Below are 72,089 nucleotides of genomic sequence, written 5' to 3' on the forward strand. Positions count from 1 at the left end.
TTGGTGTTCTGTCTGAGGAACTTACCCTGTAAATTCCTACATGGTATCAGAGCCAAGTTGAGGGCTGCATCCGTTGGTGATCCAAATCTGAAGCCGGTAGAACTGCATCCGACTGTCGTTTCCTAGATCTATTGTTTCTAACTGCTTTCGGGCCGAGAGGACTGCTCTATTGTGTTAGGAGTATCTGTTCTAGTGAGGAACCCCTTTCGTTTCACGCGAAAAGGTTTCCGGTAGCCCTAGCTACGTCATTTTTAAGATCTGGAGGTAAACAGTGTTTATTTGCATTTTTAGTTATTTTCTCTCTGTTTATTTCGGTTCATTTAGCTCTTTGTTTTTTTTATTACTGGATCTATACCTTTCATTTCTACGTATGCTCTTTGCCCCGCGACTCTGTGCGATTTGGGCAAATCAAAAACAGAAAAGAAGGATTTTTCTCATGCGTGCGCTCTTTTCCGTCGCGCCTTAGTGTGATCTCGGAAAATCAGAAACATTGAGGAAAATATTTAGTTTCCAATTAAAGCTAACTTCAAGCCGTAAGGTTTGTTTTTTTTTGTATGTCTGTGTTGGGGTTTGTGTTTTTTGTTTTGCAGGCAAAAAAGAGCTTTCTCAAGTAAGCACGCACCCCAAAGCTTTAGTGACTTACCAAAAAAAAAACCCTTCCTTTTTTCCAGAAATTACTAACCTTTTAATCTAGCTCACTTGGTCCAAAGCTACTTTATGAGAATAGAGGTCTTGAGTTCAAGTCTTTTTTTTGTTGAGCTAATTATATTAAGTTTGGAAAGGAGGCGGATTTTTTTTAAATATAACATTATCATTCATTTCCGCACATTCCCGCACTTCGTCGGCATCTTCAACAACTTTTCTTCAAAAAACCATAACTTCTTCATCCGGAAGCCGTTTTCAGAGCCATTTTTTTCCTCAACCTATTTCTTCGAGATCTTTCCATTGGAACACTTATTTTCAGCATCTACAGCTTCAGTTTCTGTTAAAATGGAAAGTCCATGCCAAGTTATTCTTGACAACACCAACTACTTCCAATGGTGGTCCTACATTGTGGATTTACTTAGAAGCAAAGGTCTTTACAGAGTAGCCTCAGGCCAATAAACCAAATCGAAAAATGAAGATAAGGCAGCCAAATGGGAAAATAGACAAGATCAAGCACGTGGGTTGATAGGGATGTCTATTTCTCCAGACCTTAGATTCCATATCGCAGAACTTGATACTCCTAATGAAGCAATGAAACAGATCACTAAAGTTTTTGGAATTAAAAATTAACTTAAAGCCCATCAACTCAAAAATGAGTTGCTTACATTGGACCCCAATAATTTTTCTTCCATTGAAGATTTTTTGTCCAAGTTCAAGACCCTTAGACTTCTCTTGGAAGGTGTTAAGGTTAAGAAAGAAGATAGTAACCTTATCTATTCCATTCTTACTTAAGTTAGGACCAACCTACTCTGTGTTTGTTTCCACCTTCAATTCTACAAGAGAAGCCTTCATTTCTCAAGGACAAGACTACAAGTCCCCTTCCTTTGATTCCTTTTGTGATTATTTAATAAGAGAACAAGAAAAACTCTTACACCTTGGTCTTCTTAATCTTGGAAACTCTTCTAAGAAAGCCTTAACCGCCCAGCAGCAACCAAATTCAAAGAATCCTAAGAAGTTGTATCCTAAAAAGAATGGTCCTAAACCAAACAAGGGTCCTAAGCAATTTCAACCTCAAAATGAAAAATCATTTCAACAAAATAATAAGGCAAATAAAAACAAAGGGAAGAAGATTGATCGACATTGCCACTTTTGTAATCAAGATGGCCACTTAGAACCCAAATGCTTTAAGAAGATGGAAGCCTTGGAAGCAGCAATGAAGAAGCATAACATCCATTTGGAGCACTCTTCAACTTCAACTTCATCTTCAGGAATAGCACTTTCTACATATGGTTGTCAAACATCTCGGTTTGGATATGCACTAAATGTATCTTCTTCTTCTAATTCTCATGAGTGGCTCATTGATTCTGGAGCTTCTTATCACATGGCTAAAAACAAAACCATGTTTTCTTCTTTAAATGACTGTAACACCAAAAATATATATGTTGGTGATGATAAATCTCTTAGTGTTGTGGGGACTGGAATTGTTCATATAGACAATGATCAATTTAATGATGTATTATGTGTTCCAACCTTATCCTGCAACCTTCTATCTGTATATCAGATAACTCATTCAGGTGAAGGCAAAATCGTTGAATTTTCACCTCATGATGTTGTAATTAAGGACCTAAGAGATCCTAGACGGATTTCAGCTATTGGCATTGTTGATGATTCTACAAAGTTGTATAAGTTTAACAACTTTGGGTCATCAAATCTTCCCTCGGTATTTGTTGCTCATAACGATGAAGTGAGCAAACTTTGGCATAAGCGATTTGGTCACTTAAACTATCGCTCCCTTCAGAATCTATTAATTTTAGGTCTGTTCTATGCTTAGAGCAATTTATTTCAATTTTCACAGTTAGTTCAATATCTTTTCGAGATTAGCAATCACATCAGCATTAAAGTGAACTGCAGATAGAACATAAACATAAATCGCAGAAGACAAGCCAAGACAAGAGGACACAAGATGTGGCGCTAGCCAGGGACAAACCCCAATGTGGGGAAACCCTTGATCAATTCTTCTTATATGTTCTTCAATAGTTCAGCAGAGAGAGAGAGATAGTACGTTTACAACAGAAGTCAACACTTTGACTTATCTAGATAAGAGCATAGATCATCTCTAAGAAGATGATACATGAGATCAATTGAAGACATGCTGCTTCAACTGATTCTCCAAGGTGACTCCTTCCCCTATCGTTGTGCTGCATTTCATCATCTTGTTGCACCTCACCACGTTGCACCATGTTGCACCCATCATCACTATACTGCATCTCATCACGCTTCATTAATCATGACTGTACCCATCACTGTACTGCATTATGTGCCATTGCTGCACCATGTTGCCATCCTGACCTATGTGTTGGTTGCACCTTGCTTGTTGTCCCTTGCTTGCTTGTTGTCCTTAGCATGCTTGTTGTTGCATGCTAATTGTCCCTTGCATGCTAGCTGTAACATTGCATGCGTGGTGTATTTGTTGTTAAGTACCATACAACTGTCCCAATGTTAGTTAGCTATCCCTTGCATGCTGCTCTCCTTTGGAGACAAATGCTCCGGCTGTTTCGGCAATTCTCGACAGTTCTGGCAGTTCCGGCAATTTCGGTTGTTCCCGGCAATTCTGACAATTCTGACAGTTCTGGCTTTTCCAGCAATTCCGGCATTTCCGACAGTTCCAGCATTTCCGGCTTTTCCGGCTTTTCCAACAGTTCCGGCATTTCCAGCAGTTCCGGCGTTTCCAGCAGTTCCAGCTTTTCCGGCATTTCCGGCTTTTCTGGCAGTTCCGGCTTTTCTAGCAGTTCCGGCAATTCCAGCTTTTCAGCAGTTCCGGCTTTTTTGGCAGTTTCGATTTTTCCGGCTTTTCCGACAGTTCCAGCTTTTCCGACAATTCCGACTTTTCCAGCCATTCCAGCTTTTCCGGCAGTTTCGGCAATTCCGACTGTTCCAGCTTTTTCAACAGTTCCGGCTTTTCAGGCTTTTTCCAGCAATTCCGACTTTTCTGCCCTCTGGATCAGGGCAACGTTATTACTTAGGATCTCTCCTCCTACTAAAACCCAAAGACAAGTAGAGAGAGGAAGAGATCCCAAGTGTGTTGAAATGACTTGAAGGCCACCTCTATTTATACTAAAACGTTGAGCACATGTGGGGTTTATTTGATTGTTGGCCGACCTTGACGAATTGTTTTATAACGCAAATAAATTCATAACTCCATGAATACTTAACGGAATCGAATAATCTTTAGATCAATCCTACACCTCTCGATGAGAGGTATCCAAGAAAAATATCAGCTGCCATAAATAAGATGACCCAAATGGGGTTTGGCCCTAGATGCCAATTTTAACACTCCCTCTCAACTAGGGAGAACTCCATCCGTTGATCCATATGCCTGACTGTACTATCTTTGCCATTAGTGCCCTGCACTGCTCTGATCTACTGAGCTCTGCTCTGCTCTGCTTTGCTCTGCTCTGTTGAACCATGAAGAAGAAGAATTGATCGAGAATGTCTCATACCATTCTCTACTGTCCCAAAGTCAGTTTCATCTGAAGAGAGTATGTCACATCACTCTCACTGACCCGAAGTCAATTTTATTGATCCAAGATCAATATCACAAGTGAGTGTCTGGAACCACTCATACTGATCCCAGATCAATGGAGGTCATCCTAGCATAGGGAATATGGTAGATACAACGATGCGTCCATCGATAGTACTACTATGGTCCCTATCCTCATTTCCCTGCTCATTGATCAGATGAGAGGTACTTCCCATGAGTCCCAGACTACATGGGTAGGATGCCTCGATAGGAGAACTAATCATCCTGTCCACAGGAGAACAAATCATCCTGTCAGTGGATGCCACAAAGAACTAATCATCCTGGCCCACAGGAGAACTAATCATCCTGTTCCATAGTAGCCACGGAGAACAAATCATCCTGGCCCATAGGAGAACTAATCATCCTGGCCCATAGTCGCCACGGAGAACAAATCATGCTAGCCCACAGGAGAACTAATCATCATGTTCCACAGTTGCCATGGGAGAACCAATCATCCTGTTCATAGTGCACCACCAGGGGAGTGTGAGTCGCCCTGTGGTTGTATGTTGCTCCAGTAAGTACACCAAGCCCCCTAGAGCTCCCAGAGCTCAATGCATGCAACATGCAGGACCCTTATAAGAAGGTCTCTCAACGACTCCAAGTCATTCGAGAAATTCACAAATTTGACCTTTCCCCGGGGCTTTGACAAAATATCTGCGACCTGTACATCAGCCTCAATGCGATGGAGCCTCCTCGCTCATCGACTTACCATATCGCAGATAAGGCAGTATCTGATGTCTATCTACTGGAGCAATCATTGAATATGGGATTCCTCAATAATCGAATCCCCCCTCTAGTTGTGACAGAGAATCACAATGGTATTCATCATGTGTACAAACAGCTCACTTAAGAGCTTCTACAACCATGCAACTTCACACGAGATCATACTCGTAGCTATGTATTCGGTCTCGGCGATGCTTATAGAAACCGACTTCTGCTTCCTACTCATCCATGATATCGAAGCAGAATCCAAAGAGAACCAGCACTAGGAAGTGCTTTAGTGATCCTCCACACTGCCTGCCCAGTCAGCATTCAAATAATCATGCAGTTTCATATTTCTAGCAGTGTATCTCAATCCATGAGAGATTGTGCCGCAAAGATATCTCAGAAGATTCTTGGCACCAATCCAGTGAGGCTCAACCAAATATGAGCTCACCATGCTAACTGCAAAACATATGTCCGGACGAAAGTTCACTAAGAACATCAACGCGAATGAGTTTATGAAACTCAGAGGCATTTCCCAAATCTAGCCCGACATCACTACCATATAACTTCTGAAAGTTAAGATCCTCGAGGTAGTCACAGGCTTGCAATTTATCATTCCACATCCAGAATCCAACTCCCTCTTACTTCTGCAAATGACAGGGTCTGCACCTGTCAGAAATAGGTCGTCCTCATAAGGTGCCAGTATGAGAGGTCTATCATCCACAACCTTCAGGTAATGGTTTGGATCGGTTTCACTGCTAGTGAATCTCAGCTTCATCAGACAGCTATCAATCCTCTCATACTATGCCCGAGGTGTTTTACTTCAAGCCATAAAGGGCTTTCTTCAACCTGTATACATGAAATTCTCGATCATGAATCTCAAACTCCTCAGGTTGTTCCAAACTTGTGGACCTACTACATGAGGGGAATGGTCCCCTTATAAGATTTTCCTTCAGTACATCTCAGACATGTACCTTCATGCTCTACTTGAATTCAGGCATCCCTATCACCATTTGACTCACATCAGGTAGGGCCCCATAGGTAGACCTCCGGTGTTATAGATGCGATATGTCAATTGACATGATCCCAAATGGACCATCCTGCGACTTGATACAAATTGCCAACCCTGAACCCATGAGCAAAAGCATCTTTGAAAATTATATTTTTTAACACGTACCTTTCCATCGATGAATGCCACCCTGAAACCTTTGACTTCCATTTCTGAGATGGACACCAGGTTCTTCTTGTGATGAGGTACATAAAAGAAATTATGTAAATGAATCAAGTTACCCTTATTCAATTGAGGGGTAACATTCCCTACACCCTTTCTGGGATAGGTGGCAACGGCCCCAGGTATAATCCCACGATTGTTTCCATCTCTACCAAATTAGAGAGTGCACCCTACTATCCGATGAAGTGCCTTGAAGCACTACAATCAATAAGCCAGATTCCCAAAGAATTTGAAGGAGAGGGCCAATACAAGATAAAACTTCTTTATCTTATCAAAAACAACATTTGATTCTTCATACCTGGGGTTCCTTGCTTGCTTTGAAGAGTCGGCCATTTCCTTGATGACCTGCATTACCTGTGATTCCTTTGATCATTGAAGATGTCCCTGGAATGATTGTTATCTTCATCAAGAGATGTGTCTCTGCCATTCGGACACTCATTCGCAAAATGGCCGAACTTATGGCAGTTCCGGCTTTTCCTGCAGTTCTGACTTTTCCAGCATTTTCGGTTGTTCCGGCAGTTCCGGCTTTTCCAGCATTTTCGGTTGTTCCGACAGTTCCGGCTTTTCCAGCAGTTCCAGTATTCCCGACTTTTCCGGCTTTTCTGGCAGTTCCGGCATTCCCGACTTTTCTGGCATTTCCGGCTTTTCCGGCAGTTCCGGCTTTTCTGCCCTCTAGATCAGGGGCAACGTTATTCCTTAGGATCTCTCCTCCTACTAAAACCCAAAGACAAGTAGAAAGAGGAAGAGATCCCAAGTGTGTTGAAATGACTTGAAGGCCACCTCTATTTATACTAAAACGTTGAGCACATGTGGGATTTATTTGGTTGTTGGCCGACCTTGACGACTTTTCTTATAACGCAAATAAATTCATAACTCCATGAATACTTAACGGAATCGGATGATCTTTAGATCAATCCTACACCTCTCGATGAGAGGTATCCAAGAAAAATATCAGTTGCCATAAATAAGATGACCCACATGGAGTTTGGCCCTAGTTGCCAATTTTAACAAAATCTATGTAAAGAAAATATGGTGACAGGTCTTCCAATGGTATCTTGCAGAGATGGTGTTTGTTCCGGATGTGTACTCGAAAAACATCATCGGGATAGTTTTGAAAAACGTGCCTCTTGGCACGACTCAGCCCCTTTACAGCTTGTGCATAGTGATTTATGTGGTCCACTTCCAGTTGTTTCATTCTCTGGCTATAAGTATTTCTTCACTTTCATTGATGATTTCTCTAGACGCACTTGGGTATACTTCTTAAAACTCAAGAGTGAAGTATTTAACATGTTCTTGGCATTTAAGGCCTTTGTTGAAATACAATCTGGACATCAAATTCTTAAGCTAAGATCTGATAATGGCGGAGAATATGTTAACAATAGATTCATCAACTTTTGCACTCAGAATAGAATTTGAATGCAACATACTGTTCCATATACTCCACAACAAAATGGTGTAGCCGAAAGGAAGAATCGCACCTTAAAGGAAATGGCTAATTGTATGCTTCAATCTAAAGGACTTAGTCTTAATTTTATGGCAGAAGCAATTAACTGTGCAAATTACATAATAAATTGCACTCCTACTAAGGTTTTAAAGAATATCACTCTAGAAGAAACATGGAGCTCAATTAAACCAGATGTAAGTCACTTTCGTATTTTTGGAAGTGAAGCATGGGCCCATATTCCAGATGAGAAACATAAAGCTTTAGAACCTAAGAGTGAAAAATGTATTTTTGTTGGATATTCTGAAGATGTCAAAGGATATAGACTTATTCCACTTAAGTCCAAAAATGTTATCATTAACAGAGATGTAAAGTTTGCTGAAAATATATCAGCCTATGAGCCTAGTTCGGTGGATGTGCCACCTCTTTCTATCTCTTCTACTTTTGAAAATATTTCTTCTTCAGATGATGAAAGCGAGGATGACAATCCTCCCCCACCTTCTCAAGATCCTCCTTCAGCTCCTCAGCTTCCAAAATGTGGAGGTTTGCCGTTACACCAAAACCCGCAGGTGTTGGTAAACATTACAAACCAGTAACTAGGATCCCAGGGTGGAAATTACGGATTCTATAGAGGTGCGGTGATTCTTCCAACACCCCCCTCAAACGCAACTTGGGGGAATCGAACCTGGGTCCAAGCTCTGATACCATGTGGAGGTTTGTCGTTACACCAAAACCCGCAGGTGTTGGTAAACATTACAAGCCAGTAACTAGGATCCCAGGGTGGAAATTACGGATTCTGTAGAAGTGCGGTGATTCTTCCAACACAAAATGGGTCTGTGCTACTCGAGATGCAGCAGGCGCTCTTGCCAGTGATCCTACAGATCAGCGACGTACACGTTCTCAGTTCGATAGAGCCTCTTCTTTACTGACTCAAGCTTCAACGAATTATGATCCTGACACCTTTGCAGAAGCTTCAAGCCATCCAGATTGGGACACAGCTATGAATGAAGAATATCGTTCATTATTGGCAAACGATACAGGGGATCTTGTTCCTCTACCAAAGAGATGAAAACTTGTTAGATGCAAATGGGTTTACAGAACCAAGTATGGACCAGATGGAAAAGTTGATAAACATAAAGCTCGTCTTGTTGCTAAGGGTTTTTCACAAGTTGAAGGCATTGACTATACTGAAACCTTCTCCCCTGTTGCCAAAATGAACTCTATCCGCCTTGTTCTTTCCCTTGCTGCCTCTTTCAAATGGGAAGTCCATCAGATGGATGTTAAATCTGCCTTCTTACATGAAGAAATCTATATGGAACAACCTATTGGCTTTATACAAACAAACTCCAACCTTGTATGTCGGCTTAAGAAATCCCTTTATGGTCTCAAGCAAGCTCCTCGAGCTTGGTATGCCAAAATGGATAGCTTTCTTTTAAAAACTGGCTTTTCTAGGTGCCATTCTGATAATACTCTCTCCACCAAGAAAGTGGGCAAATCTCTTATCATTCTTGTTATTTATGTTGATGATCTTATCTTTACTGGTAGTGATCCCAACCTTATAAACCATGTGAAGTCCAGCCTTAAAAGAAGTTTGAAATGACAGACTTAGGACACTTGCATTATTTTCTTGGTCTTCAAGTCTTGCAACCAAAGGAAGGTATTTCCCTTTCCCAGTCCAAGTATGCTTGTGATCTTCTACGCCATTTTCACATGGAAGACTGTAAGCCAACCCCTTCTCCCTTTCAGTCTGGCGCCAAACTTTCAGTGACTTGTACTTCCCCTGAAGTTGATGCTACCTTATACCATCAACTTGTAGGAAAACTTTTGTATCTAACCCATACTCGTCCTGACCTTTCATTTGTTGCTAGCCTTATTGCTCACTTTATGCAAAACCCACTTTATGGTCTCAAGCAAGCTCCTCGAGCTTGGTATGCCAAAATGGATAGCTTTCTTTTAAAAACTGGCTTTTCTAGGTGCCATTCTGATAATACTCTCTCCACCAAGAAAGTGGGCAAATCTCTTATCATTCTTGTTATTTATGTTGATGATCTTATCTTTACTGGTAGTGATCCCAACCTTATAAACCATGTGAATTCCAGCCTTAAAAGAAGTTTGAAATGACAGACTTAGGACACTTGCATTATTTTCTTGGTCTTCAAGTCTTGCAACCAAAGGAAGGTATTTCCCTTTCCCAGTCCAAGTATGCTTGTGATCTTCTACGCCATTTTCACATGGAAGACTGTAAGCCAACCCCTTCTCCCTTTCAGTCTGGCGCCAAACTTTCAGTGACTTGTACTTCCCCTGAAGTTGATGCTACCTTATACCATAAACTTGTAGGAAAACTTTTGTATCTAACCCATACTCGTCCTGACCTTTCATTTGTTGCTAGCCTTATTGCTCACTTTATGCAAAACCCACATGAAAGTCATTGGAAAGCAGCTAAAAGAATACTCCGTTATGTTCGAGGTACAGTTCAGTTTGAATTCATTACAATGTAGAAGCATCTCCTCTATTGGTTGGTTTCACTGATTCTAATTAGGCTGGTGACCCTAATGATCGGAAGTCTACTGCAGGTTATGTGTTCACTCTTGGTTCAAGACCTATTACATGGGCTTGCAAGAAACAAAATGCCATTTCTCTTTCTTTAGCAGAAGTAGAGTATCGTGGTGTCATAGAAGCTAGTAAGGAAGCCCTGTGGCTTCATCAGATCCTGTCAGAGTTTGGCTTTCAACAGCAGCGTCCGACTACACTTTAGTGTGATAATCAAAGTGCCATTCAACTATGCAAAGATCCAGTCCAACATTAGCGCAGCAAACACATTGAACTGCACATGCACTTCATCAGAAAGCTCATTCACGACCATGTTCTTGAAGTGCAATATTGTTCAACAGATGATCAAGTTGCAGACATCTTTACAAAGGCTCTCACATAGGCAAAGTTTACTAAACTTCGATTTATGGTTGGAGTTCAGGAAGTTGTCACTAAGGGGGGATAGGCTCTAATGCCTCTTTCCTTCTCTTATTGTGTCATATTTGTACATCCTTCAATCCTATCCCAAATTGTTCTTAAGGGAGGATGTTAGGATATTCCAACACATAGGAAATAGTTAAGTATAACTTGGTCTAGTGTAGAGTTAGGTAAAGTGTGTTTCTTTACTATGTACTTTTGTAACTTACAATCTGACGATCACGATATGTAGTGATCCTACGATTCATTCTCTCCTCCGTATTACCGACACTTGATCCGTGGCTTAGCACCCGATTGGTCCATGATCTCTATTTAAAGAGAATGGAGGGTCATTTGTAGGGTAACCGTTCATGAGAGAAGCTGATGTAAATTTTCATTCTTTTATCAATAAATTCCCTGAAGTGGCCGCATTAGCTCAGGTCGTGGACTGTTTCCCTCTTTGAGGGTTTTAACCACGTCAACAACACTGGTGTATTGATCTGTGATCTGTTTGTGAGCGGTGTCCTTTGGTGTTCTGTCTGAGGAACTTACCCTATAAATTCCTACATGAATAGTGTTTCTGAAGAATGGCAGGGCTTCATCCAGAGCATTATGGGCAAAGACAAGTTGCCGAATTGGGACCAAATGTGGGTTGATCTGTAGCAACAGGAGATGAGGCGAGATTTGGTGAAGAGCACCATTAGTGGCACCAGCAGCAACAGTGGGATGAAGCAAGTAAAGGAAGAAGAGAATGTGGCCCTCGCATCCAAGGGGCAGCAAGAGCCGCACAGGAGGAAGAACATTTCCAAGGTCAAATGCTTTAAATGTGGTGATCTTGGCCACTACAGCACTCAATGTCCTGTCAGAAAGAAGGACAAAGAAGAGAAGTAGGATCAGCAGGCTGCATCCGCAGAGATCGACAGGTTGTCCTCTAGATTGGAGGAAGAGTTTGCCATGATCACTGATATACCTCCAAGAGTGAGGTGGGGTGATTTGGTTTTGTAGCCCCAGAGAGCTACAGGATGGGCGGGATTCTTGAGAAGGTCCACCTCATCAATCAATACCTTACTACGAGAGCCCATAACATGCAGTAGCAGAATGGATCAGTGGCAGATGGTGCAGTCAAATGCCAAAGTGACAGATGCAGTGGCTAGTAGCGATCAGATACTGGACAGCGCAGTGCAGAGTTGGCAGCAATGCAATTGGCACAAAGCAGAGTCAACAGCAGCACAGAGGCTTCAGTGGCAGCGCAGAGTCTAGCAGTAGCCAGAACTCAAGTGACAGATGCATCACACTGATCACAGTTGATTCAGTGTTTTGGATGCTTTTCAGTTGCAGTTGTTGCAGTTGCAGCAGCAGCAGCAAATGGAAAGGGAGTTGCAGTGTTGCCAACAGTTCAGCAGGGCCAGCAACAACACAGATGCAGCGTTTATCAGAGTTGCGCAATAGTTGGTGGGCAGCAGCAGCCAAACATCAATAGCGTGACAGGGGGTGGTGCAAGGACAGGGTCTTGCTTGGGTTGCAGCGCTAGAACACATTCCCCGCTAAGAGGGAGTATTAGTTTTTGTAGCATCAGATGTGTTCTAGCCACGTAATTTGGTGGGGAGGCTAGAATACATGTATTCTCCAAAACCCAGAAATTGTTTGTAGAAATTCCACTTAGAGATGACTTAATTAAAATAATTAATCGTTTTTTAATGGTTCCTAAGTCTAAACTTAGGAAATCTGATTAATTAAAAGGTATTAATTAAGTCATGGTGAGAATCTTCTAGAAGAAAACATGGATCGAGTTCTAGTTAATCTTAGCCATTGATTATGTTTTAATCTTGGTCGTTGATGTATCAACGAGAAATTATAAGAAGAAATTCGATGGGGATTGGAGAGCACACTTGAGCCACCAGCAATTCGAATTTACTGGCAGATCGAACTCCAGCGCTGAGTTGTCAGAGAGAGAGCTAGTGAGCTCGAAGCAGTGAGAGAGGGGCAGGGATAGTAAGGCTGAAGGGAGATTTTCCAATATGGTGAGTGCATAGCAAAGAGGCAGTGAGTGCCACAGAGAGACAGCGCAGTTCTTCAAAGGGGATTTCGTATTTCGCTAGGAAGACGCAGTGATTCAATGTCAGAAGCCGGAGAGAAAGTCTGGAGGATCCATCTTCCAGACAGAAGTTGATCAGATAACGAGAGGGAAAGCAGTTCCGAGTTGTGGAGCGCAATGACTGTGCAGAGGCAGCGAAGAGCATCTCAACTTTAGCCAAGGTCAGTGTCGGATCGCCTGTGGGAGTGAGATTTTTCTCACTAGATTTATTGTTAGTCATTTCTCTGTATGGATTGCTAGAGTTCAGCATCCATAGTTTTGTACTCAGATTTACTACTGCATAATAATTAAAACCCTCAGCGGCTGCACCATTTTTCACACGTTGGGTCTTTCCGAGCACATGGGTCCAAAAATAACTGTGTACTTGTGTGTGTGTGCATCTATTCTCCAGCATTTTTATTTCTTCCGCAGTATTTATTTTCTGAAGGCTGCAGTGTATTAGTTTTGATATTTACCGTAGAACACAATAAATAATTTGTTCAGTTTATTTAACAAATAGAAGAAACTTAATCAGTTGCTGCAGTAGGATTCGGGGTTTTCCGAATTTTCACAAAAATCCCTGTAGTTACATTCATTCAGTGGGACTTGCTCATGTAGATTTTTTAAATAAGACAATTAATAACAAGTAAGAAGACTATGTCCCTCTGTTAATCAATCTACTTCCCCATTTGCAAGATAGTGCAAAATTGTTGTCTTGACATTCTGAGATAGATGCAAATCAAATCTGCAGCAGAAAAGGACAAAAAGAGTTTTACCTGTGTGAAATCCAAAAATACCAACCTTCCAGATCCAAGCATTATTATGTACTGGAGCTTCCCCTGTATACTTTGATTTGAGGCACAACAGGTTTATTCTGGGCAGCCACCACCACTGACAGATAAAAACACATATGGCAGAAAAAGCACCCATGCAATGGAATATCATTTCAGCATTCTAAATTGTCTTGTTTTCAAGCACTCCAAAAATACCCAGTCCATGAGAAACAGCACTCTTTTCATTGAACTTTCCACATTGTGCGCCTTTTGTACCTTCATTCACTGAAATAAGCTTTCTGTCATTCTTTTCGAGTGTGAGAATTTCATGCATGTTGCCATATTTGAGGTGACCATTAATTGCAATAGAGTAGTGATGTGATCTAGTTCCAACTCCCTTCTGTCAATTCATTTAAGAGATATTCTTTCTGACATTTCTTTCTGAATTATATAGCCTGCTCTGCGGCGACCAGTAATTACAGCAATGTAAGCAATGTCGTGAGGTCCCCAGTCCTCTCTTATGCGTTCATATACTCTGTGATACCATTCAGTGATTTCCTTCTGAATCCTATACGCTTCATGCATATTGCCAGCTTCGCAGTGACCCATAATTATAGCAAAGCAGTGAGATCCCAATCCTCTCCTATGCGTTCATATACTCTGATAACCTTCTGTCATTTCCAATGACCCGAGGCATGCTTCAAAGCATCTTCTTCTCTAAGATGAAGAAAAGTTGAGCAACTTACAATTGCATGCTTTAAAGCATCTTCTTCTCTAAGATGAAGAAAGTTGAGCAGCTTACAATTGCATGCCCCAAGGACATGAAAAGCCGTCACCATAACAGCATTAACTCCACATTAAACTTAACAAGCTTTAGGGAACCAAAATGTTGACATTCATCTCAAAACCAAGATTGTTACAAGCCCTTATTGAGCCCTGGAAATTGTTCTTAACATGGTGTTTATGCATGACCTGTGTGTATCATACCACTTAATGATAGCCCTGGCTTGGTGCACACAGCAGCTAATTAGCAAGATCAAACCAAAACTTTCAATGATGCAAATATGTTTCTCTCAGACAATGTGACAGATCGTCAAATAGTAATCCAAGGTTGATACGTCAAAGGAACAAGAATGTAACATGCAACCAACAATGGCTTATGATCAAATTGGTAGGTTGACAACTCGGAGTTGCATATGAAAATCAAAAAGTAAGGACATGTAGACACAAGTGAGGACATGATCCACCACACTTGCTTTCTCCATGGCATAATCAACCAAAAGAATCAACCCCAAAATTAAGGGTAAAGAGAAAATAAATTGTACACCATGACCAAGAAAATGGCAATAAAACGGGCACTGCAACATGACTGAGAAAATGAATCATTATTATTTCTCTGTGAAAGCATCCATACTAATAAAATGAATATAGTACTTAAGACAAGAGAATGCACTAACAACATTTCAACTTTTATTCAATGAAGCATTTGCAACCTTCCTTCGAAGGTTTGGAAATAGGTGTTGAAATGTTAAGTACATCTCAATGCTTGTTTGACCCTGCATTCTTTGTTATCCAAAATTTGCTTTATGAATATCACTAAGATCTTCCTTTTTCATTAAATAAGTTCTTCATAGAAACCTATATTTGGAAATTGGGAATGAATTCATTTTCCCTCTAATTCTCAGGCTACAGCCATAATCTACCTTTGAAGTTTGAAGTAATGGCCCTTAATGACACAAGCAAAGACCCATGCAACAATCCCGAGCGAAAATGTCTGTAAGTATGATCATACAGTGAGAATTGCTCTTGCAGATTCTTTAAACAAGACCAGTATTAACAAGTAAGAAGACTTGTGTCAGAAGTCGCTATGTTGATCAATCTACTCCCTCATTTGCAGGATAGTGCAGAATTTCTTTATTGAGATTGAGTCAAATGCAAATCAAAGCTGCAGTGGAAAAGGACAAAAAGAGTTTGTTACTTGTATGGAATACAACAAAACCAACCTTCCAGGTCCAAGCATTATTATGTACTGTGGCATCCCTTGTATATTTGATGTTAAGCACAACAGGTCTATTCTGGGTAGCCACCACTACTGACTAATAGAAGACCACATCCAGCAGAAAAAGCACCCTTGCAATTAAATATTGATTAAGCACTCTAAATGGTCTTGTTTTCAAGCACTCCAAAATAAACCTGATCCATGAAAAATAGCATTATTTTCATTGGACTTTGCACATTGTGTACCTTGTGTACCTTCATACTCTGAGATAAGCTTTCCGCCATTCTTTTGAGTGTGAGAATCTCAGCATGTTGCCATCTTTGCAGTGACCATTAATTGTAATAGAGCAACTGATGTGATCTAGTTCCAAATGCTCTTCTGTACATTCATTTACTTTGTGTTATTCTTTCTGCTATTTCTCTCTGAATCGTACAGCCAACTTTGCAGTGACTAGTAATTATAGCAATATATGCAGTACGGTGGTGTCCCAATTCTCTCCTGTGCCCTCATTTACTCTGTGATAGTCTTTCCATGATTTCTTCTGAATCATATACACTTCAGGCATATTTCCAGCTTTGCAGTGACCCAATGTAAGCAAGAGGTCAGGTCCAATCCTCTCCTGTGCCTTCATTTACTCTGTGGTATTCTTTCTGTCATTTCCAATGACCCAAGACATGTCCCAAAGCGTCTTCTCTAAGATGAAGAAAAGTTAAGCAGCTCACAATTGCATGCCCTAAGGAGAGGACAAGACAAAACCATTATGGCATTAGCTCCATTAAACTAAACAAGCTTTTGGAAACCAAAGTGTTCCACATTCATCTAAACCCAAGATGGTCACAAGCACTTATTGAGCCCTACAAAACATTCTTAGCATAGTCTCTACCCATGGCCTAAGTGTATCATATCCCTTGTTGATAGTCTTGGCTTTGTGCACACAACCACTAATTAGCAAGATCAAACTAAAATTTTCAAAGAGGAGCTTCCTAGAACAAAAGGAATAACATATGGAAAGGTGGATAGCGACAGAGTAAAATATATGTGAAAACAAATGATTAGCAGCACCGAAAACAATCTACAAGATAAAACAGGACTTCATGAGACCAATGGTAGGGAGTAGAAGCAAAAAACAAGGTACTAAATATGTTTTTCTCACAGACAACATGACAAAGATGATCAAATAGTAATCCAAGGTTGCTTTGTAGGGATAACAAGAAAGTAAAATGTGACCAACAACGACTTATGGTCGAAAAGGAAAGGTTGACAACTCGAAGTGGCATGCAAAAATAAAAAGTAGATACATCTAAACACTGGTGAGGACATGATCCACCACACTTGCTTCCTTCATGGCGTAACCAACCCAAAGCATCAACCCCAAAAATTTGAAGTTCTAAGAATAAATAAATTAATAAATTATATATCAAGACAAGTAAATGGCAATAAAATGGACACTACAACATGATTGAGAAAATTATTCATTGGTATTTCTTTGTGAAAGCATCCATGCTAATAAATGAAGCGTATTTAAGACAAGAGAATGCACTGACAACATTTCAACTTTTATTGAATCATATAGTTTCACCCTTCCTTCAAATGTTTCGAAATAGGTGTTGAAATGTCGAGTACAGTTCAATCTTTGTTTGAACCTGCATCCTTTGTTACCCAAAGTCTGCTTTCAGTATATCTCTCAGATCTTCCCCTCTTTTTTATCAAATAAGTTCTTTGGTAGAAATCTATATATGGAAATTGGGAGTAAATGCATTTTCCCACTAAATCCAGAGCTACAGTCATGTCCACCTTCAAAGTAATAGCCCTTTACGGTGCAAGAAAAAATGGCTCTAGGCCCATGCAACAATCCTGAGTGAAAAGGTCCATTATTAATTTATTATGATCTTTCGATTATTGAAAAAAGACAGGTATCGACAAGTAACAAGACTTGTTTCAGAAGCCCCTTTGTTAATCAGTCTACTCCCTCAGTAGCAGCAAAGGGCAATATTGTTTATTGACATTTTGAGACAGATCCAAATTAAATCTGCAGTGGAAAAAGACAAAGAGTTTCTTACTTGTGTGAAATATGAAAATACCAACCTTGTGGATCCAAACATTATTATGTACTGTGGCATCCCCTGTATACTTTGATTTTGAGCAAAAGAGAGCTATTCCGGGCAGACACCACTACTGCCCAATACAAGACCACATCAGGCCAAAAAAAGCACCCTTGCAATTGAATATTGATTCCAATGGTCTTGTTTTCAAGCACTCTACAGTGAACCTGATCCATGAAAAACAGCACTTTTTTCATTGAACTTTCCACATTGTGTACCTTCATTCTCAGAGATGAGCTTTCTGCAATTCTTTTTTAGCGTGAGAATTTCATGTGGATGCCATCTCTGCAGTGACCATTATTTGCAATAGAGTTAGGTGATGTGAGATCTAGTTCCAAACCTTTCTGTGCATTCATTTACTCCAACCCTTCTGTGCATTCATTTACTCCATGATATTCTTTCTGCTATTTCTTTCTGAATTATATAGTCAGCTTTCCAGTGACCAGTAATTACAGCAATGTAAGTAATGTGGTAAGGTCACAGTCCTCACCTGTAGCTTCATTTACTCTGTGATATTTTTTGTCCTTTCCTTCTTAATCCTATATGCTTCATGGATATTGACAGCATTGCAGTGACCTGTAATTACAGCAATGTAAGCAATGTGGTGAGGTCCAATCCTTTCCTGTGCCTTCATTTACTTTGTGATGTTCTTTCTTCCCATTCCTTCTTAAGCCTATGTGCTTCATGCATATTACCAGCTTTGCAGTGACCCCAGATTGCAGTAGTGTAAGTGATGCGATCTGGTTCCACTCCTTTCCTTATCATTTCATCCAACAGATTGGTCACTTCTTCCATCTGACTTGCCATGCAGAAGCCATGAACAAGAGTATTGTAAGTGATCACATTAGGCAAAATACCTTTATCCACCATTTCATCACGAAGTTCAATAGCCTCCAACAAGTGACCTTCAATGCAACATCCATATAGCAGTGCATTGTAAGCAACAACATCTGGTTTCAAATTGTTACACAACATTTCATCCCACAATTCGAAAGCTTCCAGCAAGTCACCCTTCTTGCAGTGTTCATCGATCAGTGTGGTATAAGTAACATAGTCAGGTAACAAACTATTATTATGCATGTCTTCGAATAATCCTCTAGCTTCTGACATCCTCCCAGTCTTACAGAGACCCAAGATTAAAGTATTGTATATGACAACATTGGGCATAAATCCAGCTTTCACCATTTCGTCATACACCCTGAAAGCACCCTCCATATCCCTTATGTTGACATATCCATAGATTAAGACACTGTAAGTTATTTCATTTGGTACTAACTCCTTGCCCACCATTTCTTTTAAAAGTATACCAGCCTCTCCTATTTTACCTGCTTTGCACATGCCGTTAATAAGTGAGGTATAGGTCACAACATTTGGGGCACAACCTTTCTCAACCATTTGATTGTACAACTCAAATGCTTTTGAGCTGTTTCCTTGCTTGCAGTATCCATCAATCAGCGTGGTATATGTAACATTGTCAGGGATCAGTCCCTTATCTAGCACCTCATTCAGAAGTGCATGCGAAGCCTGCATTTTGCCTGCCCTACACAGACCATGAATAAGCGCACTGTAGGTTACAATATCTGGCTCAATTCCTTTCTTTACAAGTTCATTGAAAATCTTAAAAGCTTCGTCTGTGTTTCCTTCATTACAATATCCACTAATAAGTGAGCTGTAACAAAATTCGTTGGGCAACACATGCTTGGAAAGCATTTCCTTCATTAGATCCCCGGCTTCCTGCGTTCTGCCTGCTTTGCATAGCCCATTGATAAGTGCATTGTATGTATAGGCGTCCATAACCATACCCTTATCCACCAGTTCATCTCGTAGGTCAAAAGCTTTTACTACATTACCTTCCTTGCAATGACCATCAATCATTGCATTGTAGGTAACTAAATTTGGTAACAAGCCTCGTTTCCTCATTTCATTGAAAACACTATTTGCCTCGGCCATCTTATTTGCCTGACAAAGACCACTGATAATTGCGGTGTACGTAACAGTGTCTGGAGCAATACCTCTCTCCAACATTTCATCCCGGAGCATAAAAGCTTCTTCAAAATTTCCTTGCCTGCAGTGCCCACTTATCAGTATAGTGTACGTAATACAATTTGGTGCCAAGCCCTTCTCCAGCATTTCCTTAAACAATGTGTTTGCCTGTTCCATTTGCCCTGCCTTGCAGCAGCCATGAATTAAAGCACCGTAAGCGAACACACTTGGCACTATACCTCTCTCAAACATTTCATCTCGCAAATCAAAAGCTTCTCTCCAATGTGCTGCCTCACAGAATCTATCAATCAGAATGCTGTAAGTAACATCATTAGGTGCAAAGCCCCCTTTCCCCACATTCTTCAAAAGAAGCCTTGCCTCCTCCAACTTCCCTGCTTTGCAAAGCCCCTTAATAAGTGCATTGAAAGCAAAAGCATTCCGCACAACTCCACGTTCCACCAACTTAAAAGCCTCCCCAGCCTTCCCCTCCCTACAGAACCCATCAACTAACGCCATATACGTAAACTCATCTGGAACTAAACCTATTTCCAGCATTTCCTTCAATAAGTCATCTGCCTCGCTGATCTTGCCAACCTTACATAGGCCTTGAATAAGAGTACCGTAGGTAACAACATTTAGACTCAACCCTTTCTTCATAACCTCATTCTTGACCTCAAAAGCCTCACCAATCCTCCCATTTCTGCACAACCCATGAATCAAGATATTATAAGTTACAATGCTAGGACTCAAACCGCTTTCTTCCATTTCAACAATCAATCTGTTTGCCTTCTCCATTTTCCCTTCCTTACAGCAAGCAAGTATCATGGTATTATAAATAAATAGATCCGGGATAACCCCAGATTGAAGCATAACCCCATAAACCTCCCATGCAGTCTCAATCTTATTAACCTTCACTAATCCATCCAAGATTCCATGACAAGACCTCAATGTGGGCATTAAATTCAATTCTCTCATCGAATTAAACACCTCGAGAGCACGCGAAATCATCATTGCCTGAAGATGCGCTTGAATTAGCATATCAAATGCCAAACACGAAAGCCCAAAAGGTTCAGAGGTCGAAACTAGGGTGTCAAAGATTTCCCTAGGGTTTGAGACCTGCTGAAGCAAGCTCTGCGTAACAGAGGAAGCAGGCCAGTGCAACGTAGCTCGAGTTAAAATGTGAATGAGAATGCAAAAGCTTCGAGTACTGTGTTTAAAACCCTGATGTAACCCTAGCCAATTAAAAAACCTATGAGATAACCTGGGATCGTCTATTGATTTTAGCAGGAATTTCTCTACATGGGTGGGCGTTAATCTGTCCAATATTCTGTTGTTCGACAACGAAAATTTCCAGCTTTCTCTTCCCCTTACCAACTCGCAGAGGGTGTTCACGAGTGCATCATCCTCGTCGCGTAATTCTTCTGGTGAGCTTCTGTTTCCTGCCAAGTCGGATCTGAGCCTTGTGCTCCGCCATGCCACTGATGAAGCTCTGGCCCGGCTCACTGACATTGAAAGCCAGTGGATCTTCATGGTTGTTAATGGCGAATTTTTAGGAGACTTGAGAAGCAGTTTTGCATAAAGAGTTTGCACTGGATAACGAAGATAGTTCAGCTCTGGAGTGTCATTTTGGCTGTGGGGAACGGTTAGCTCTTCAAGGCTTCATAGTGAGCCCATGGTTTTATGGAGTGGCATTAGGATCATACGGAGGGCGTTATAAAATTGACTTGCCCAAGCCGTTGGAAGTTGGGTGTCAAAGTTAAAATTTTCATTTATAAAAGGTGTTTAAATTTAAATTTTAAGAAAACTTCAATTTCAAAAGTTAAATTTATTTATACAGTAATATTCAGAAAATGATTTTCTGGATAACATAAATTTTGATAATTTTTAAAATTGATTTTGAATTGCAGGTTCTCTAAGTGGAAACTTATCATAATATCTTCTTTCATTTCACATTATTATAACGAGGCAATTTATATTCTTTTTCATTTTTTGCTTTTTTAAATATTCAAAATTTTGATATTATGATATGTTTTTCATTTCACATTATTGTAACCAGGCAATTTATATTGTTTTTCATTTTTATTTTTTTTAAATATTCAAAATTTTGATATTATTATTTTTTTCGTTTAACTATATTGTTTTTTTTAAATATTCAAAAAAAATATTTTAGAACTTTGTAGATTAGTAGCTTTTGAGTTGTTGTTGATGTCACCTTGCAAAATTATCCTTTATGCCTATGCATTATTGATATTTATGATAATGAATCTTTAAAGCTTAGGACCTTCTCTTCGGGCTTCAACTTCAAGGACCACCATCCAATCCAAACTAAACTTTTTGAAGAAAAATGAAATATATACAATGGAAAGTAAAAATCAGTAGTTAAGTTCAAAATAGTGTTTAAGCATTTGATCATTCACTGGTCCACCTTTTGCTTTTGTACCATCCATTTCTCTTAGGAAGAAAGCATTATTACCTCTGAAAGCATAAATGACATATGGGCATTTCCAAATGAAATCAAATTTCCCATGTTTACCTTTATCTTCCCTCCTTGAATCCCATTTTAGGACTTTGTCACCAAGGTAGAAATCCTCAGCCTTGGTTCTCTTGTCAAAAATCTTTTTAATCCTTCCCTACATAGCCTGAGATCTGATATATACTTCCTCCCTGGTTTGTTGAAGATGTATTGTTTGGTTGATTCTTCTTTGGATACTATTTGGTTCAACTTGCAATTCTTGAAGCAGCTTCATCACTGGTGTTCCCAAGGAGGATGGAAAAACAACTTCCATTCCATAAGCTAGTTGGTAGGGAGAGGTACCAATCGATTTCTTAGTGGTTAGTCTGTTTGCCCATAAGGCATTGACCAACTTTTTATTCCATGTTTTCTTATTATCCTCTAACAGATTTTTGATGATGTTCACCAGACTTTTGTTTGAGGATTCTACCAGTCCATTTCTTTGAGGATAATAGGTTGTGGAATGGCCCAGGGTTATATGATACTTGTTGCAAAAATCTATCATTCTTTTGGATTTAAAGGCTACTGCATTATTAATAATGAGCTTAGTTGGACATCCAAATCTTGATAGAATGTTGGTTTCAAGGAAAGTTATGATAACAGTGTCAGTGGTTTGCCTTGAAGGTATGGCCTCTATCCATTTGGTGAAATAGTCTGTGGCAGTGAGGATCCATTTGTGTTGGGCAGAGGAAGGTGGGTGAATTTCACTAATGAAGTCTAAACCCCATTGTTGAAAAGGTGTTTTAAAGGTAGAAGCTTTTTCTTTCCCTCAAAAATTTGATATTTGTGATAGGAGGTCACATGTTTTTTTACATCAGAAAACAAGGTAGGCCAGTAGAAACCGGCTCTAAGAATCTTATCTGTAGTGGTTTTCCAGTAAAGGTGTCCTCCACAGTCACTTGCATGAAACTCTTGCAATACTTTGTCAGATTCATCTTTTAATAAACAGTTGAGAAGAATACCTTCATGATTTCTCCAAAACAAAGCATTGTCTAATATACAAAATTTCAAAGATTTCATTTTTAAAAATCTGCTTTTGGTCTTAGATAATTCAGGAGGAGCTTGTAAATTTAGTAAAACATAAATGATATCAGCATACCATGGTGATTCAACAAAGGCCTAACTGATTAATGCAGTCGCCATCTCCTCTTCATTATCTATTTGTGCAAAAAAGTTTATATCCAGGGCCTGACAATTTGATTTAGCCATGAGCTTAGCTAAACCTTGGCCTTTGATTAACTTAGTTGGTTTGATTTCTATATCATACTCTAGAATAGTAGCGATCAATTTTCCCCTCTTTCCATCTAGACCACCCTGAGTTAGGATGACTTTGACTACTGAATTAGGAACATAGGCTACTATATGAGAATATAAAATGTACACCCTGAAATCCTTGATAGCTTTGACCAAAGCAAAGGCTTGTTTTTCCATTACGTTGTATTTTAAGGGAGCATCTCTCAGGGCCTTGCTAAAGAAAGCAATAGGTTGTTCATAGCCCTGGTCATTTTTCTGCAGTAAAACTGCAGCAATTGTGTGCTCAGAAGCAAAGGAAAATAAGATGAAATCTCTGTCAAATTTTGGACTGATCAAAATTGGTGTTCTAGTTAAGGCTATTTTAATGTCTTCAAAGGATTTCTTAGCCTCAACAGTCCATTTTATGGTCGAATCTTTTTTCAACATATTGTTCAGTGATCTAATTAATTCTACTAGATTAGAAATAAATCTTCTAAGAAAGTTAATTTTCCCTAAGAAAGCTTGTAATTCCCTAATGTTCCTTGGATGTTGTATCTGTAAGATGGCTTCTATTCTTGCAGGGTCTATTCGGATACCATCTTTTGAAATTATATGACCTAGTAACTTTCCTTCTTCTAACCCAAACAAAGACTTCTTGGGGTTTAAAGAAATTCCATATTTCCTGCATTTAATAAAAACCTGCCTTAGATGATCCAAATGTTGGCTATCAGATTTTGAAAATACAGTAATGTCATCTAGGTATATTACAAGGAAGTCATGAATTTCTTTGGAAAAGGCTATATCCATAGCCCTTTGGAAAGTGGCTCCTGCATTCATTAGTCCAAAAGGCATTTTCACATACATGAATATGCCCCAAGGAGTAGTGAAGGCAGTCTTGGCTTGATCATCAGGATGAACTACGATCTGATTGTAACCAGAAAACCCATCCAATAATGAGATTCTCATTGATCCAACTACCCTTTGGAAAATATTATCCATTTTGGGGAGAGGGTGATTGTCCTTAAGGGATACTTTGTTGAGGTTCCTAAGGTCCACACAGAGTCTGATCTCGCCAGTTTTCTTCCTAGTTAGCACCAGGTTTGAAACCCAATCAGAAAATTTGATTGGTGCAATTATCTTAGCATCATACATTCTTTGAATTTCCTTTTCAATTGAAGGTAATAGGACAGGATTAATCCTTCTGAGTTTTTGTTGGAAAGGTTTTTTATTTTCTTTTATAGGGATTGTGTGTTGTATGATGCTGGTGTCATAGGACTTGATGTCCTCATAACTCCAAGCAAAGACATCTTGAAACTCTTTTAATAACTCAATGTATTTTATTCTTTCATTGGAAGGTAATGATTTAGAAAGCTTGATCAATTTTAGATTTTCATCAGTGTCAATATTACACTCCTCCATATCAGATTTTAAAGGTTCCATTTTAGGCTTTCTAGGAACATCATTTGAATCAAACAAGTCTTCCAAAGGGGTTAATCCCTTATGCAAGAAATTGTCTTTGAGATTGATTACTTCAATGTCTTCGTTAATTATTTCATCAATCTCAACTTGCTCTAGGTTTTTTACATCTGATTTTGTAAATTTAGTGGGATGAATCTATCTATCTCTTCACCTTCTATCTCATTTATCTATGTTTTATCTTTAGTGTTAGGATCTACTGATGTGTCAGTATCTATATTGTTATTTACAAATTCTTGTTCCGAGATTAAAAAGTTGTTTATTTGTCAGTTATTCAAATTATTTGGAAGTGCGGGTCTATTCCTAACTTCAGTTGTGTACTGATAGTTAGGCTGAAAGGGTAACTTGCAGGTGTTGGCAAACATTGCTAAACTATGAGCCTCCATATTATGTTTTCTTAGGATTACAACAACCTTGGTTTCTAAGAAAGTGTTTAGTATTTCTACAATGGTTCCTCTATAACAACTTAATCTAGGGTCTTTTGTCATATATACAACATTAATTTGTTTTATCACTAATTCAGAGTCTCCCATGACAGAAACTCTTATAGCTCCTAGATTCCTAACTAATTTAAGACCTAAAATTAGTGCTTCATACTCAGCCATATTGTTAGTACATTTAAAATTTAGTTTGTATGCATGGCCTTCTGAGTGATCATTCTCCAGATTGTATATCCAAACTCCTGCCCCTGCTCCAAACTTATTGACTAACCCATCAAACTCAAGATGCCACAATATCTCATGTTCATAATTAGCATCATCTGTTTCCACCAACTTTTCCTCATCTTGACTACCTTGTTTAGTGGAAAGTTCTAAAGTTTGGACAGTTTCCTCTTGTTTTGAAACTGCAATTTCTTTTGGTTCTATATCAACACTGTCTAAAAGAGTTTCTTGTGTTTGATCAGTATTATACAAAATAAAAGAATCAATGTCTAAATGTACAGAGTAGATAGGAAAGTTTTGAGGCCAATCCTGGCTACTCACCATGTATTTCATTAAAGTTTCTCGGTACAGCTTCTTGGGTTGTCCAAAAACAAAAATTGTTGCATATGACATATCAAGTTGTAAAGATCCCTGAAGTTTGGCTCCCCATGATTTGGATAACAACATGCCATACTTTGGTGGGATGTCAGCAACCACAATATCCATAAGGATGCTCTTGGCAGGATATTGAACTAAGGTGACATAGAGGTCTTTAATCAACCCCAGACACTTTACTTGACTTGAGTCAAATGAAAATAAGTCCTTGTAATATCTAGGTTCAATTTTTCCATTACTGATTTGGGCATTAAGTTGTGGGAGGCCCCAGAATCCAACATTGCATTATGAAGAATTTTGTCATGGATGCCAAGGCTAATATAGAAAGGTGGTATTCCTCCTTCTAGTGGTTTGCCATTAACATCTAGACCAAATATAAGTTCTGGTTGGTCATCAAACAGGTTAACGGAGTCCTCATTTTCAGCAATGTTCAGGGTCTGGTTTATCTGTGTTTTGTAGGTTTTATTCTTGATTAACTCTGTCAATGGGATTGAAATCTTTAGTTTAGCTACCTCTGCTCCCAAATTGAATGGCAAAGGGGCTTTCTCTGTTTGAGGGTTTTGAGTTTTCATAGTAGGGATTTGAGTGGGATGGTCTTCTTTTCCTTTATTGGGGACCTCTTTTTGTGAATTTTCCAGTCTAGTGTTTTGAGGTGTGTCCACTGGTTTTTTAGGGGGAATTGAAGTAGAGGGTTGATCATCAGAAGGTTGATTATGGGTTATATCTTCAATGGTGGGGCCAGAAGGATTCTGGTTTTGTCTGGGGAGAATCTGGAGGATTTTAGAAACTGGGGCTTCTTTGATTTTCTTTGGTTGATTTGGCATTGTTTTCTTGGTCTGGTCAGGGATATCATAATTCTTTTTACTCCTCAGGTTATACTGCTTATGTACTTCAAAGATGGCAGAATCATAACCTTGTTTATAATCAAATGACTCTCCAGACTGGATTTTCAATCGCTACAACATATGCAATTCCTGATCATCTTGGGTCAAAAAAACAACACCTTCATCATCTAATCCCATCAGGTTAATCTGTGTGTCTTGTTTTGGGTCTTAAGGATGGGATGTTTCTCCATAATTTTCTTGGAAATGAGGTCTAATATTTTGATCAGGTCCATTTTTCCTAGTGTTTTGGTTTTGGTTTTGGTTTTTCCTAAAGTTCGGGTTTCTAACTGGAGGTGCCTGTTGATTATCCCACTGTGGTTTCCTCTCTATATTCTCTATCCTATCCATTAACTTTTCCATGCCTTTTGCTAAGCTATCTATTTTAATATCAAAGGGTAAAGGCTCATCTTTAGCAGTTCCTCTTCTTTCATTCCTAACTCTAGCTATTTTAGCTAATAAATTAGCCTCTACACTGACTGTTGCACTTTGCATATCTTCTAGGGCTGGGGGGTTTCTTTCCCTGAGCTAGAATGCCATGTCTATGTCAAAACCATCAGGGAACTTTATCAAAGCTGAATCCAGTGGGGGTCTAAGATTAACTGGAATTGCATTGTATATATTGTTAAATCTGGTGCAGTAAGCTTGAACAGTCTCATTGGGTCCTCTCCTAATATTTTCATATTCTGAAAGGATCTGTAGAGGATTCTTTTTCTTTTCCCATCTATTCAAAAATTGTTGTTGAAATACTTCTAAACTATCAATACTATTATCAGGCAGTGATCTAAACCATTTCCTAACATCACCAGCTAAAGTCTGAGCAAATAATCTCATTTGGACATCCACAATATCAATTTCATGAAGTTCAAAGTAGTTTGTCATCTTATTAACATGGTGTTGTGTAGTGTAGTGTCCTATGCAATCAAATTGGACGATTTTACTCTGGTATTCTATTGGCATGGCACCAAGTGGAGCAGGTAAGACAAGGGGAGCATATCTCTTTGCCATGGCTATAAGTTGTGAAGGGCTAAAATGTGGGGTTGAGGCACAGGGAACTTATCAAAGCTGAGTCCGGTGGGGGTCTAAGATTAACTGGAATTGCATTGTATATATTGTTAAATCTGGTGCAGTAATCTTGAACAGTCTCATTGGGTCCTCTCCTAATATTTTCATATTCTGAAAGGATCTGTAGAGGATTCTTTTTCTTTTCCCATCTATTCAAAAATTGCTGTTGAAATACTTCTAAACTATCAATACTATTATCAGGCAGTGATCTAAACCATTTCCTAACATCACCAGCTAAAGTCTGAGCAAATAATCTCATTTGGACATCCACAATATCAATTTCATGAAGTTCAAAGTAGTCTGTCATCTTATTAACATGGTGTTGTGTAGTGTAGTGTCCTATGCCATCAAATTGGACGATTTTACTCTGGTAGTCTATTGGCATGGCACCAAGTGGAGCAGGTAAGACAAGGGGAGCATATCTATTTGCCATGGCTATAAGTTGGGAAGGGCTAAAATGTGGGGTTGAGGCACTGGAAGATGATGCAATAGTGGAGGATGAACTAGGACTGGTGAGTGGTAAATGAGTTGTACTAGGTTGGTAAGGGAGTGAAGGTATGAATGGTGGTGGGGAATGGACTTCAGAAGTTGAAGGGAATAATGGTGAACTAAGAGTAGTGGATAATTGTTCAGAAAGCTCAGGGATCTTGGCAATTCTAAGGGATGATTATGGTGAATTTAGAAGGTACTCATCAATTGATTTGTTGGCTTTTTGGACTTCGAGGTCTGCAATAAAATCTGGATCTATGACAGTGTCACAAATTTCACTTTCAGACTTTGATCTAAATAATGACAAATCGAATTGCTCATCAGATGGAAGATCTTCTAAAAACAACCCTTCATCAGGACATGAATTGGCTTTAACTAAGGGTGTGTGACTAGCTGAACTTTCTTCTGTTTTGGATTTTCTTGAAATCAGGTTGGGATTATCAAATACTAGGGGAGGGTTTGGATCTGGGTTAGCCCTAGTATAATGAGTTTTCCTCGAAGCTAGAATTTCAGAATTTTTTAAATTGTTTTCTTTTTGTGAGAAATAACTTCTAATAAATTACTTTAAGAGGCTCTAAATACAAAATTAAAAATTTCTTAAAGATTTATTAGGACTGAGGGTTCTCCCCAGCGGAGTCGCCACTATGTTATCACTCAATATTTTTCCCTAGAAGTTATCAAAAGAAGGAAAAGACCGAGGTAACTACAAACCAATCTTTTAAGTATAGGCTCTAGCCAACCTATGACTCAGAGAGGGCTCTCTCTATATGTTTTAGCTTTGTTTGCTGGGATTTTAGGCTAGTTCTTAAAGTTCAGGGGTTTTTGGATTTGTATTGGAAGTTGGATGGTGGAATCCTTAAACAGATGGATAGAATGGTGTCTCTGGCTATTGGGCTATGGAGTCAAAGAAGGGCAGCAGAACTGGGATTAAATCATTAAAGGGAGTGTTCAATGGGCAAGCTAGCAGAGTGAAGCACAGGTTTTTAGGTCGAGTGGGTGAAATGATCTTTAACCAGGGTGAGAGAGCACTTAAGAATCCTCAAACTGGGATTAAAGGAGGAGAAAAAGATGATCATGAGCAAAGGGTGGTTAAGAATCATTTACTATAGACCAAAGGGAAACTACCTGAACTAAGGAGCAATCAAGAATTCCTTAACTTAGATAATTTTAGCATAAAACATACAAAATGCCTTATAGTCAAAACAGAGTGAGTGAAGCAAGTTCTGAGATATCATTCCATATTAAAGCATTTAGATTTCAAACACATTTAAGATTATGGAGAAACTTTTAAAGGAAAGTGACAACACAAAAGAAGATACTTGTCTGCATATCGCACTACACATGAATCCAGTGAAATGTCTTTGCTTTATTCAATAATCTAGCTTGCTGGTCCAACAATGATACAATAGCTTATAGTCTTTGATAAAGAAAACTATAGAAATGTCTAGGAATCCACCCTACATACGTCGAATTGTGAAGTATTTACACAAAAACTTATTACAAAATATCTCAAAACAACTTGAGATTTAATCTGGGAAATACAAATATCTTTCTTGCAAGAAGATAGAGACAGCTAATGAACTGCTTCATGTTGTCCCTTTTATTATGGTTGTGCTGGCCTTTATTGTTGAAATGTTAGCCTTTTAATCTAGCTTGCAGTTGTGGAGTTTCACGCTGGAGTCTTCTTGACTTTCATCCTTCAACTGATACTCTTTAACTTTGATACTCTTTGACCCTACTGCCCTATTTTCATCTGTTTTACCTGGCTGCCTTCATTTTTACTGTGTAGTAAATTTCTATTGTAAATTTATCACAGTAAATCTGTCATTTTCTCCCACCATTCTGCATCTGGTAATTTCACATTCACCATTCTCCTGTAGATTTCATCAGCCTCAGTATACTTTGCAAAATTTGGCTTGGTGAGGAACAAATGTTTTACCTCATGCTCAAGGAAAAACAAGTTTTCAAAGGTGTCATATAATACTTTGCATGTTGGTAGGGCTTTTATGGATGAAGAACTGGCCTGTTCCTTAGCCAATTTTCTTAGTCTATCACCATAGTCCAATTGTGTCATTAGTTTATCATGGATGACCATAGGACTAGTCAGATCTTTCTCCCTCAAAATATGGAATTTAGCCATGAACCTATCAATGGCTACCTACATATTGTGGCACTTTTCTTCCAAATTAAGCATAAGGTTCCTTTTGGAAATGACCTTCCTTATTTCTAAAATGGCAACAATCTTATCTTCTATATTTAGCTCTTGGAGCTCATATCTGTTCTTGTTTTTGAGGAAGTGGATGAGTCTATTTTCATCCTCTGGCTTATATCCTAATTCCTCCTTCACTTTCTGGATAGCTTTTGTAGCTATCTTGACCAGCTCTGTTTGTTCAAAAATTAGTTGGATTGATGGCCAAATACCATTGACAGAGTCAATGACATTAGCCCACAACATTTCTTTGGTTTGTCTAAGTGGTTTCTCCAGTGTTAAATCCTTCTCTAGGATTTTGATTCTCTCACCCATTCTTTGGGCCCTTTGTGTTTCTTCTTTCTGCTTCAGTTGGGCAAGTCTGCAGTCTGTTTCCAAACTTGCAACCTTTTCTCTTAACTTGTTCATTTCAGTAGCCTGGATAGACATCTCTTCCATGGCTTTGACAAGTTCTGTTGCTTTCTCTCCTGATGCACCTGCTGCTGATGTAGACTCTATTGTTGTTGGCAAGGCTGTTGCAAGTGGAGCTGTAGGTGCCAAAGATGCTGCTAGTGTGGATGGCATTGTTGTGGAGACTGTGGGGATAACATTTGTTGAAGAGGTGGCCACATCTGCCTGTTTTAATTGGATCAAAGCATCCAATTCCTTTTCAGTTTCTTTAAGTTGGTCATTCAATTTCAAGACCAAGTCCATTAGTTCTTCATGCCCCTGCTAGGCTTCTAGGACTTCCAGTGTTTATGGATGTTGTAGCTGAGGTATTTTTAGTTGTTTCTTTAATGCAGCTATGTCATCGTTCTTCTTTTTGATAAGTTGTTATATAGCTTTTATATCCTTGGGATCGTGTCCCAATTCAATTACTAAGTCCTCTAAGGACTTGATCCTTGTGTCCTTGGCCTGTGAGGAGGCCTTCTCCAACTGGAATTGTGCTGAGATGTTGTTCAGGGAGTTCTGTAGCTGATGGGCAGCTATGGCTTTACCTGTCAGGGTGGAGTATATCATCTCTCCAGCCTGTTTGTGTAGCTCAATCTGGTCTATGGGATGGATATCCCTTGCCAACACTTCGAAATCTACCCTTTTGAAATCTGATGTTGTCTTTGGCTGCTGGGTTGTAGGCTTCATAAAGGTCATCTGCAACTTCCCCTCTTTAATGTCAAAGGCTGACATTAGCCTTGTTTGATTGGTAGGAGTCAGCTTCAGATATTGTGCATATGTTTGGGCCTTAAGCCTCTCATTTCTAGCCTTGATTTCTTTATACCTTTCCTTGATATCTTGGTCTTTGTCAGCTGGCATTCTGAAAGAAGACACTTCAACACTAAGCTGCCTTTCCAACATCTGAGTTTGTGATGTGGAAGGCTCTTGCATGCCTCCAGATGGAGTGGCAGGCCTACTTCTTTCTGCTCCTGTATTAGTGACTTCAGCTGAGTCTTCAGTAAACTCTTGTTCAGAGGCTGGATTTAGCCTTTGCCTCTTGTTTGATTCTTGCTGCAAATCAGAGGTGGCCATTCCTAAAGTGGAAGCCCCTTCTTTGTTTCTTTTTGGGATCTTCTCCTCATTCTGAGGAGTTTGCATGACCGGAGGGGTGCTCATAGTAGTCTCTGGTTCTCCTAGTACCTGTAGAAAAGAGTTGTCATCAAGCTACTTTTCTAAATCAATAAGAGCATTCTCAACATCTACTCTGGTGTTGTCCTGGTCTACTAGGGTACCCTCCACCCATTCTGTCTGATTTGCATAAGCTTTTATCTCAGGTATGGGATGGTGAATGAAATGTCCTAGCTTGACCTTTTGTCTCCTCTTTGTGATGAATTCCAAAGGATCATATCTCCAGACAAAACTTCTTTGGAACTTCATATTCTGTAATATCAAGTCTGCCTCTTGGCCAGCCTCTCTAGAGTTGCATATGAAGGGGCCTAGTTGGTCTTTTATTTTGAAATTGGCCTTCTTCTTGGCATTAACGAAGTTTACTTCTCATGCATTGATAATTTTCCTATAGTATTCTAATGCAAACAACCTCATTGGGAGGTATCTTGGTAGCTTGTATGGTGCCAGCATGCAACCATAAATCCTGATTTCTGTATGGTTATGGTAAAGGTACTTGTCACCAAATTTGGTCTGTTTAGATAATTGAATGACTCTCTTTATTTCTGGACCGATTCTTGGAGGAGGGCTTCCAGTGAACATTGTCATGACTGGGTGTACAAATAAATCAATAAAATCAGAGTAAGAGTATGGAGACTAGTATTGGTGGATCAATGGGGTCCAAAAAATGACTGACCTGGGCTAACCCTTGGTGTCTAGCTTTTGAAGGGTGAATGGGAACTTCTCTAATTGATAATATAAGAACATATGGTATAGAACTGAGGAGTACTTGAAAACCCTTTCATTGCCCATTCTTGTGAGCTGCTTATGCATTCTGTCAGCTATGAATGTGGCAAAGTCATAAATGGTTGCAGGAGGCTATCCTGGGGTATAGATGGACATGAAAGCCAGGATAATTTCATCAATGTACTCAGTTGTGGAGTAACACAAGACACAAGATATCATGACTACAATATTTTGGCCCCAAGGGGAAAATATAGCTGCTACATATGGAGGGGGGTCCTTAGGGATGTGCTTCTCTTCTATGATGAAGGTTTGGAGCAATTGGGCCAATTTTGTAGAGCTGAGTTTCGGATATAAGTCCAACAGGTCTCCAATTGAGAGGGGAGTTAGGTTTGGCCCTAGTTGGAGCTGCAACATCTCATTGATGGACTCAGTAGTGATGGTGAAAAGGACCTTCTGGTCATGAGACATGATGGTTCTGTGATTGGGGACGTAGCAAGCATAGCACATATGCACAATTTTAGGAAAAATGTGGACTTGGGGGGACTGGTACTTGGGCAAATTTGACTCTCAAAGGCCAATTTCATCGGCATAGTTCAAAAACTTGTCCCTACTTTGGTAATGTACTTTTAGCAGGAACTCTATGACAGTGGTATCTTTTATCTAGAAGTCTCTGTTAGCTAGGCGAAGGTGGTCCAAGTCTAAATGAGGTGTAGTGATAGGCCTCACATCCGTTGCAATTGGGGCAGCCATACTCAGTTCTTGTGGATTTGAGAGTGAGGAGAAATCAGAGTTTTTAGGGAAATAGAGGCTTTGCAGTTTGTTTATGGTTTACAGTGTTAAAACTTAGGTAAATTTAATCTTTTTACTTAGCTAACAGTGTCGAGAGGGTGAATTGACTTGGAATTTTGACAATGGAGTTAGAATTCCACGGTTAAATACCTAGAATTTGGGTGAACTTGACTGTAAATGGGTGGTTGAAGGCAGCTACAGAGTTTCGTACGGTACTGGTACGGACTGGTGAACGAGTTGGACTATCTGCAACGTCTGTGGAGCAATGGCAAAGGTTTATGAGTAATTCGGTTGTTTGTAGGGGTTGCAATGACTTTCTGAATTCTCAAAGGCAAAATGCGCGAAAAGAGTGAAAAGAGGGGTAAACGAGCTTTTATAGGAAAAACAGTTAATTTTGGCAGGTTTCACTATGTGATGAATAGTGACGGTTTTCGGTTAAAAGGGGGCAGTGGTTTTGGGAGAGCCATCGCACCACTTTTGTGGCGCGGGTGGTATTCAGGAGGGGTCGCCCGATTCCATTCAGTGCTTGACACGTAGCGTCGGGGGCCAAGGGGAAAATCGCCTTATCATGTGGGTAAAGGGCGGATGTCGGGCCAGCCCGATATGCTTGTGGATCATTGGATGTGGAGGAGGGACGATCGATGGTGATTGGGAGATGGGAGTTGCGTGGGGGTGAACGTTGTGATTTGATGGGGGGCCCTGGGACTTAATCATCAATGGTATGATATTAATTTAGAGCTTAATCTCATCAGGGACTTTTTAACACATGATTAATGTAATGCCCCACTTAATCTTATCATGAGAATTTTATTAATGTTTACATTACCTGAAATATTGAGAAATATTGGCGAATACCTTCATTTGGGAAACTATAAATTTTATTTATTGATATAAATTCATTATTGCTATTATTAAAATTCCCAACTTGTCTTCTCAAATTGAATCTTGGATAGGATATGGTCTCCTTCCATTATTCCAATTTATATATTCATTTCACATTCCCAAAATGTACTCTCACATTTACTTGGGAGAAGACATGGTCCTCCCCATTAATTACCAATTTATATATTCATGTCTCATCCCCAAAATGTACTCTCACATTTACTTGGGAGAAGACATGGTCCTCTCCATTAATTACCAGTTTATATATTCATCTCTCGTCCCCAAAATGTACTCTCACATTTACTTGGGAGAAGACATGGTCCTCTCCCATTAATTACCCAATTTTATATTCATATCACATTCCCAAATGTACTCTCAGATTTACTTGGGAGAAGAGAAGTCAACTGTAAGGATGAGGAAGAAGTTATGACATTAATGAGAGGTGGTTGAAGTGGAAAGGAGAGGAGGGACATAAAAAGGGAAGGAGGAAGGGAGAAAGGGGGATGTTGGGTCTTGCTTTTGATTGTGGTTGGCTGTGGTTTTGAGGAATTATTGGAGAGCAAGGAAGGGAGTATTGTTTATATTGGTCTTGGACACACACACTACATCTGGTTGGATTTGGGCTCAGAAGGCTAGGGAACCTGTGGAAGTTTCCTGGGCTAGGAATTACTTCCTAGTTAGTTGGGAGGTAAATCCAGTCGGTAGTCAAGAGGAACGTTCCAGCAGGAGCAGTAGCTCAAGGGCATCTCCACCGAGCCATCGGTACAGGTATTCCTCTATGCATAGACTACTCATGTGAATGATGGAAATGAAATGTTCAGTATTTAAATTGTAGGAATTAGATTTTAAATGGTAATTTATCATCGTTAAATGTCTTGTAAGAAAATAAATTACTCCCTCTTATTGCATTTAAAATTTGAGAATATAGATCTGGTAGAGGACCCTAAGGGAGGGACCTTACACGTGGTATCAGAGCATTGGTTCAAAATCTGGACCTTGAAGCCTACCTACTAGAGAAAAATAAATAAATAAATAAATATATATATATATATATATATTGGTCAATGTTATTTAATAATTCAATTTATTTTGGTTTCTAATATAATTAAATTTGTTTATATTAGAAACCAAAATAAATTGAATTATTAAATAACATTGACCATAAATTTAAATATATATAAATATATATATATATATATATATAATTGTGGCGGAGGATACCGCAGCACCAACCAGGGTTTTGGTTATGCTTCGTGGGATCACCATGCTCTCAAAAAAAAAAAAAAATCCTTAGAAAGATCAACCCTACTGCTCAAATCATCTGAAAAGGGTTTATCTATCGCTCAGCGCTGCCCTTGTTGCAGCAACAGTGGGGCAGCAACGGTGGGGGTTTATTTACATCTTCTTTGGAATATTGGCAGACTCCTCAACATTTCCATGCTCCATGGGCTCAACATTGCACTCTGTGATCCCTCATTGAGGGAGATTAGGATTTGACTCTAGACTAGCCAACGTGCTAGTATTTTGCAGAACATTTTCAGACTGCATATTTTCAAACTGAGTAGAAGGTAATTGTCCATCAGAAGCGGATACCTTATTATCATTAACCTTTGGCTTGCCATCAACACCACAAGCAATCTCTGACTTGCCATCAACATCACAAGCAACCTCTGTCTTGTCATCAAGAGCACCAGCAGCTTGTGTTGTACCCGGCATCTCTTCAAGGTACTGACAAGAGCCTTTCTCCTCTTCTTTCGTCACTGCTCCATCATGCTGCTTTTGCTCCCAAATCAACTTTGTTCGTTCTTTTTCAGGCTGATTCAGATGTGGCTGATCTTTTAAAACTCTACTCGCTGCAAGTTTTGTTGCTACATTTTCTACACACTGAGAATTATCTACAGTAACTTGATTGGCCTGTACAAGCTCCTTTTGATCTGCATCACCAGTACTTATATCAGAAGTTGCTTTCATTCCTTTCAAAGCTTCAAATCCAGGCTCTTTCAGATTAGAGACTTCTTCCTCTTCTTTCATTGTTGTTGTTTCAGGGCACTTCTACTCCCCATAAGACTTTAATTGTTCAGTTTCAGGCTGACTCAGATGTGGCTGATCTTCTTGTGTTGTACTCGCTAAATTTGTTGTGGATACATCTTTTACATTTTGAGAATTATCTAGAATAAGTTGATTCAACTGCATAGACTCCTTTTGACATTTGTCACCAATGCCAATATCAAATGCATCTTTAGCTTGAGTTACATCTCTGGCATCAATCTGAGCAGTATGATTATTTTCTGATTCCTGGGCTTTGCCTGTATCCTCAATCTCTGTACTGACAGGTGTTGATTGTTCCACTGTGGCGTTTTTATAACCTCTTCTCGAGGCTGGGACTGTAAACTAGGAACTTGAGGTTTTACTTCAGAATCGACTAATGAATGACAGTTGTTCATCTCTACAACAGCTCCAGATTCATGAGATTCATGAGATAGCACAGTCTCTGTAGTTGTCTCATTGCAGATAGTGGTTTCTACTATCACTTGCTCTGTCTGGTCTTCAACAACCGATAGTTCAGCAAGGCTGAACATATCATCTTGTGTTATGAAACCAACTCACAAAAAGATAGAAAAGATAGATCAACGCCTTAGAATTCAGCCTCTTCGAGGGGGCAACCTCCTTTACATTACATAAATGAACAATTCTTGGACGATACAAATGAAAAGACCTCCTTTCTATATATAAGAGTCTAAGGGGTCATAATATAATCAGAGCCGACATAAAAATAATAATGTAAGGGCACAATAATAACAATAGTGGGCTTCTATGGGGCACAATAGTAACAATATGGGCACTACATGGATACATCAATATAATAAGGGGGTTGTACTAATAACAATAAGGGGTTACACTAGTAGTATAGGGGCCTAACATGCCCCTGCCCTTCAAAAAGTGTTGTCCTCAACGCTTGAGTAGTTCTTGATGCTTCTGTATAAAATTCTTGTCCTCCCATGTGGAATCTTCAGCGGTTAAGTTCTTCCACTTAATGAGATACTTTGAAATTGATTGATTTCGTAGCTGTTAGGTTCTTGTTTCTATGACTGCTCCAGGTTCCAATATGATTTTTCCTTCCTCTTCAATTTCTGGCAATATTGTTTGAATTGGGATATTTTGCAACTTTTGAATAAGTGGCCATATTTCTTCGTCCTTCTTCCATTCATCCCTTCCTTTGTTTATCCAATCTGGTTGGATAATAGAAATGGCATAAAACAATGCTTCCACATCCTCATCCTTTCTTGAGAGTGCATCTGCAACAAAATTTTACTTCCATTTTTTATAGATGATGTCAAAGTCATAACCCAACATATTTGTGACACATTTTTTCTATTCTTCTAAAGATAATAGTTGTTCTAAAAAGTATTTAAGACTATCATGATCCATTTTTACCTTGAAGTGTCTTCCCATTCAGTAAGGTCGCCATTTCTTAAGTACATGCAGTATTTCCAACATTTCCTTCTCATAAATAGCTTGCTTGAGATGTAGCAATAAAAATACTCAATCACCTACATCAAAACATTTTTCACTACGATGTTGATCTACCTGTTGTTTCATTCGATTTTGCACCAAAGTGGCGTTATCCTTTAAAAGTTGGAGAACTTGTTGTTGATGCTCGATGTGATCTTTCACTGCTTGAACCTTTTTCTTCTTGATATGTCCTTCTATCTTTAGAGTTTGAGGAGTGGTAATTTCTTCCAATCCTTTACAAGATATGGTCGGATTCATTTCTTGATGCTTGATGTGATCTTTCACTTCTTGAACATTTTTCTTCTTGATATGTCCTTCTATCTTGATAGTTTGAGAAGTGGTAATTCCGACCAATGAATTACAAGATATGGTTGGATTCATTTCTTCTTTCTCGATGTGATCTTTCACTTCTTGCACCTTTTTCTTCTTGATATGTCCTTCTATCTTGAGAGTTTGAGGAGTGGTAATTCTTGCTAGTGCTTTACAAGATATGGTTTGATTCATTTCTTCTTTCTCTAGGGTTGGGTCCTGGCGTATGTCCTCTTCTTTTGATATTTCTTGATCCTTTTCTTCCTCCTATTCATACTCTATGTAAAATAATTTCCTCTCAGCACACTTATGACCTTTAGTGCATTTGCTATCACAATTGTAACAAAGCCCTTTTTCTCTTTTTTCTTCCAATTTTTGCGTTGTAACCCTTATAGGTTGTGGAAGGCTAGGAGAAACAACACTTCCATCTTTATAGTTGTGAGGGGTAGACTTCCTTGTTGCCATAATTTTACTTTCCACTATGTAACAAAGCCCTTTTACTCTTTCCAATTGTTGTGGTGTTGCTCTAAAGAAGTTGTTGCTCTTTGTATCCTCATAATGTGCTATCATTTCCTCTGTGAAAATTGACCACGTAACAAGTTGTTTACGAGAACAAAGCCCTTTAGACCATAAAAATTGATCCGGTTCTAAATATGAAGATGCAATACATACCTTTTGTAACAATGGTACACCATGTAGATCAAAATATTGCTCCATCTGAAGTATCCAATTTACCGGATCCTTGCCATCAAACTTCATCATATTGCCTTTTCTTGATTTTAGGAGCTCGATCTTGAAATGATTATAACTCTATAATTTCGGTTCTTCCAGTTCTAAAATTGCGACTTGCAGTAGCCCTCTGCATCCTCTTTCCAATGCCACCAGTCTGATCAAATTTAGATTCTCCAAGAAAGAGTTATGAACAATCTCCTAAGATGACCTGATTATATACCTTTTCAGAAGATCGAACTTGTATGAAGTGCCACGTGTCACTGTGTTAACCTTAGGATCTAAAAAATATACACAGGAAACTACAGTTTGTTCTCTTTCTATAACTTCTGACGAAATTTCAATTTGATGCTCAAAACAAAAGTTATGACGATTTTCCCCAGGTCACCTGTTTGGAATGTAATTCAGGAGTCTACAAAAAGACCAACTTCCTTAGATCATATCTCCACAAATATAGTGCGAAAAGCTCTGAAATTCGGACCTGAGGTTCAATGCGATTTTGTCTCAAATGGGTTTTTTTGTTCGCTTCTGAAACATCACAGAAAAATAGTTATAGCGAAAATTCCACGATGACCTATTTGGAGCAGCGAAACCCTAGAATCCAAAGCTCTGATACCAAATGTTATGAAACCAACTCACAAAAAGATAGAAAAGATAGATCAACGCCTTAGAATTCAGCTTCTTCGAGGGGGCAACCTCCTTTACATTACATAAATGAACAATTCTTGGATGATACAAATGAAAAGACCTCCTTTCTATATATAGGAGTCTAAGGGGTCATAATATAATCAGAGCCGACATAACAATAATAATGTAAGGGCACAATAATAACAATAGTGGGCTTCTATGGGGCACAATAGTAACAATATGGGCACTACATGGGTACATCAATATAATAAGGGGGTTGTACTAATAACAATAAGGGATTACACTAGTAGTATAGGGGCCTAACATCTTGACATAACAACCCATCTTGTTGAGCAACAATAATCTCTGGATTTGAGATCCATTCTTTAGTTTCTATCTTCTCATCGGCAGTAAAATCCATCAAATCATTTAATGAAGACCCGTCTACCTCCATCCTAGTATCAGAGTGACTGGATTTCAATATTTCCATAAAATTGACACCTCCATTCCCACCCGACATGTAAAGCTTTCGTTGCAAAGGAAGCTCATAAAAATTGAAGCAGCTATGCGTAATCACTGTCTGCCGCTCCTCCTATTCATCCTACGCCGCTCTTGATAACGTTTATTGTTTACCCGAAGGAAAAAAAAATTGTCTGGCACCATATAGTCCAAATAGCTTCTATGAAGTCTATATCATCCTTACAAATCTCCTTAAGGTGTTGAAATCCTGCAGCTTAATTGGTCAAACTTATCTCAAAATCCTTCATCAACTTAGTGCATCCGCAACCTTATATAGTTTACCCACATTTTGCTTGATTACAAATGAGAAACTCTGGTAAATAATTTAGCGATTATGCATGGCAAGCATTTGACCTATCTCAAGTCTGCCATTACTTCAAAGCTTAATGATCTATGTATATTTGTAACTCCTTAGATGTTAAGCGATGTGTCCAATGGCAAAATACATTTGTACTTTTGGATACAATTATTGACGATAAGTGTCTTATTGCTTCTTTTCTTCATTAAACTTTTCATTTTGGCATATTGTGGGATGCCCTTCCTAACTGAGTACATTTTTTGCGAGCCAAACCTGAAACGTCACTGTCAACTTCAAAAAGTATGTTAGTGTCCATAAGGGCTAAACCAGAGCTTCTGCCATACATCTTTTGAGAGCTTATCACAAAAAGCTTTTATTTTTTTTAATTGTCAAATAATTCATAGGTGTCGGAATCATAGAGCCAAGACAGATGCGTTTTTTTGCATACCTGATGGATCTATTTGGCTTTGCAAAAAAAAAATAACCTTGTTTACTTGGCGTTATGGCTCAAAATTGTCCTTTGAGGAATGAGCCTCAACGGGTTTCAAATGGACAATTTAGGGAAGCTACCTCTGTCACCAACACAATCCCTCTTGCTTTAGTGAAATGTTTGTGCTTACCAAGTCTGGGGAATGTCCCTAATGTCTATCACTGATCAAAACTCTGAAAATCTACAACTCAATGCTTCAAATAATGTAGAAAAACTTCAGAGCTGCAATTCATAGTCGTAGATCTGTGAACAGATCCTTGAAATCTGTGAATAAATATCTCAAAATCAGCACATAAATTGTGAAATATTGTCTACTCTACCTGGTTGACTGGGTCCTTGTCCTTTGGTGTGAGAAAAGAAGCTGGTAAAGAAGAAATTCAGCAAGGGAATCATAATTTATAACTTTCTGATTAATGAAATTTATATCTGAATTTCCAAGCTAAGTGAGCCAACAAACCGAAGGAATTCTCTTTCATTAAAACACTTAATAGATCAAAGTTCAAACACACTAACTTTTATTAATTAGAGTTAACTTGAGTACAATTTTTTTGAGAAAATTTAAATCAAGAGTTGTCCAAACTCCAAAGAGTCTAAGGGGGCAAGAAAAGTATCACAACCTAAGAATCTTCTCACGTTATGAAAGACACTTGACCATAGCTTAGGACTCAGAAACAAAATAAAGGAGCAGGAAGTATAGATTGTTGAAGAAGGGATTTTTGCATTGACCTCTTGAATTGCCTCCTTGCCTCCTTTTTATGCTTGATTTGAGCTAAAAAGCTTGGTGATTCCTCATTGGTAGATACACTGGAGCTAAGATGCTTGGTGATTTCATCAGTGTTGTTCCAATTTATATATTCATCTTGAGGATGTCACTATGCGATAGTAGTTTATATGTGTTTAAAAAGAAAAAATAAAAAAAATCAGTTCGTCAAAATTCCAACTCTGGTGTTGGGTTTCTCTGGTAAAATGGGCATCAGTCTGTATTGGCAGTTTTTGTGAGTTGGCAGTCATTTTACAGCAATTTCCTCCCAAAAAGTTGACAAATGGCAGCAAGACAGTCTTCTATCAGACCAACCACTTATCTTGCAGTTTCCAGCACAGTCATCCACTAAAAATAGCTCGATTCCTAATTCTTGACTGTTTGGAAATAAAACAGGTCTATTTTCCAACAACAGTTAACTAGGGATTAAGGCATTGTTAATATGCATGTACAAGGTCAATACTTTACAGTTTAATGACAATCGACAGCAAAATTCTTTTGTATCAGCTAGTGACCAGTTTTGGCCTTAAATATTTTTTATTTGGTGTTAGCACTAAGATTTAAGTGTTGTAGTGGCCTGTAGACGACCACATAACAACACTGTGAAATTATTTTGGTGATTGTTGTTTACATGAGAATGCATGGTTAGGTTGACCTGGTTTAAAGTTTTCAGGATTTTATAAAGACGACATGAAGAGGACAGATAATAGAGAGATCATTGAGCAACACTCTACAACCAGCAGCATTTTCTTACATTCTTCGTTCTTTCGTTGCTGCCTCCACTTTGTGCATTGATTGTTATGCAACCAGTTTTGTACTTGCCATCATGATGCAAACAATTTTTTTGGGTTAATACAAAACAGGGGGTGATTTTGCCATGTGTTACAAAGTTCAAATCAGATGCTGACTTATGCACCATATAAGTTGATCCAATACCATTCACAGTCAAATCTTTATTTCTTCTATTATTGAATACCTGGCTTGAAATCAAATAACCCGAAATACACTCCCTTTGACGAAGAGAGTCGCCATGTGACTGTCTCCTCTCCAAATCATAAGTGTGTGGAAAATAAAGATCTCTGGCGCAAGACATGCTCTTGGAAACCTTCATTGGACTGCCAGTTTAAGCCATTTCTCAAAGTTGCACTTCCTGTAATCACTGCTTTTGCAATGAACTCCAGTAACAAAAAGCATCCATCTCTCAAGAAAAAAATAAAAATAAATAAATATTGAATTGAATTTCCTCAACATCTCTGGAGAGCACGACCAATATTTTCCCCTATATCCTGTTTTGCTTTCAATGACACAGGCTCTTCTCCAACGTACAAAAAAAAAATGCCCTACATAGGTCATGACTATAGATTGTCCCCAGTTCCTCGCCACAAACCTCAGTCCGTAATTGCCCTCCTGACAAACGATGAAAATCAATAGTAGTTCCCAGGGAAAGAGAAATATCTTTCGAAAAGTATGAACAAAATGAAATCATTCCATCATCATCTGCCACTCCTTGAATCTTTCTTAGACGTCTCCGCAACGATCCTTCAAAAGCATTCCGCACCATACTGAGTTTTAATCCTTTGTAGTGTACCACAAGTCGAACTGTCATCTGCAAATCATGTCTCAGCAAGTCTTCAAAAGATCTGGGTGATTCTTCAACTCTTCTAACGACAAGTTAGAATACCTTTCACCTAGTTTCTTGCATACAGAATCAGGGTGATCATATAAACCAAAAGCATATATTTTTAGAGATTTAACTTTAGCAACTGTTTGCACCGAGAACCAATACCAACAAGCACCTGGGAAATTGGACTTGTGTTGCTTCTTCCACAATAGTGACTAATAAGAGCTGTTGGAAATCTTATTCCAGTCCTGGGCTCTGTTACATCACTGACACAACCATCTTTCCTCAGAGTCAAGTAAAGCTTATCCCATTCTTCATGACCCTGAACTTCACAAAAACTTCGTAAATATTCATGCCTTTCTTTCTTAATTTCCTTATTTGTATCTTCAACTAGAATGGGCAATAACTTGGAAGACGAATCGTCAAATGAGGGAACAAGTGCAGTGGCAAGAGCTACTGCAGAATATGATGGAGAGAGCTCATATTCATTCTGTAGATTTCCTCCCATGATTGACATAATTTTCCCAAGGATATCAGAGAGTGTATCTGCTTTACACACAGGATTTGCCTATAGTTTAGATATATTTCCATTAACAATATCAGATTTTGTACATGTCTTCCTAAGTCCATTATGGGAAAGACAATTTCTGTAATTGGAATCTTGTGAACAACCTGATTTTGTAGAAGTAACAGTAGGACCAAAAGTCCTCTGCTTCAACGAGAAAAGAAATCCTCCTGTCACCTGAGCAACAGATGCCACAGCCCCTTGAAGAGCCAAGCATCCAGGGACACGAATTTGCCCAGAACGATTAAGAACGCTATCCGTGAATAAGCCAAATTCTAGCCATCTATCACTTCCATTGCATGATGTGTGTGACTCTGCAACAGAGATGAATGGATATCCAGAAAGACCAAGATTTGGTAAGAATAACCAACTAATCTTCATGTTACCTCATATATGGATGGAAATATGTATGTCAGCTAAAACACTTCAGCTCAGGGACAAAAAAAAAATAATTTGATCAACCTGCTCTTTGTGAGTGCTAACATCACTTGACCATGCCTATGTACTTTGTAGACATGGTTACTGGAGTCAATGGGTTTGACTTGGACTCGTGGGCCTGATTCATTGGCCTACTTGTGCTGTTACAAAGTGGCAGTGAGTCAAACTTGCCAAGGTGCATTTTACCTATGAGTATTTGCATGTCAAATTTGGACCTGGCAAGTACTTGCAGGTCTTTCATAGGTCAAAAAGTTGATTCACTAATCCATTGACCCCTTTTTCTCATTTTTCAGCATCATTGGAACACTGGTCATCCTCAAAACTGTCTGCAACAACACAGCTTAGGACCACATAATCTTGCTTGGAATTACCTACATAGTCCCTTTTATCATCCTTTATAAAGAAAAAGGGGGAAAGTTATCCATGATAGTACTTGAGTTAACATGACATCTAGATCCCAAAGGCACATCCACCTCCAAACCCTCAGCTACATTCTTTATTGTTTTTTAAAAGCATTTCTCTTTTGACTTTGCAATTAGATTAATGACAGGAGATATACTAGATCTGATCCACTTGGATCTTCAAATACAATGGCATGGAAAAGCTCAAAATTCAAAGTGGCAGAAAAGCAAGTATCCTGACATCAGATCGAAGTGCTCATCTCGTTGATTCAAACGGTGCGAACAACACTCCAATCCGAGTCCGGATGATGAAGTTATGGTAGAAAGAAGGTCACCTTGTTCCTTTGGAAAATGAGGGTTTTTTCCCCTAAAAATGGATTTAAGCCTTTAAAAGGAAAAGTTGCAATCGGAGGACCCAAAATCAGCGATCCTCGACTAAATTGCAATCGGGGGCAAGCAATCAGAGATATTGGGGTGGAGCGGTCAGAACCGGGCAGAGCCGACTTGCGATCGTGATCAGCGATCGACAAAACCAGAACCCCCAGCTGTTGTATAAGTGGGATGCCGATGCGATCAGCCGACGCCGATATTGGCGATCGACGGTCGACAAATCCCTCGCTAACAGGACTGTTGAACCGGCGATGTGCCGATTACGATATGGGGATCGGACGCGATGGGTCTATAAGCCTGATTTAAGGAAATTTGAAGTCCGGGACTCCGATTTTCTTAGTGTTTTTTTGTGTATTCTCCGTTTAAATAGAAAAAGGCCAATTTTGGGGTTTTTGTGAGGGAAGGGTGGATTCATCACGCCCAATTGATCCATTCGTTAGAACAACCTTCTATTCTAATAGGACAACCCCGATTTCAACGGCATTGCAACAAAACCATAATTATAAAGCTAGATGAGTGCATTTTGTCTGAATTTTACAAATCTATGTTTCATCCCCTCTCAAATCCCCTCTCAATGTCACGGACGCAGTGGTGTTGTCCATTTCTCCATCTGAAGTCTCCATTTCACAGCCATTTTCCATAATGGAGGTATAAGCCTCTTTTTTATGTAAACTAATGAATGTATTCTCTTCTTTTCATGCCATTTAATGAATGAAGGCCTCCCCATTGATCGAGTAGGGCCCAGAGACGTAGTCTAAGTTGGACGAACTCCGTTATCAAGTCTTGTTGTCTTTTCTCATGCTTTATGTGTTTTCTTCTTCTTTCTTGTGTGCACATTAAATTTTTGTGTTAAGCTGCAATTTTCACATGTGATTCTTTTCATACATCTATAAGCAAAAGATCCTTGGATCAAGTGGTATCAAAGTAGGTCTTTTTAGATGTGAATTGCATGTTTGTATGCTAACAAGAGACAGACTTTGAAGAGGCAAAGGGGAATTAGAGCCTTTCAATCCCGAAGTGGGGCGTGCACATCGAAGGAGAAACATGGCAAAAGATGAAGCTCATCTTGAAGAGGAGCGCAATTTCCGCAAGACCTTCTATTCAATGGCAGAGAATATCAGTCAGCTGGTTTTAAGGCTGGAGAAAGCAGAAGAGAGAAACCTAGAAGAACAAGGTTTAGCACATGGGAATGGTGGAGAAGAACCCCCTCCTTCTCCTTCCGGGAGTGAAGGTTCTCCTTCCTCTCACCACCATAATCGTAGAAATTCAAAGGATGCATCTAAGAAACCTTTCTTTAAATTAGATGTTAAATTTGATCTTCCCATGTTTAATGGTGAAAGTAACATAGAGAAGCTTAATAATTGGATTAGACAGATTGAGGTCTACCGCAGGATTCAACAGATCGTGGAGGATGAGGCAAAGATTCAACTGGCCTCTCTATGACTGAGCAACACTGCTCTCGGTTGGTGGGAGAGAAAATTGCAAAGTAGTAAGAATGTGGGTAACCTATTTTCCTCATGGCCTGATTTTATTTTTGCGTTAAAGGAACAATTTTATCCCTTGGGATACAAGCAAAAAGCTTTAATGAATTGGCAGTATTTAAGTCAAGGAAAAGGTCAGGATGTTTAGAGTTTTACAGAGGAGTTTAGAAAGCAAGCACTTAATCTGGGTATTGCACTTGATACACCTGAAGTTGTAACTAAGTATATTGGCTCATTGCATAGTTACATTAGGCATTCATTGTTGTTGTCTGAACCAACCACTATTGACTCAGCCAACGTAAAGGCAATTCATATTGAAAACAGGGGAAAAAATGAAAGAGATGATCAGTCCATAAAACCACCGTTCAAACCTCCCAATGGCAAATCTAAAGTGAAATCTAAAGGAAAGGAGAAGAAAACGGTAATAGCCAAAGAAGGAGAAAAGCCGTATTACAATCACTGCAAAAAGGAAGGCCACGATGACGATCACTGTTGGAAACAACACCTAGAAAAGAGACCGAAGAAGAATGGAGGAAAAGGCAAGCAGAAGACAGTGGCAACTGCACAGCAAGACCTTGGATCAGATTCCGGAGATGAAGCATTAATCACAGCAGCAGGAACAAAAGGTACTCTTACACCTCATGTTAATTTTGAATCGCATGAAGGCACTAGTTCTATGAATGAGTCCCTTCCTAATGATCGAAAGAGAATTGAACTATTTCATATCGGAGTTGTTGTAAATCATACTAAAGTTGAAACTCTATTTGATACCGGATCCCAAGCAAACTTAACTGCAGAATCCTTGGTAAAGAAACTCGGCTTAGAAACAAAACCACACTTGAAACCTTACCCGCTTGGATGGATACATGATAAAGTAAAATTGAATGTAACTAAGCAGTGTAAAGTAAAATTTGTAATCGCTTCTGAGCTAGTGGATGAAGTAGAACTTGATGTGATACGATTGGATATCTATGGCATGGTGTTAGGGAGTCTGTATCTATATGATAGAAAGGCAGTCTTTTTCCGTCATGAAAACAAATACCAAATCACAAAAGATGGGGTAGAATATATTGTAAGGGCTCATCAAAATAAAATCAATGCCACCCTTGTAAGTGCTCGACAAATGAAAAGGCTAGTGAATTCCAGTAAGGGTTGCATGCTTATGATTGAAAGGGAAAATGAGGCAGAATTAGCTGATGCTTTCTAGGGCTACGATCAAGAACATAAACAAGAATTATCTGAATTAATTTCTAATTATGATAAGCTGTTTCAGGAACCGAAGGGAATACCTCCGAAGAGGGAAATCCAACATGAAATCAATTTGCAACATGACGCTCCTTTACCAAATATTGGCATGTACAGGATATCGACCATTGAGATGGAGGAATTAAGAAACGGGTGCAGGAATTTCTGGACCAAGGGGTCATTAGGACGAGCACTTCTCCGTGTGGCTCATCGATTGTCTTAGTCCCAAAGAAAGACGGCACGTGGAGGATGTGTGTGGATTACCACGTACTAAACAAAATTACGGTGAAAAATCGTTACCCTCTTCCACGCATACACGATTTATTAGATCAGTTAAAGAATGTTGTTTATTTCACCAAATTGGATTGGTGCAGTGGTTAGCACCGGGTCCGAATTGCAAAGCAGGACATGTGGAAAACTGCCTTCAAGACCAAACAGGGGATGTTCGAATGGATGGTGATGCCATTCAGACTTTGCAACGTTCCAACCACTTTTATGAGGGTCATGAATGATCTCTTTCAGCCTTTAATTGATGAATTTGTTCTTGTATATTTAGATGATATACTTGTCTTTAGTAAAAGTTGGGTTGAACATGTGTGTCATGTAAAGAAAGTGCTTGATGTATTGAAAAAAAAAAAAAAAAAAAACAAAAACAAAAACAAAAACAAAAACAAACAAACAAAAAAAAAAAAAAAAAAAAAAAACAAAACAAAAAAAAAAAAAAAAAAAAAAACAAAACAAAACAAACAAACAAACAAACAAAAAAAAAAACAAACAAACAAAAAACTCTTTGTAAAATTGTCAAAGTGTGAGTTCGGGAAAACCTATTTGGGTTACCTAGGTCATATTGTTGGTCATGGTCAGTTAAAGATTGATCCTTCTAAAGTTGAAGCAATTGTAAATTGGCCTAAGGCTACTAGTGTAACCGAGGTATGTAGCTTTTTAGGTGCAGTCCAGTATTGGAGGAGATTTATTGCCAATTTCTCTGTTATTGCAGCGCCTTTGCACACATTGACAAGTATGAAACAGGTCTTCCAATGGGGAGGAAGACAGCAGAAGTCCTTCGAAACATTGAAGGAAAAGATCAGCATCGTGCCAGTCTTAGCCTTACCCGATCTCCAACAGCCATTCGAGATCAAAACCGATGCCAATGATTATGCCATGGGAGCTATACTGATGCAGCAAAAGAAGCCGATTTGTAACCATTCTGAGAAGTTTTCTCAAGTTGTGATAAACTATCCCACTTATGACAAGGAGCTTTATGCTTTGGTGCAGAGTGTGAAAAAGTGGAAACACTACCTGATCGGTGCGGAGACCATCATCCATACAAATCATCAGCCCTTGCAGTACCTTCAGTCACAAACCAAGTTGCAGCAATCTTGTCATTTCAAGTGGATGGGTTTTCTTCAACAGTTTCATCTGGTAATAAAGTATAAGAAGGGCACTAGCAATAAAGTGGCTGATATGCTATCTCGCCCTCCTATTTATGATTCTGTTATTTTGCATAATGCTTCGTTGTCTTTTGAAAGTTATGCTGAACAATATGCTAACGATGATGACTTTAAGGAGATTTATGCAAAACTAACCCATGGTCCACAGGTGGACAACTATTACTTGCAGGGGAAATTGTTGTATCACCTTGGTAAATTGTGTATTCCCACAGGGGAAAGAGTACATGTAATTCGAGAGGCCCACACCTCTCTTGTGTCTGGACACTTTGGTGTCGAAAAGACTTTATGTCATGTACAAAGATTTTGTTTTTGGTCTCATATGAAAAACATTGTGACTCACTATGTAAAAGGTTGTGTGATGTGTTCTGTTTCAAAGCCCTCTGATAGAAAACTTGGGCTCTACACACCACTCCCTATTCTGAGTCGTCCATGGGAAAGTGTGTCAATGGACTTTGTAGGAGGTTTGCCTTTGTCTAGGAAGAGTCACGACTATTTGTATGTCGTCATTGACCATTTTAGCAAGATGTGTATTCTGATGCCTTGTAAAAAGCAGATCACTGCATAGCAGATTGCTTCTCTTTTCTTTCAGCATGTTTGGATCCATTTTGGATTGCCCACATCAATTGTGTCAAATTGAGACTCTCGCTTTCTCGGAGAGTTTTGGACCAGCTTCTGGAAGATGATGGACACCAAATCGAAAAGAAGCACGACATTTCATCCACAGACTGATGGACAGACAGATGTTGTCAACCGCACTGTGGTACACTTATTACGAGGCTATTGTGGGAAACATCCCAAGTTGTGGGATGAGCATCTTCCATATGTACAACATTCCTACAGCCGAGCAGTGCATTCATCTATGCAACGTTCACCATTTGAGACATGTTTTGGTTACCTGCCAAAGGACCCTTTTAATATGGTCTTTGGAAGGGAAGATGGCTCCAGTGGACGTAATGATAGGGACAAAGCTCAACAGTTCATTCAACAAATCCAATTGATTCACCAAGCAGTACAAGAGCAGTTGGAGAAAATTCAAGCCCGTTATAAGGCTCGACATGAAAAACACTAAGTCGACTATCAATTCTAAGTGGACGACAAAGTGTGGTTCTACATCAGCAAGGACACGATGAAGGGAGAAGGGAAGAAGTTGCGACCAATCCGGTATGGTCCATTCACCATTCTGGAGAAGATTGGAAACAATGCCTTTTGTCTTGATTTGCCGATATATATGTAGATGTTCTTAGTAGTGAATGTGTAGAACTTAAAGCTGTATGAACCACCATTGATCATGGACACCAATGAGGTGGGCACAGTTCCTATAGTTGATGATTTTGCACTAGAATATCTCGATGAGTTATCTGAAGATATCATCCTTTACAGAAGGACCAGGACTTCACGACGAGGAGATGTGGAATACCTTCGAGTTGTTTTCAAGGGGATGCACCCCAGCAAGGCAAAATGGCTAGAGAAGGAAAGGGTGTGGGAACAATTCCCTCACTAGCCAATTGACTAATGAAATCTTTTGGTGATCCAAAAGCTTCTCAATGGGGAGGATTGATCCAGGTGGATCTTTAGATACAATGGCATGGAAAAGCTCAAAATTCAAAGTGACAGAAAAGTAAGTATCTTGATATCAGATAGAAGTGCTCGTCGCGTTGATTCCAACGATGCGAACGACACTCCAATCCGAGTCCAGATGATGAAATATGGCAGAAAGAAGGTCACTGTGTTCCTTTGGAAAATGAGGGTTTTTCCCTTAAAAATGGCTTTAAGCCTTTAAAAGGAAAAATCGCAATCGGGGGCAAGAAACCAGCGATATCAGGATGGAGCGGTTGGAACCAGGCAGAGTTGAATTTCGATCGCGATCGACAGAACCAGAACCCCGGGTCGTTGTATAAGCGAGATGCCGATGCAATCGGCCGACACCAATATCGGCGATCAGCGGTTGGAAAATCGCCCGCTAACAGGACTATTGAACCGACGATGTGCCAATTGCGATATGGGGATCGGACCCGGTGGGTCTATAAGCCCGATTTAAGGAAATTTGAAGTCCGGGACTTCGGTTTTCTTAGTGTTTTCTATGTATTATCCATTTAAACAGAAAAAATGCCAATTTCAGGGTTTTTGTGAGGGAAGGGCGGATTCATCGCGCCTGATTGATCCATCTGTTAGAACAACCTTCTATTCTAATCAGACAACCCTGTTTTCAGCGACATTGCAACAAAACCATAATTATAAGCCTGATGAATGAAGAAAGCACAAAAGGGGGATTTTCAGCACGCAGTTCGAGGCAAGAGAGCTTACAGGAGGTCTGATAGTGCATTTTGTCTGAATTGGACAAATCTTATATGTTTTCAGCCCCTCTCAATGCCACAGACGCAGTGGTGCTATCCATTTCTCCATCTGAGGTCTCCATTTCACAGCCATTTTCCAGAATGGAGGTATAAGCCTCTTTTTATGTAAACTGATGAATGTATTCTCTTCTTTTCATGCCATTTAATGAATGAAGGCCTCCCCATTGATCGAGCAGGGCCCAGAGATGTAGTCCGAGTTGGAAGAACTCCGTTATCAGGTCTTGTTGTTTTTTCTCATGCTTTGTGTGTTTTCTTCTTCTTTCTTGTGTGCACATTAAATTTCTGTGTTAAGCTGCAATTTTGACATGTGATTCTTTTCATACATCTATAAGCAAAAGATCCCTGGATCAAGATCGATCTCTCTCTTCATTCTTTATTTAGCACTTGAAACAACCATGAGAACTCTCCATTAGTTTCATTCACATCATCTTTGATCTCACCAAAGGCTGATTTGTAAAGCTCCTGTTCAGTGCCAACATCTCCCAGAATAACATCACCTGGCTTGGACATTTCTGGTATATTGTTTGCCTCCATAAGATACATTTTCTTATCATGACATAATTTTATTAATGATGGGCATCCTGCAGTAGTTTCCATTTTACTTAATCCACCCACAAAATTTTCCTATTTTATATCTGTAGAAGAGCAAAATGGCACTATAATTTTTAATTGTCTCTAGTACACAAGAATTTTTAGGTCTTCACTTCAGTTGAAGTCTCTACTCATAACAACTCAGCTTCCATATGTAGACTGCAATTTGGAACAGGTATCTTTGGCATATTATTCCCACACATCTCAACCATTGATGATTGTTAAATGATGGCATTTGACCTTGATCTGGATCTGATCAATTTGTTTGGAATTGAATGCTCGAAGGCAATGCGAGAATAGATTTGACTCGATCTCAAGGGATTTGTAATGGGCTAAAGTTGAATGGAACATGAGGGCTTCATGTTTGTTTCAAGGACGTTTGTCCAAAGTCGATAGATTTTGAAGCTTGAACGAAAGGCAGTTGATGACTTGCCTTGAACAGAAGTCTTGGAAGAAGTCAATACTTAAAGCATGTCACTGACAAAGATGCAGAAAACATGGAAAACGGTTGTTAACTAAACAGATCAATAACTGGATCAATTATTGCAAACCCAACACAAAGGAGAATTGGTTCCATTTGATCCATTTGGAATTAGATTCCTTGACTTCCAGAGTGAATTTACTTTTGTGGGATCCAATTCAGAAATAGTTCTGGACGGTACATTAGAAAGACAAATATTAGAGAGAGATTATGGATAAGTGCCTTTAATTCAAAAAATCACATGTTATAAACAATATTAAGTTAAACTGGGTTAGTCATGTCTTAATGAAACAGGGTGGTTGTACGGGGTAGTCTCGCTCCTCTTTATATATCTAGTCTTGACAATTTCCATATTGAGTTATAACAAGCAATACCTCCATTTCTTCTATCTCTTCTCTTTTTGCAAATATTCTACTATTGTGTATGTCCATTACCTAAGAAAAATGAGTCCAAAGACCAAGGTAACACGAGAGTTGAGTGTATTTAATCACCAGCAAAAAAAATAGAGTTAGTGGCAAATTCAAATTACGTAGAGTTAGAAGCAATCAAACTAAGAAGGGAATAAAATAGTAGGTGACCGAGTCAAGATATTGCCTAGCATCCATGGACTTGAGATTGAGCTGATCATATTCACTGAAGTATTAAAGAAATTATATGCATGAAACTTATACTAGCACTTTCTAGTGGAATTGATAGTGCACCAATCCATTGCTTGCCAAATATTTTGGTCTTTTTATTATACTTTGGTACCACCTTGTAGTATATCCGGGTTCAAATGCTATTTTCCATTGCGGACAGTTGAATCTTGTTTCAACTCTAATTGTTGTCAAGGGGTTTCACAAGGTTGTCACTTTTTGAGCATCTGTGATGCCCATTTTTGACTTAGACAGCTACCTATGTTAAGGTTCTATTTTGCAGTTCCATGTTATTTATTTATGAACATTATGTAATATTGATGCATTTGGTTGGACATGTGAAACTACTTATATAAATCAATTGATAGATTTGATATTGATGATAGAAATGGTTGATGTATGGCCTAAATGTATGACTCACTTAGTGATGAATTATCTAGTGCGTGACTTATCAGAATTATTTTGGTTCATATAAGGCTCAAGTGGATATGATTTTTTTAAATGAATGACTTAGTGAATTTATGATTTATTTCCAGTATGAACTGCAAGATTGAAACGTGGATACTAGACTTAATAATATGATGATTATATGTCTTGTTGTTATATAAATGCATGAATGAGAGCTAACCCGCAGGAGGGAAAGAACTATATGATAGCTGAGATCTACTCTTCCATTGAGGGAAGGTCGAGACATCTCATGGGGAAGGTGGCAAGACGACCTGACTGGATTATTCGATGACAAGTCCAACCAGCACTGTAGTGTGGTCCGTATTAGGGTGTTGACCCTAGTTGTAACGAGGCATGGAGGCATTTCCCACCGCATAACCTCCGAAACCTGGAATCGTGGGAGGGCAGTGGTGGACACTCTCCCCTAGACGTGTGATGACGATTGCTAGTTGCCTGTTGGGGAAGTTAGGTCGATATAGTTGACGTTTCTGACATGTTGGTTTTATTAGTGGTTAGATTGGTATAGCCGATGCCACCGCATATAGCAGCAGAGGACGGATAGTGTGGGAACGAAAGTAGGTCAGGATGGATAGGAGTATACAGATCAGTTGGAGACTCTTGATGGGAAGTAATGTCATTGTCTAACTTATCAAATTTTACTACTATAATTCTCTCTATTTTGTTATGCCTTCGAACTCCTTATATATTTTCACTCTAACTTTGGGACAAAGTTTTCTGAAGGAGGGGTGTATGTAATGGCCCACTTAATCTTATCATGAAAATTTTATTAATGTTTACATTACCTGAAAATATTGAGAAATATTGGTGAATACCTTCATTTGGGAAACTATAAATTTTATTTATTGATATAAAATTCATTATTTCTATTATTCAAATTCCCAACTTGTCTTCTCAAATTGAATCTTGGATAAGATATGGTCTCCTTCCATTATTCCAATTTATATATTCATCTCACATTCCCACAATGTACTCTCACATTTACTTGGGAGAAGACATGGTCCTCTCCATTAATTACCAATTTATATATTCATCTCTCATCTCCAAAATGTACTCTCACATTTACTTGAGAGAAGACATGGTCCTCTCCATTAATTACCAGTTTATATATTCATCTCTCATCCCCAAAATGTACTCTCACATTTACTTGAGAGAAGACATGGTCCTCTCCCATTAATTAACCAATTTTATATTCATATCACATTCCCAAATGTACTCTCAGATTTACTTGGGAGAAGAGAAGTCAACTATAAGGATGAGGAAGAAGTTATGACATTAATGAGAGGTGGTTGAGGTGGAGAGGAGAGGAGGGGCATAAAAAGGGAAGGAGGAAGGGAGAAAGGGGGATGTTGGGTCTTGCTTTTGATTGTGGTTGGCTGTGGTTTTGAGGAATTGTTGGAGAGAGAGGAAGGGAGTATTGTTTATCTTGGTCTTGTACACACACACACTACATCTAGTTGGACTTGGGCTCGGAGGGCTAGGGAACGTGTGGAAGTTTCATGGGTTAGGAATTACTTCCTAGTTGGCTGGGAGGTAAATCCAGTTGATAGTCAAGAGGAGCATTCCAGCAGGAGAAACAACTCAAGGGCATCTCCACCGGGCCATCGGTACAGGTATTCCTCTATGCATAGACTACTCATGTAAGTGATAGAAATGAAATGTTCACCATTTAAATTGTAGGAATTAGATTTTAAATGGTAATTTATCATCGTTAAATGTCTTGTAAGAAAATAAATTACTCTCTCATTGCATTTAAAATTTGAGAATATAGATCTGGTAGAGGACCCTAAGAGAGGGACCTTACAATTAAGGATTGAGGGCGGGTTTTTTAAAGTTTTTTTGGGATAAGGGGTAGTAACATAGTTTATAAAATAAACTAAGGGGTGGGGCTATTTTATATAAGGGGGTTAAATATATACAGGGTAGTGGGTTTTTCAGGAATTTTAGATATTTAATTAAAAAATTTAATATGAAGTGAAATGAGCGGAAGGGGCATTGTGCCTAGGTGTATGAAATGTTGTGTATTTTCCATATACCTAGTACTTAGGATAAATGTGTTTGGTGGATTTTTTGTACATAAAACATGTTTATAAAAGGGTTTCCCTAGGTAAAAGAACTTAACCTTAGGAAAAGGGGTTTTGTGAGGGGAATGAATGAATTATGATGAAATTTAACACCTTTCCTTCTTAAGTCATCAAGCCGAGGGTCCGGTCCCACCAGAAGTCAGAGAAATGCTCTGAGCCTTTTTGACTTAAAAACTATAGGTATTAATATTTTTCTTATGGAAGGGGAGTTAGTGAGTGTCATTGGGGTTAAACTAAATGAGGGGATGTTAAGTAAACTACATTGTGAACCATTGCTCTTATTTTGTTTACCACTTATGCATATTTAAATAATGCATTTGAAACAATGACATAAGTGCTTTCTATATCAATTACATGACATTTCTGCAACCTTTCTACTAATTACCCACTTACTTATCCTACCATTTTTTCTTCACTTTATCTGGGTGCATTTAGGCTAGCAAACCTTTATCAATCTTTCCTTTCCTTTACAAAATAAACTATCTAACACTATATCCTCCAAGGGCTTAGATTAAACTAATGAGCTCCTTTTATTCACTCTATATATCTAATGGTCTGCCAAGATTACACTGTTTGGTCAGATTTATTCACTACCTATGAAACATAAAATTCAAAACATAAAATAGCCAAGTTTAAACATTTTGACTATCATGGATTGTGGCATAAGCAACAAGCTGCACACAATCATTTATTATGCATAAAAAGTAAATAGTAGTGGCATTTTGACTTGTACACTTTCCTGGTCTCTTTTGTCCTTTGGGGTTCATATATTTCATTTTTTTAACCTATATTCATTCTTTTTGTCCTTTGACTATTCTTTTAGAACATACTCTCTTTACATTTTTTATTTTTATTTTTTAATATGGAAAACATTTGCAGAAAGCAAAGGTATGTACAATATTATAAGGTTTAACCTTAGTCTATCAAAATTATGATTCCTATTTGTATAGGAACCTAATAGGACCTCACCCTGCCACACGAGATCTCAGCAGCAGTTCTGTCTTAGATCCATTCGTGGGAGACGGACTAGGTCCTCCAGCATTCAACAGCGTGTGAACCCCCTAGGAAACGATTTAGTGGACAGTCTGCACTTGCCATAAACTCTTCATTGGGCCAACAGACTTTGTTGAGTTTCTTCAATGTTATTCATTCAGCCTCATATGTTAGGAGAGATGGGTCTGATCCTCAGACCTATTAGCTCCTAGATCTTCTCCGCTAGGGCCAGATGTTGATTTACTTCATGCATTATATCTTTTATAGGAGACCGTTTGGTTCTCCTGCTTTGTATATACATCAGTGTACTCAACAGTCCCTTTGACCTACTTTGTGGTCATTAGTTGGACATAAATATAATTATCTTATCTTATCTTATCTTATCTATTGCATTCTGAACAATGGTGAATCTTAGTGATCGAGCGAAGAAGACAATATATTTTTCATGAATGGTTGCTAGTCCAGCAAGCTCTACTTCAGTTTCATATAGTGCCATGCTAAAATCCAATATGTCCTTCCGATCGTTCAAGAAATTCCTTCCCTTAATGTTCCATTTGTAGAGGAAGCTTTCAATTGTGAAAAATATTTTTGGAGCAAGATTTGATTTGCAGGTTTAATGGGTTTTGGTCACAGTTGACTGATCTCACAAATGGATCTTTGAAACATAGAAACCTCTCTTGACGAATGATATGATTATTTATCATATGGCTCAGGGATTTTTTGTTGTTCTTTTTCACAATATTGAGGACAATAAGGTTATTTGTGAATTTGGGTCGTGATTATGGGTAGTGTCAGCCTCTTCATTGCCCTCGTATCCCACCCTTGATCCAGTTACGACATCAATCTCCACGGCTCCAGTTTGGGTAAGAATTTCAAACCTTCCCCTGCATCTTTGGAATCTCCCATCGTGATCCTCTTTTGGGAATACATTAGGAAAGTTTTATTGCCACAGCCCAAAAACCGAAATTTTTTATAAGACTACTTATGCTAGAATATGTGTGGAGATGGACTTTAATAAGGGTTTTCTTGATAAGATTAATCTGACAGCTCCAGACTATGTTTGGGTTCAAAAGCTTGATTATAAAATTGTTTCATTTCAGTGTACATCATGTTATGAAATTGGGCATGTAATAAAAAATTTCCCTAAGCATTTTCAGAGCAACAAAGATTGAGCACAAAAAAAAATAAAAATCTAAAGGCCCAAATGGTGGGAAGGAGCTCAGGCCAAACATTATACGGTGTAGAAAGAAAAAGAATCTTAGGATAAGAAAGAACCATAAGATAAACATGAAGTAAATATTGTCAAAGAAAATGCATCAGAGGCAACAAAAATCATTCAGGAAAAAATGCATGTTAGCAAGGATCCTCCAGACTTAGCAACAGTGGAAAAGTAGTAAACCTTCGTGAAAAATGGATCCCCTCCTAAAACCACAAGGAATAAAGTTGGAAAGGCAACTTGGGTGGATCAGGCGGATGAGGAAGAATTTAAAAATAGCAACGCTCACTTGTTGAAGAGCGACCCATCAGAATTAGTAGAAAACATATGTTGGATTCAAGTTGGGAAGAAAGGAAAAATTGTTTCGCCAAGGAAAACAAGAAGTCAATCTAAATAAAATCAAAAGTAGTTAAAAATGGAATGTAAATTTATTTGGATATTAGGGGTTTTTTGGAAAGTTTCTAGTTGGAAAGGGACTGAAATTTTGTATCATGGGGTACTTGCTTGAGGGTTTGGATTGAGCCTTGTGCTCAATCTCAAACCAACAAGGAAGATTGGAATATGTAAAGGTTTTGGTCTTGTAACTAGTTTAATCTTTAATACTAATCTTTACCCGTTTCTTAAAGAAAGGAATAAAACAATAAATTTTGTTAATAAAACAATAAACACAAAGTGTATAGTTATTGCTTTGTATAGTTGTACATGAAGAGGACATATTGGTACAACTTTATAATAAGTATAGCTTTTGTTTTGGCATGATCGCATGGAAAGACGACACACTGACAAAATTTTGGAGTAAACAATTAAGTAAAAATATTTTAATATTTCGAGTATAAATTCTATTTTACATTTTGGATCAAAGCTTGTTCAAGGATCCAAAGGTGACCTGCAAAGTTGGCGGTGAAAGAAAACAAAGGTTGTGGTTGGAATCCTTATTTGGTGATGGCGAGGATTTGTTTCAATGCAATAGAATTCCCCTCTAGTTGATCTAAGGCATACGGGATCGTGGCCCGTGATGGTTGCATACAACATTATGAAGGGCACTTGATACATGACTTTATGCATGCATTGGTTAGTTTTTCAAAATTGGAGTTCCTCGAAGGGGAAAATTTTATAAGATCAAATTCACAATGGGGATTCGCCCTCCTACGGGTCTCCTCTTTGCCTTTTATCTCTAGATTCAGACAAAAAGGCAGATAAAGAAAGAAAAAATCAGATTTTTTCAAACAATTTAATGAGAAGACATCTACCTTCTTGATCAGGGGCTCAAATCTAGTGGAACACCTTAAGAAAAGCATTTAAAACAACATGGGAATACCAACAACTCCTTAAGTTTTATTATATGAGGGAAAAATGCTCCATGATTCCCTCTAGTTGAAATATTATGGCATGGCAAGGGATTCCACCATAATATTAAATCTTAGGTTATAGGGTGGAGCTACATGCTTAAAAAAACCCTAATACAAGTTCTCGAAACCCTAATGGATCAATCTCGTTCAAGGATGCGGTGAAAGGGAGGGTTTCCATTTTTGTAAACTAGCATTGAAATATGCTAAGGCCCTTCATTGTTGAACAAATGGAATAAACTCCAGCCATGAAGTTAAAAACATAGAGGTAAATTTACTTTTCTCGAATCTTCAATCAATGGCTATAATATGAAGGTTTAATGGGTTTTGCCGATATCTAAATATTTACAGCAGTGGGTATACTCCTCTTGGACACTGATTCTTCATAGATGAATTTGAAACACAAAAAGATATGGAAAAAGTCCTAAATGATGGGCCTTGGTTCTGGGGTAGGGTAGGGCTCTTTATCACCCCATGGTTTCCATATTTTGATGCCACAAGTATGGAGGTCACAAAAATGTTGGTTTGGATGAGATTACCAAATCTCCATCTTCCCTTCTAGAATCATCAGGTTTTAGAAGACATCGGAAATATTCTGGGAAAATTCAAGAGGATGGACCATGATAGAACAAAAAAATGTTATTCACTTTCGCCAAAATACGTGTAGAGATAGACCTCACCAAACGTCTACCAGATGGCACCCATTTTAAACACAAAAACTTTTAGTGGACCCAGGTCTTAGATTATGAGAACATGACATTTAGATATCGAATATGTTTTTAAATATGACATTTGCAAAACACTTGCCCATAGGGAAAAAAGATCCTAAAAAAAGAAAAAAAGACAGATTCATAAGTGAGAGGGATGGAAAGTATCTGATCCTTACCTTTCCAAAGAATAAGAGGAGGGGAACATGAAGGAAAATTCAAAGAAGGAACCTCAAGAACAACAAGGCAAACAAGCAAATGAAGGGAGCGCGGACCAGACAAGAACTGTGACTCGTATCGAAAATGGTACTGAAGTGGTACATATCAAATTAGTTGAACAACAAAAGAGGAAGCCCTTAACAAATCAGGCAGTGAGGGTACAAAGAGAATTCATGTATCTGAGAGTTCTGACTGAGACAAAGAAGTCCCTATGCAGGTAGCTTAGAATGAATTAACCATAGTAGCAGTTGAACCCTCCCAAGGGGTTTGACAAAGGTTCAAAAGAAAAAAAGGAGAAAAGGGGAAGTTAAGTGATTATTACCACACTTAACCCCCAACAACTTTATGTAATTTTGTTTTGTTTTTTTCTTCATATTGCTCATTAGTTGAAAGGCTGAAATGACTAAATGCTTAACAACATCTGCAGAATGTAATTTTTTCCTTGGCTTCAGGTTGAATAAAATTATGATCTTTCCTTGGGGAAAAAGTGAATTAGAAAAGCAACATAAAGGTTTTCTCTAAAGTCATATTTCCATGTTCTTCGTGATCTCAATAAAGATGCAGACTTATGTGCTAATGAAGGGTGTAAATTAAGATTGGGAGAATTAAAATTCAATAGCCAAATTAGAATCTATCTTATTCCTTAGAGCTAAATGGATTATAATTACACAGTTATGATGGATTACATTATCAATCAGTGATAGTATGAAATGCAATTTTTTGTTTTTTGGTGGGTCAGTTTTGTAAGGTATATACCTACAAAACCTTGTTTTTTGTTGTCCACTTTGGAGTGCCTCTGTAAAAAGTTTGTAGTTTTGTTGAATAAGAGGGCTTGAGAAGAAATTTTGAAGATATAGTTATGTAATACTTATGTATTTGCTACGTTCTAGGTGCAAACTTGAATATAAATACATAATTCTCATTTTGGTTAAATGTAATAATAATAATAAATAGATTATGAAGAAAATTTGTTAAAATTGAAATGGAAAAGATGATAGAATGAATGAGGGTTTTTATAAAAGCTTTTACTATTTCATTTTATTTAATGTTAACTAGTTATGAGTCCTTAATTTTGGTGAAAATTTTCCATGATAATAAACTCTATTTCTATTTATACAAACCCATTTGTCACTTCTATCACCTTATGCATATATTTTGGCTAATAAAATCCTCTCAAAGGTATTTTATCATTTGTTGTTGATTTTTTGAATTTATTAAATGTTACGCATTGTAACTCACTTTTACCAATTTTATAAGTTAGATGTTCTTGTAATTCCTCATTTGTTGAATTATTTACAAGCAAGTTGGGCTAAATCGGGAACATGAGTTTCATTCTTTATGTTCCCTTGATGGTGATTTTTATATTGGTTTGACAAAATGTTAAAATTGGCAACCAGGGCAAAACTTCATGTGGGTCATCTTATTCATGGTTGATAATAGTTTTATTAGATTCCTCTCGTCGAGAGGTGTAGGATTGATATAAAGATCATCCGATTCCGATAAGTATTCATGGAGATATGAATTTATTTTGATTATGGAATTATTATCAAGCCGACCTACAACTCATGTAGGCTCAGAAGCCCAACAGTCGCATCTATTCACACACCAACGTTGTGTATAAATATAAGAGGACTTTTCCTCATTTGGACTCACTCATCTCATCACATCTCTCTCTCTCTCTACTATGCAGAAATGAGTCTCTTCTCTACTGCGCTGAAATGGGTCTCTCTCTCACACATGTGAAGCCGGAAGTTGTTGAATTTGAAGCTGCAACTGCAGAAGTAAAGATTGACTTGCGTGGCCTAGAAGATCTCCTCTTTGGAACTTCGCTGTAGGTTCATTTGAACCTCCTCTGAAAGCCGCAACTTTTGGTGGTGGAATGAAGTCAATCCGACGAATGATTTACAAGATATCGACTGCCCTAGTTTGAAGCCGGAAACTGCTGAAACTGAAGCTGCAACTGCAGAAGTAAAGATTGAATTGCGTGGCCTAGAAGATCTCCTCTTTGGAACTGTGCTGTAGGTTCATCTGAACCTCCTCTGAAAGCCGCAACTTTTGGTGGTGGAATGAAGTCAATCCGACGAACGGTTTGCAAGATATCGACTGCCCTAGTTTGAAGCCGGAAACTGCTGAAACTGAAGCTGCAACTGCAGAAGTAAAGATTGACTTGCGTGGCCTAGAATATCTCCTCTTTGGAACTGCGCTATAGGTTCATCTGAACCTCCTCTGAAAGCCGCAACTTTTGGTGGTGGAATGAATTCAATTCGATGAACGGTTTGCAAGATATCGACTGCCCTAGTTTGAAGCCGAAAACTGCTGAAACTGAAGCTGCAACTGCAGAAGTAAAGATTGGCTTGCGTGGCCTAGAAGATCTCCTCATCTGAACTGCGCTGTAGGTTCATCTGAACCTCCTCTGGAAGCCGAAACTTTTGGTGGTGGAATGAAGTCAATCCGACGGTCGGTTTGTGAGATATGGTTTGCCCTAATTTGATAATGAAGCCGCTAATGCTGATGCTGCTGATCTAGGGTTTGCTACTGCTGATATGAATCAGATTTATTGTACTATTTCTCTCTGCTGAATTATTGAAGATAAAAGAAGATTTGATCAAGGGGTTTCCCCACACATTGTGGGGTTTGTCCCTGGCTAGCCGTCACATCTTGTGTCTCTTGTCTTGGCTTGTTTTCTGTCGATCGTTTAATGTTCTATCTGCACTTTACTTTATGTACGTGTGATTGCTAATCTTTGGAATATAATAAGGAAAAGAAGTAAACTATTATAAGCATAGAACATACCATAACTTAACATGGTATCAGAGCTGAGGTGAAGACAAAGCCTGAGCAAGAGCAAGAGCAATCATCGAAGAGAAGATTGGCAAGGCTATCCTAAAAGAACTATGGGGTCCTCAACACTCTTTCTTGCTGAAGACAAGCTCCGTGAGAAAGTTGACTATCACGGGTGGAAGATGTCTATCGATCTAACCCTTGAGAATCAAGGAGTGTTGGATCATGTGAGAGGCAATATTGTTGAGCCTCCATCAAATGCATCCGCTGCTACTTGGAATAAATGAAAAAATGGAGAAGTCAAAACAATAGAAGATCATCCGGGACTCTATCGACAAACACTTGGTGGCCTACATCTCTGAACTAGACACCTCCAAGGAAATCTACGATAGACTGGTGAGTTTATTTAAAGTTAATGATGCAAATCAAGTTTTGTTTCTTAGAAATAAGCTGAGTGAAATCAAGAAGGGTAAATATGAAAGTATGCAAGCATACTTCTTAAGAATCACCGAGATCAAGAACGATCTCCTATCTATTGGGGAAACTATTACTGACAGAGAAATGGCACTCACAACTCTTGGAGGATTTCCATTTGAATGGTATGTGTTCAGGACTACTCTTTTGAACTATAATGTAATTCCTGGTTTCGAGGAATTAATGGCTAGATGCATTCAAGAAGAAACAAGGGAAGAAGTGCAAGAAATGCCCATGCCTAAACGTCCTCCTGCTGCTTTTTCTTCTCATGCAAAGAAAAGAAATAATTCCGGGACTAAATCAAAAGGAAAGGCTGGACCTAAGGCTAGAAGAAAATGACGATGTTACATTTGCGATAAAGCAAGTCACTATGTATGAGATCATGAGCATCATGATGAATGAGATCATGGACATAAAGGGCAACATGAGATCATGGACATATAGGATAGCATGATGATGATGCACACTAGTTTGAGCAGCATTATGATGGATAAAATCATGGACATGGGTAGCATGATGATAATCATGATTAGAGAAGCATGGTACAGTATGAAGTGGTGCAACTCGAAATCCCTCTGATGGCAATCAAAGGAATGACAAATTCAACAGCAAAGGTAAGAGGAGAGCTGGGAATCAAGGAAGAGGACAAGCATTCAAGAAGGCTAGAAATTCTAGGATGTATTAAATGCACCTGACCTCAAAAGGAACCTAGTGTCCATCTTGGCAATAGAAGACAGAGGCTACAAGGTAACCTTCAGCAATGGCAAGGTATGTATATGGAAAAATAATGTTAAAGATGCCTTTACTCTTGGGTTTAGTGTTGATTCATTATATCAGGTTGATGGAAGTCCGCTAGGTGTCATGTCTTGTGACACAACTCTTTAGTCCGAACTTTGGCATCGGAGGTTTGCCCACCTTCATTACAAAGCTCTACCTGATGTAAGACAGATGGTAACAGGGATGCCCGAATTCCAAGTAGAGAAAGAAGGTGTATGTCCGAGATGTGCCAAAGGAAAGCTCAAAAGGGGACGATTCCCCTCAAGCCAAAGCAAGACCTCCGATATATTACAATTGGTTTACTCAGACATACCTGAGGTTGGCATTAAGAGGGAGACTACTACACCACATACTCCTGAGCAGAATGGTGTGGTGGGAAGGAAGAACCACACGATGATGGAAGCTGTCCGGGCCATGCTACATGATCAAAGACTTCCAAAGTTTCTATGGGCTGAAACTACAATCACCGCCGCATATGTACAAAATCGATGCCCTCATCAAGCATTGGGTTCCTAAACTCCTGAAGAAATGTTCACCACCGGTCAAAGGGAAGTCGTGATTAGTCATGATGTCACCTTTGACAAAGATATGGCTCTCAGCAAGGTGGACAATCTGCTGACTTTGAGTAGCTCTTAAGAAGCCGACACCAGGGAACCGAAAGAAAAGGATGATGAATCAATGCCTGATGTAGAAGAACCCATGGATCCGATTGATCCTCATCCACATGAGCCTTCCTCTTCTAGGAAGAGGCCTTCATGGCTTAGGGGGATACTTGATGATGCTGAAGGACATGCTGCACCCTGAGGAACCTTCCATCAAAGTAAGAAACTTAACAGGTATCAGGGATACCTGACCATCATGAGCACGATCATACAAAATGAACCTTCATCATTCTCAGATGTCATCAAGCATTAACTATGGAAGGATGCTATGACCAAAGAATATGAGTCTATTATGGAGAATGATGTCTGGGAAGTAGTTCCCAGACCCTGGACAAGACAATTGTTACTTCAAAATGGCTTTACAAGATAAAGCATGCAGCAAATGGAAGTATGGAAAAGTATAAGGTTCATTTTGTTGCTCGTGGTTTATCCCATAAGGGAGGTATAGACTATGATATTTGCACCTGTTGCCAGATATATGACCATCCGCTTGATCATAGCCCTTGTGGCTTCACAAGGATGGAACCTACATCAGATGGATGTTAAGACCACGTTCTTGCATGGTTCTATCAAAGAAGAGGTCTATGTGGAGCAACCTGAAGGATTTGAGATTTATGATTGAAAATATCATGTATGCAGGTTGAAGAAGGCTCTCTATGGGCTGAAGCAAGCACCCCGAGCATGGTATGAGAGGATCGATAGCTACTTGATGAAGCTGGGATTCACTAGGAGTGAAGATGATCCTAACCTTTACTTTAAGGTTCAAGATGACAAGCCTCTCATACTGGTGTTGTATGTGGATGACCTCTTTCTAACAGGTGCAAACCCTCTCATTCACAAATGTAAGAGGGAGATGGCTTCTGAATTTGAAATGAAGGACCAAGGACTTGAAGTGTGGCAGAAGCCAAGGGAAATTTTCCTATCTCAAGGAAAATATGTGGTAAATATATTGGAAAGATTCAGTATGATGGACTGCAAGCCTGTGACTACCTCGAGGAACTTAACTTTTAGAAGTTATATGGTAGTGATGTCGGACTAGACTTGGGAAATGCCTCTGAGTTTCAAAAACTCATTCGCATTGATGTTCTTGGTGAACCTCCGTCCGAACATATGTTTTGCAGTTAGCATTGTGAGCTCATATTTGGTTGAGCCTCACTGGATTGATGCCAGGGATCTTCTGAGATGTCTTCAGGACACAATCTCTCATGGATTAAGATACGCTGCCGGAGATGTGAGACTACTTGCAATGTGGTGGACCGTAAGAGCACTTCCGGGTACTGTTTCACCTTGAGATCTGCTTCGATATCCTGGATGAGCAGGAAGCAGAAGTCGGTGGCTTTGAGCACCGCCGAAGCAGGATATATTGTTGCTAGCATAACCTCGTGTGAGGTAGTCTGGTTGCGAAAGCTCTTCAGTGAGCTGTTTGGATTTACATTGGATACCACTGTGATTCTCTGTAACAACCAGAGGTGGGATTCAATTATTGAGGAATCTCGTATTCGTCAATTGCTCCAGCAGATAGACATCATTTGGGATATGGTAAGTCGATAAGCAAGGAAGCTCCATCACATTAAGATGATGTACAGGTTGATACACCTTGTCAAAGCCCCGAGGAAAGATCTAATCTATGATTTTCCCAAATGACTTGGAGTCGGCAAGAAACCCTTGTACAAGGGTCCTGCATGTTGCATACATTGAGCTCTGGGAGCTCTGAGGGCTTGCGGTTCCTACTGGAACAACATATGACAACAGGGTGACTCACCCTCCCCTGGTGATGCACACTGGAACAAGATGATTTGCTGTCTTGTGGGACAAGATGATTCGCTCTCTTGTGGAACAGGATGATTCGCTCTCCTGTGTAGCAGGATGATTAGTTGTCCTGTGAGGACAGGATTGATTAGTTCTCCTGTCGAGGCATCCTACCCATGCAGTCTGGGACTCATGGGAAGTACCTCTCATCTGATCAATGAGCAGGGAAATGAAGTTAGGGACCATAGTAGTACCGATGGACGCATCGTTGTATCTACCGTACTCCCTACGCTAGGATGACCTCCATTGATCTGGGATCAATGATACTGGTCTGGGACGAGTGGTAGGAGTTGTATCATACTATGACGCTGACTTCGGATCGGTTGAGACTAGTCTGGGACCAGTGGTACATACTCTGACGCTGACTTCGGGTTGGTTGAGACTGGTCTGGGACCAGTAGTACACTCTCTGAGACTGCAATACTGGTCTAGGACTAGTGGTAGGAGTGGTACTTACTATGAAGCTGACTTTGGGTCGGCTGAGACTGGTCTGGGACTAGTGGTATGCGCTCTGAGACTGACTTTGAGTCAGTGGAGGATGATACTGGTCTAGGACCAGTGGAGTTGTACTCACTATGACGCTGAATTCGGGTTGGTTGAGACTGGTCTGGGACCAGTGGTACATACTCTGAGACTGACTTTGAGTCAGTATGATACATCCTCAATCATTTCTTCTTCTTCATAATTCGGAAAAAAGTAGAACAGGCAGAATAGAGCAGAGCAAGGCAAGGGTCAGGTTGTACAGGGCAGTGCATTTGATGGATGAATAGTAACGACCGATAGACAGATTGGAGATGAAGTTCTCCATGGTTGAGAGGGAGTGTTAAAATTGGCAACCAGGGAAAAACTTCATGTGGGTCATCTTATTCATGGCTGATAATATTTTTATTAGATTCCTCTAGTCGAGAGGTGTAGGATTGATATAAAGATCATCCGATTCCGATAAGTATTCATGGAGATATGAATTTATTTTGATTATGGAATTATTATCAAGCCGACCTACAACTCATGTAGGCTCAGAAGCCCAACAGTCGCATCTATTCACCCACCAACGCTTTGTATAAATATAAGATGACTTTTCCTCATTTGGACTCACTCATCTCATCACATCTCTCTCTCTCTCTACTACGCAGAAATGAGTCTCTTCTCTACTGCGCTGAAATGGGTCTCTCTCTCACACATGTGAAGCCGGAAGCTGTTGAATTTGAAGCTGCAACTGCAGAAGTAAAGATTGACTTGCGTGGCCTAGAATATCTCCTCTTTGGAAATACGCTATAGGTTCATCTGAACCTCCTCTGAAAGCCACAACTTTTGGTGGTGGAATGAAGTCAATCCGACGAACGGTTTGCAAGATATCGACTGCCCTAGTTTGAAGCCGGAAACTGCTGAAATTGAAGCTGCAAATGCAGAAGTAAAGATTGACTTGCGTGGCCTAGAAGATCTCCTCTTTGGAACTGCGCTGTAGGTTCATCTGAGCCTCCTTTGAAAGCCACAACTTTTGGTGGTGGAATGAAGTCAATCCGACGAACGGTTTGCAAGATATCGACTACCCTAGTTTGAAGCCGGAAACTGCTGAAACTGAAGCTGCAACTGCAGAAGTAAAGATTGACTTGTGTGGCCTAGAATATCTCCTCTTTGGAACTGCACTGTAGGTTCATCTGAACCTCCTCTGAAAGCCTCAACTTTTGATGGTGGAATGAAGTCAATCCGACGAACGGTTTGCAAGATATCGACTGCCCTAGTTTGAAGCCGGAAACTGCTGAATCTGAAGCTGCAACTGCAGAAGTAAAGATTGACTTGCGTGGCCTAGAATATCTCCTCATTTGAACTGTGCTGTAGGTTCATCTAAACCTCCTCTGGAAGCCGAAACTTTTGGTGGTGGAATGAAGTCAATCCGACGGTCGGTTTGTGAGATATGGTTTGCCATAGTTTAATAATGAAGCCGTTAATGCTGATGCTGCTGATCTAGGGTTTGCTACTGTTGATATGAATCAGATTTATTGTACTATTTCTCTCTGCTGAATTATTGAAGATAAAAAAAGATTTGATCAAAGGGTTTCCCCACACATTGTGGGGTTTGTCCTTGGCTAGCCGCCACATCTTGTGTCTCTTGTCTTGGCTTGTTTTCTGTCGATCGTTTAATGTTCTATTTGCACTTTACTTTATGTACATGTGATTGCTAATCTTTGGAATATAATAAGGAAAAGAAGTAAACTGTTATAAGCATAGAACATACCATAACTTAACACAAAAAATCCCACACACAAGCCTGGTCAATGTGCAATCAACTCGACTTGTCACAACTAAAAACATGATTTTTCTTGTTTGCATATTTATGTGGGTAGGATTTGAAGATGAAAAGTTTGGAATATGCTCCACAATTTGAATTTCGAGTCGATGTTTCAAGTCCATACCAGGACCCATCATCAGGACAAGGAGCTTGAGAGAAGAAGGAGAAGGGATAAAGTATAAATAGAGATGAAGGAAAGGGAAAAGGATAAAAAGTCGACTAAACTAACCCTAAAAGCCTAAAGACCTAGAATTCTTAAAAATAGAATTCTAATTTTAAGAATTCTAGGTATTTAGGCTTTTAGAGTTAGTTTAGTTGGCTTTTTATCCTTTTCCCTTTCCTTCATCTCTATTTATACTGTATCCCTTCTCCGTCTTCTCTCAAGCTCCTTGTCCTGATGATGGGTCCTGGTATTGACTTGAAACGTTGACTCGAAATTCACACTGTGGAGCATATTCTGGACTTTTCTTCTTCAAACAAAATTTTTGTAAGACATCTACCCAGATTTAAGTAATTGTGACTTTTTTTTGATTTGACCACTATGGAGGTCAAATATCATCTAAATGAGTGTCAAGAATAACAATTGATTGACTGGGTAATTGTTATTTGTAGTTTTTTTTTTTACATTACAAGCAAGTGAAGCTTGAGAGACATAATTAGATTTTGAGTTTTTAATTTATGTTGTGACCATATACTCAACAAAATTTTGAATTGAAGCTCTATTTCAAGCTTCATTTTTATTAATAATTGTAATCTCTTTGAGTTTCTTCAATTGGTAGTCTTCAAGTGTGCAAGTTAAGCCATTAGAGGGCTCCAATTGTTTAAACTTGTGCATTGTCTTCTTCATTATGCATAATTATGGATTGCTGTATCAGAAGTGCTAATATATATATGAGGTTTTCCTTTTATACTCATTCTTTAATGCACAAATAAACCTTTGTTTGTATTTTTCATAAATCACTTCGTTTATACACTAATTGTTGTATTTTCCTTTGTTTATAAACTCTTCATCTAGGTTACAACCTTGTTACTTCTTTATCATAGTTTAAATGTTGTAGTGCTCATGAACAAATGAAGTTTTCCTTCCATAGAATAGATATTTCTTTTAAGAAATACATTTAGTATTGCATGGTTAAATAAAAAATTAAAGAGTCTAACCGACTATTGTTGCAATTCCTTGAGCCACCTAAGGGAATGAGCCAAAAGTTCTACAACCGAATTTTCTACCAATAGGGACCCTAATGCATGTTTAGTTAGCTAATTCAAACTTCAATCAAGCTTGTTTTCCTAGCCTTAAAGTAGATTTAATTTCAAGCAAGTGTGCTAGAATTTCTTCTTTGGCCAAAAACCTACATAAGTGAAAAGAACATTGTTGTGTGGGCTTTCCTTAGGGCTTAGATTCCCACATCCTTTTTCTCCATCATTGTAAGCTTTTGTGGTCTAGACCAGGAAGATTAGTTACTTTCCTTAGAGTGATTAGTTATAATTTTGCTTTGAGTTCGCAATCTAGAATTTGAATTTTCCACAACAACTATTTAGCTAGTAATCATGTTTTCATTTCATAATGGTTTAAATCTTGTTTTCATATTGAATTTTTCATTAAAATCATATTATTCATAATTTTGAATTGAATTAATAAAGTAAATCTAAGGCTAGCTGATAGTGTTGTGCTTCTAAGTTTATGGACTCCCAGATTGATAAATTTATGTCCTAATTTGTTAGAAAATTATATATTACGGAGCAATGGAACACATAAAATATTGCAGAAATATAAACACAGAAAACACATAAAACAAGAGAGGACCAGATATACGTGGTTCACCCAGTTTGGGCTACATCCATGGAGAAATAACCAGTCCTTCCTTTTATATATTATCCAGCAAACTGAAGAGATACAACCTACAGCAGATCCGCTGTAACACCCTCTTCGCTCTCCATATACTCTCTCTTGCTCACTCAGAATCCAAATATGCATAGACGTAATACAATTCCCTCATATATAGTGAGGGGTTGCCTTCTAGGGCAAAAACCCTAAATTAAACATAACTTCTACCGTCAGATCATCCGCCTAATGAACGGCCCAGATTGACTTGAAATTACTAGACTTTTACAAGGTAATTTTACATCTATTTTTAGCTTTGAGGGCGCTGCCCCCGGACCCCTGCGAGGGGGACACCCCCCCCCCCCCCCCCCGTGGAGGGGTGTATAGTCTTCCTGGGGTATACATCCGGTTGAAACCTTTGAATACAGAAGATAATTAGGCTCCACACCCAACATAATTTATGCAAATAAAATAGGCCAACATTTTGACATCGTTGTCGGGAAGCACATTAAAAGTTAGATTTTGATCTATAAGGTTTTCTTGAGTTTTTATATTTGATTTACAATATAAACATTTGGGATAGGGAGTAACGAAAGCGGTAATACGAGAGGTAAGAACATGTGCATACACTTTAGTGATTTGCCCTTATCACGTTTATATGAATAGATTAATGAGGCTTGGAAATCACAACGATCAATTTATGTATATAGAAAGTATAGTGGAGTTGAAGAATCAAATCCCCCCACTACTAACGTAACTTAAATTTCTTGGGAAGTGCAGGAATAATTCACCATTGTGGAAGAAACATCCCGCGAATTACAACTACACCCATGAACATCTACTTGAGAACCTTCATTGGTTGAAAAAATCAAGAGAAGGACAACTATAGCTACAATCATCCACTTAAAAACCTTCATTTATTGAAGAAACATCAAGAGAAGAACAAATTCTAAGTTCATCTAATGGGACAACATAAGTAAACCCTCAGGATTGGACTAAAGAATTTTGGATCCTTTGAAAAGAGGATAGGTCAAAGTATGAGGAACAAGGGGTTAACTTAGATGTTGCAATTGCACAAGGAAGAAAGAGAGCATCAAGAGAAAGAGCATTACCAGTAGATAAAGAACGAAGAGAAAGAGAATGAAAAGTTAAAGCAGAACATAACGAAAGAGG

At 38.9% G+C, this 72,089-nt stretch overlaps 1 protein-coding gene and 1 pseudogene across 2 annotated transcripts; both read right to left on the reverse strand.

Moving 5' to 3' along the window:
* Positions 1 to 15,346: 15,346 nt before the first annotated feature.
* On the reverse strand, positions 15,347 to 21,158 carry LOC149140389 (uncharacterized). 2 transcript variants are annotated; one of them, XM_089449749.1, is made up of 3 exons: positions 17,987 to 21,158; positions 17,480 to 17,781; positions 15,347 to 16,127 (listed from the first exon to the last, which is right to left on the reverse strand). In XM_089449749.1, exon 1 carries the CDS (start codon positions 21,007 to 21,009, stop codon positions 18,127 to 18,129), a length of 2,883 nt encoding a protein of 960 aa, XP_089305875.1. In that variant the 5' UTR covers positions 21,010 to 21,158; the 3' UTR covers positions 15,347 to 16,127; positions 17,480 to 17,781; positions 17,987 to 18,126. The 2 variants fall into 2 exon arrangements, with proteins under 2 accessions (XP_089305875.1, XP_089305874.1); XM_089449748.1 differs by having other exon boundaries at positions 17,480 to 21,158.
* Positions 21,159 to 42,863: 21,705 nt separating this feature from the next.
* On the reverse strand, positions 42,864 to 44,115 carry LOC149140390 (fatty-acid-binding protein 2 pseudogene; annotated as a pseudogene).
* Between the last annotated feature and the right edge of the window lie 27,974 nt (positions 44,116 to 72,089).

This window comes from Pinus tabuliformis, chromosome X, assembly GCF_031772625.1.
Source record: "Pinus tabuliformis cultivar Carrire ecotype Pingquan chromosome X, CPIR1, whole genome shotgun sequence".
NCBI classification, from domain to species: domain Eukaryota; kingdom Viridiplantae; phylum Streptophyta; class Pinopsida; order Pinales; family Pinaceae; genus Pinus; species Pinus tabuliformis.

Coding starts and splice junctions, on each gene's coding strand:
- LOC149140389 (XM_089449749.1), bottom strand. CDS start 21,009: ATGAAGATCCACTGGCTTTCAATGTCAGTGAGCCGGGCCAGAGCTTCA.